Raw genomic sequence first — 64,077 nt, 5'->3', positions numbered from 1 at the left:
CGACTCCTCCGTTCGCATCTCCTGTGGGCGGGACTAAGTATCGAGGATAGGAGTCGAGGAGGGGAGTCGAGGAGGGGACATTTGAGTATTGAGAAACATCTAGAGTTCCAGCAAACATCCACTGATGAATTGCGATGTTAACAACCTCATGATAACCTAATTTGTTTTTAAAGTTTGGATCAAACCTGTGTTTAGTCTAGAAAAAGGTAACTGTGTGCATTTTATTATAAAGTTGTGTATATTTACAGACTGTTGCAAAAATTAAGAAGCTTATAAACATCAGGTTTAAAACTAAAAGAACAGAATTTAAGATGTTTGGAGTTGTATTTGTTCATTTAAACTTTTTGTCTAAGAGATGCTGATTTGAAACCGTTGTTACATACAGTTACGGCATTTCCTGTTTCTGCCGGAGAGAGGGAGGCCGTCCCAAAGCTTGCTGCTGTATTTACTCCCTCCATCTGACAGGAGGGAGCCTCGTTGAGCTGTGAGTGTCACTCCACGGAGTTCACTCTGTCACGGAGGGGGAGTCTGTAGGGGTAGGGTGTAGGGCGTGGTTTGGGATTGGGCCGACGTCTCCTTATCGAAAAACGCAGCGTTCTAGAAGTTCTCTGAGATAAGGCAATGAAAACTCCTGGTCAAGATTACTAAGATTCAAAAATGTCCCAACTTGGGATCATTAAAGTACTATCTTATCTAAATTAATGGGAAAACGCCAGGTTACGTATTGTAACCCTTGTAATATTAACACAGGCGGAGCCCTCTATTCACAACACACTCTCACTCCCTAAACGTCCATGAGCGACGCTTGGTCAGGGTCCCGTGGCGTGCAGTTGAGATGCGCCGAGGCTCCTTCAGCTTCATAAACGGCCACAAAGAGCTTTCAACTGATTGCAATGTATTCCCATCGGCGGCGGTATTTTACGCTCAGGGAAGCACCGCATCCATTTATGTCGGCAGCTCTTAAAGGCAATGTGAGCGTCCATTCCCATTGGATAACGGAGAATTGTACACCCGGAAGTAAGTATTCTCCTTACTGTCGATTGATTTGACAGTGATATCTCCACTACTCATCAACTCAAAAACACCAGATTATCCTTGTTAATTAAACGACATTGATGGGTTTAAATTGTGTGCAATGCTTTTGTGTTTTTCCCCTTCAATTCTGAGAAACAACTTGTTTTCACTGAAATGTGGAGCGCCAAAGAGACTACATACCCACAATCCCCAGCTATTGTTGTGATACTGATTTTTGAGTTGTTGAAATGGAAGGGTTTGGTCTCTATATATCCAACCCAGTCTCACGGCATTTCGTGTTCACCAACACGATTTTTTATCTATTGATTCGTGTTCGCCAACACGATTTGCCCCTTTTTTTCGTGTTGCACAGCACGAATTTAAAAGCAATGTATTTCAACTGCCTGCAGCACGTCTTTTGTGTGGTTCATAAAAACATGTTATTACTCAATATCAAGCCACAATTATTGCTTTTATCTTAAATCGTATAATTTCGGACTTTTGTTGCCGTCTGTGATGAAAAGAAATGGGGCTCAGAGCCTCAGGATACTGAAATCTGTATTTTTTAAATCTTTTTTTCCTTCTAATTTGTTATTCTTTTCAAAATAACACACAATTATCCTTGCTTTTATGTATTGGTTTAATTCCATAATCTCTGGCTTTTTTGGCGTCCGTCAGGGACTGAATTTCAAAATAAAATAACCGGAAACAGACGTAGGCCTATAAGCAGGGGCGGACTGGGACTACAAATCAGCCCGGGACTCTCGACCGGCCCACTTCGGTACCGCCGGCCCACAGCGGTACTGCCAGTAAATACCGCTAGTAAATACCGCTAGTAAATTGTCGACGGACGGACGGGTAGACAATTTACTAGCGGTAGACATTAAGGGTAAATAATGTATAACTGGCCCGGAGCATTCGTCCAAAAAAGAAATTTGACTAATAATGAAGAAAATTAACACATTTCTTGCAATAGTAATGTATGCACTAACTACATTACTACTTGTACTACAACATTTTAATCATCAGTTCTTCCTCATTTTCCTCAATTGTTCATATTTGGTTTATTAAAATAATGATATTGTGGTCATTGTTAAAAAATGTCTGCTATTATTATTATTATTATTTGTATTGTACGTTCTGCCTTCCTGTCATTAGGAGTTAGACATGTAATGGCTATGTAATAGATTTGATTAGAACCTTCATTATCCTAAACTGCTGGGACATTTCGCCAATACCTTTATATTGTCTACTCTTCACTTACTTGTCAGCATAGGTCGGCATTGATGTACAGAGCCGACAGAAGACCTTGTTTATATTGGCATCATATGGAGAGGTGCAGCCAGTGACGCGTCATAAAACCAGGAAGTAAGCTGCTGGTTCCCTCGACAAGGGTTTTGGATAGTGATGGCGAGATGAAGCCTTATGAAGCTTTGAAGCTTTCCAGCCAATTGGTTCGCAAAAGGGTTCATCTCATGAGGCTTCATCATGGGCTTCATTTGAACACAAACCCCCCTGTTGGTCAAAGTGTGTAAAACAGGCCGATTGGACTTCTCAACAGTGTGCTCTATCTCATACCGAGTTCCCATTGAGTAAAGCCTTAGAATAACTCTAAACAACGAACATAAAATCATATTTTCATGTTAACAATATTGTATTTATTCCAGTTTAATGATTGTGATTGAAAAGCCTAAGGAGGCTGGTAAACATTGCAAAGAGGGATTTGTATTCCTTAATAATATTCATAAACTTAACCATGTTGTAGCCGGAGAAAGGCTAAACCATATCAAAGAATACATTTATTAACTACATTGTCTCATTTAGCTGTAGCTTTTATAAACAACAAAAAAGACGTATTGTTCAGTCGTTGAACCAGGGACCCTGCGGTCATGAGTCAACTGCTTTCCAGCTGAGCCACAGGACACACACTAAAGCTCCCGGAAAAAACTGCAACATATGTATTCCTGTATTTATTGATGTTTTTATTCCTACATTTATTTATGCTTGTATCTATTTATTATGACATGTTCCGACCTCTATAAGTGAGGGTCTGAGCTCTCTTAATCCATCGTGTCCCCGGGCCCGCCGGGTACAGGAGGGGTATTATGGTTCTTGAATACATCAATGGGTAATATGAGCGTCGTGGTTCAACCATACTGTATGGGTTCAACGGTTCAACCGATCTGAATGGCTTCCTGAAGCAGTCACGTGGTATCGACAGGCAGCGAGGCTTCGTTTGTCATGGATGACGTCACTGGCCCAAAACGATACAAGCCTCGATACATGCTTCACAAAAAGCTTCGGGGATTACTCGACACACGCTCCGAAGCCTCGGCGCAATACGTAACATCACTCGTTTTGGAAAATAGCTGGAAATAAGGTCTGTGGAAAACAAACCATTTGATAAATGCACGTTTTGTTCAGCCGGATAATCTCCACATGTCTACCCTACTTTTATAATTTTCGAATCATAAATCTAATCGATAGATTATAAAAGGGTTTTAGGACGGTCACTGCAGCCAACTCCATCAAGCAGGCTGAAACTTTCTCTCCCTCTTCTTCTCATACTCCCTGTCACTCTCCTCTAACTCCTCCGGTGACTTTCTTTTATTTGAAGATTGTTTTTTGCACGGCGCTTGGCCGGTTACGGCTGGTATTAAAAACATTTGGCGAATGGTTAGGTGGCGCGATAGTCTGTAGTGAAGCAGCGCGCTCCCGCTCACGGGAGCCTGCTCCCGCTGCGCTCCGGAGCAAACAGCTGTTTGCTTTTCACCCAACAACAACGACAACCGACTCACGGAACGCTATGTTGTAGCGTTTATAAACGAAACAATTTAACTAAATTACTAGTCAAAATACCAATACCACAAGACAAATTTTTTTTTTAAAGCAATATTTTTAGTGGCCCGAGCGGGCAAGTGGAAAGTACGTTATGCTGGCCCGGGGTGTCTAAATAGAGCTTCCAGGCCAGCGGGCCATTTAATGTCGAGCCCTGCCGGTTACCGGCCGGCCCACATCGTCCGACCGGCCCACTTCAGTACCGGCCCATCGGGATTCGTCCCGAACGTCCCGATGGCCAGTCCGCCCCTGCCTATAAGGGACAGTTCGAGCATCATCGACTTTGCGCTGTCATCGAGGTGAGGATGGCCGAAGCCACTACACCACCCATAAATCCCCAGCTATCGTTTAGGACTACAGTCCACCTGATTAAACTTCAAATCGGGATTGGATGTTGGATTGGCAGTGCGTCAAGGTTACGGAATCGAAGCTGGATCGAACGCCCCCCCCCCAAAAAAATGATCTATGGGGCGTCTCGATTGGGAACGTTTTCGTTTTTCCAACAATTAGAAGTTGCCAGTATTAAACACCAATTATTAAACAATTGAAATGAACCGATTAAACATCTCTCTGACACAGTTTAAACGCATTTCAAGTGGAAGAGTTGTCCGTGTCTCCTCTTCGTAAAGCCGGAAGCCGGAAGCTGTATTATTTTCAAAAAATAAAAATAAAAACATATTTTTTTTAACCATAACGGGTACTTTACACAACATTGATTCAAATGTATCCTTGTTTTAATCCTTGTTTTATTTATGTTAAATTGTTGTTGTCGGTTAATTTTCCATTTTATTTATTTTGGTTTAAGATATCATTAGTCTTTTTTTATTATTATCATGCTAGATGTTTAAACTTTTCTGTATTTTATAAGGCAATATATACTTTTTTGTTTTTAGGCTACTTAGGTTATTAAAGAGTTATCGTGTCAAAATACAGAAAATGTATTAATATTTTTATTGTATCATCGGTACAGGAAATTACATAATTCAGATGACCACCTATTGGCCAAAGACCGCTGCCACCGGCATTGCAATCCATCCTCTGCCAAAGTAAGTTGTGTCACTAAAGTCTGATGCATGTTTTGCTTAGATTTAATAATTGTGGATTTTTTTAAGCCTTCACTCGCATGGTTCATCGTACATAATGAACTGTTCTAAGTCTGAGAAATGCCTTCGCCATAATCAGCAAAGCAACATTAATGTGAAATAATTCTTGCGGGCGGCTAGCTAGCTAGCTCACGTTCAACATAAGCTTAAACTAGTTTAGCTACATTTACATCAGCTCATAAGTGGTGTGTGAAAAATATTTGTCTTAATTACGGCTGAATACGTCGGTGTTAAAGTGTGAGTTATACGTTATCTCAATCGCTTTTGTTTTACACATGACAGTACTAACGCTGGTCGACATTTTAATATATGTTTGGGGGGAGGGGCATAGTCCATGTGCACGTCCATGTGCTTGTTACGCGTATGAAACAGGAAACACGTAAATGAACTCAGTCTGTCTAAAGTAGTTAAACCGTCACAATGTGCACTTAAAAAAAGCTAGTTTCACTACATAATTCACTGTTTCTGTTCTCTCCTGCAGCTCCTGTACCCACACCACAAACCCATACACTGATCTACACCATCATAAAACCAACGGCACTTTTAAGAGCCAAACTCAACCTATCTCTCTGTCTATCTCTCTAGCTTTCTTATAGTTATTGTCTCTATCTTTTTCTATCATTCATTATCTATTTCTTCATCTATCCATCTCAATCTTACAATCTGTCTCACTATCTCTGTCTGTCTCATACAGCAGCTGTTTGTTTGCATATCTGTTGTGGCTGTCTGTCTGTCTGTCTGTCTGGCTGGCTGTCTGTCTGTCTGTCTGGCTGGCTGTCTGTCTGTCTGTCTGTCTGTCTGGCTGGCTGGCTGTCTGTCTGGCTGTCTGGCTGTCTGGCTGGCTGGCTGGCTGGCTGTGTTGCAATGGCAACAAAACACAACCCAGACCCCAATAATCCCACATCCAAAGAAGGGAAACGCATGGCTCTTGAGCTGAAGCATGAACACATGCTAGCTGAAGCTAAGGTTGGTGTTTTAACCCATATGACCTCATTCATTTCCTACTTGAATGTGGCACTATCTGTTATCCAAACGATGCTGAACAGGCCAAGAGTAACTGGATGTTGGATCAACGTATAGGGCCTTTGCAAAACGGTTCATCATTACAACATGGGGGGCAGAGGCTTACTAAATAAAGCTTGTTCAACTTGTTTTACTTCATTAGTTGGATATGGTAGGAAAAACTTGAAGCAAACATTTTCTTCAAGAGAATGAATTTCCTTTTTATTTGTCCACTGTCATATGGTATCAGTTTATCAGCAACATCAACCTTACATGAGTTGTTACTTGGTCACAGAAAGCAGCGGAGGAGAGGAAACGGGCACGCTCTGTAGGAGACACTTTACAGTCCCCGAAAAGGGGCTGTGTAGAACGTGGCAAGCCGAGAGGGAGGCGTGGAGGGCGACACCAAGGCTCAGCTACAGGTTGAAATCCCAATTATTTTACATTTTTATGAATTTACTAAATAAATGGTTGGAGAATTGAATGAAAACAGTAATTTCTTGTTGAGGGTCTACAATAATTCAAATATATAAACGCATAGTGACACTGCAGTCGGAGACATTCCCACTGTGGTGTCATAAGAACTGCTTTATTTAATTTCACAAGCTTTTAAACAATAGGTAGATAATACAAATCATCAGTTATCTGCTGTTAACCCTCTGTGTGATGTTTTACAGTCACATCCCCCCCGACTGAGGGCTTCCAGTCTTCCCGTGTGGAGGTTCTGCAACTGAACCTTCAGCACAACACGAATTTGGTAAATCACAAAAATGGCTTTAAGTTTAAAACTAAAATAAATTGTGTTCGTGAGAGAAAATAACCTTATACACAACTGACAGTTCAGGACTCGAACGAGGAATGTAATTCAGTAAAGATATTGGCCAGCTCCATACTGAGCAAAGAAATGATCCTTGATTTTTAGTGTTCATCTTAAATATAGTCATGTACAGTTAAAGTTTCCCATTCTGTTCACAGAAAAGAATATGGAGAGACTCTGACATTCTTTCCTCATGTCCTCCGGAGCCTCAAAGAAGCTCATCCTGGCCTTTTCGGCAGCAGAAAGCCTCAGAGCGCCTTAAAGAAGCAAGACCACACCACCTACAATGCCTTCTAGAAAAAGAGGCTGTTGGTCATCCCCTGTGTGGCCTCTGCCACGAGCCGGCTGCTATTAGGTGAGATAACATTTACCTTTATTTAAATGACTTTACCTAATTGTAATTGTTCAGTATTAATGCTCAGTGCTATTTCAGCTAACATGCAGGACTTTTGGGATGTTAGAAAACTGGATACCGAGAGAAAACCCACCTGAAAATGAAAGTAATTCTAGGATATTAGAATCATTTTGTATTTCCTCCCAAGGTGTAGAGAGTGTCTCATGTTTGTATGAAAAAGGTATAACCATAGTAACCACATGTCTGTTCAGGAATGAAGGACTGTATTTTTCTAAACATTTAATATGTATTTATATCCGAGTACCTAAGGAAATACACATACCCAAGTATCCCATTTTCCTTTCATATTTATGAAGCTGTGGGTGAAATAGTTATTTAGATTAAGCTATTGTTGTTATTATTATTTACCTATTGGAACAATCATTATTCCCAAAAATGCAAGAAGTGCAATTAGGTGTTTTGAGATATTGTAGAAGCATGACTTGTCAAGAAGTTACCAACAATAACTTTTTAGGAAAACATCGGAAAACACTCTTGACTTTGATAAATGTAAAAGCTGCAAATCTCAGAGAACAAACGTCACTGTGTGAGCTCTGCATGTGTGACCATTAACGAGGGTTTCATCCCTTCGATCTATCCATTTCATTACCTGGCCCCTCCCCGTCTCACATCATCCCGCTGGGGCTGCTCCTCCTGCCCCACCTCTATGATGGTGCACTGCTTCACGGGAGGGTCTTCAGCACCTCCACCTGCACGGTGCTTGTCTCTGGCACCTGGCTCTCTGTGGTCCCTGCCTCCTGCCAGTTGTTTTCTGGTTCAGCGTGACTCTCTCTTCCTCAGGATTTCCCGCACCCCCCTGGCCCGTGGAGTCCTGTGTCCAACCTGTGCAAGTTAAACAAATGTTGGTCTTGACTTGCTTAAGACAAAGAGGTTAACTCATATATCTAGAAATAAGAAATACTGCGTGCTTAAGGTATGTTTCCAGACAGGATCAAACATACTGTCATGTCATAGGACTGCGTGCAGTCAAAGCTAATAGCAGAGTAATAGTGGTATTTATCCAGTCAACCATTTATGGTTTTGTTTTTGCGATGTTATTCTTCCGATTCGTGTCTACATTCCATGTCAATGTGTCGGTAGACAACATACAGACGTGTGCATGTATGTTCCCTTACATTATTTACATCCACACATTTTGTTCAGAATTTATGCGACTGATGCAAATGTGTTTTGCTCACAGTAAGTGCAATCAAATAAGTAGCAAGTCGTTTTGGATAAAAACATCTGCTACATGTAAGGGCCTCTGGATGCACTGGATAACTGCTTTTGTTTACAACCCGAGAAACACGACCTCAATACAGAACTGCCAAACTGAATATGTGGTCAACTGGGATCGTCTTCATGTATTGTGCTCTTACCATTAACCTCAACATAGTTCTCCCTTTTGGGCATTGATAAAGGAAACGGTTTAGGAACGGTTTGCTAAAAGGAAATTGCTTAACGGATGGCTCAAGCCTCAACATACATTTCAGTCATCAAACCTAACTACCTTGACACTAACAACTTTCAATTTGTATACAATGAATACGGAAGTGTTCAATACCCCAAAATGGTTTTTCAAATTCAAGTAAACTTGCCGACCGATTTCCTGATAAATAACAGTTACATGTCCACAAGTCCCCTCTGCAGTGAGCTATGTCTCATGAGGCTACATACTCAGTGTTTAAAAATGTATTTATTGTATGTAGTTTGCTAAAATAATAAACAGTCAAACGTTGTCCATATCCCTAAATATTTTGCAATTACTTTCAACTTGTGTAAAACTTTGCAGCTAAAAATAGTGACAGCTAACAGGTAGAAAGGATGTGTGTTAGTTGTCTCACAAAAATATAGTTTGCCAAACCCAAATAAATGGCTCGAATGACTGCTTTCTGGCTGAATCAAAGGATACATACTGGATCAAGTTGTTGTCCCCAAGATTTGGGTGGATTGAAAACAGTCGCTGTAAGTTGTTGTTAACTTAACTGACTTTATTAAATGAGTTGATCCAAACTCATTCCATATAACTGTGTTGGTTATAAGGAAATGTTAAGCTCTCCATTGATGTAAACATTTTGAGTACACAATACTGTGAACTGTGAAGATATAGTGCAAGCATCTCACCTTCACAAAGGTACTCATAAGAAGTGCCTATCTTGTCAAGGTAATCCTGGGCATAGGCGGTCAGTGTGCAGCGAGGGGTTAGGATTTCACATTTGACGTCCTTCTTCCTGGTCTCCTTGCCGAGAAGCAGCACCGGTTTAAAGCCAATGGCATGGAGTTTCTCAAGCTGTAATGACAACATAATATATTTACTGTTTAAAGAAATGGAAAGGAAACATCAACACCAACAACAACAACAACAACAACAACAACAACAACAATATAACTACAACTATAACATTACTGATGACAGCATCTAGTTGTATGCCATTCATAAACCTAGATGCTGAGTTAAGCTTTTGCAGAATCATGTATTTACCAGGAAGGGTTACACAGTAGAAGCAGAACATATTTTAGAGACAAACACGAAATACAAATAAATCAGTATCCTGAGTCCCAGTTCAAACCCTGATCATCTTAAAGTTAAAGTACAATAAGATACAAATGTGTGACCACTCAACAATTAACAGTTAACACTTACAATGAGTATTGCATAATTAAAAATGTAACACAATCCAAGCATAGCTTGACACTGTTGAAATTGAAATTGCGTGCTGCGATGTAAAACGTTCCCGTATGTTGTGGCTGCAGTCGTAAGAGTAATATAGAGTAGTAACATACAATGATGTTAAAGGTGGGGTAGGTAAGTTTGAGAAACCGGCTGGAGATACACTTTTTGTTATATTGCATGGAATGCTCTTAACATCCCGATAGCAATGAATATCTGAAGTGCTTTGACAATAAATCCATAAAGAAATGTAATCTCTGGAAGCCGTAGTGCTGTAAAAAGCACGACCAATCATCTGAGCCGGCCCGGCTAAAGTAACTGGATGGCCTACCTGCCTGTCAGCCTTCCATCGGGGCACAAACTGATCTCATGCCCTCATTGGTCATGTGCGCGTTCGTGTGTGTTGGAGGGGCTCTGTGAGGAAGGGGCAGATTTTCTCCGGTTGTGTATTTTCAAATTCTAGCGATCTCGAGCCGGTTTCTCCAAAATTACCTACCCCACCTTTTAAGGTCTAAAAGTGTGTACATAAGCAAGAATGGAACACAACATGGAAGTGAAGGAAGTGCTCTGTTTATTTAAATGTGAAAGTTAAATTAAAATAGTGTCCCTTGGCTGTGAAAGTTAAGATAAGAGTAGTTTTAAAATTGAAAGAAAAGAGAATATTAAATAATACCTTTGCAATAATATCTATATTTGAAGTTGATATCAAAGTGTATATTGGTTAATAAGATACAAACATCATTAAGAAATAAATGTATATAAAAAACATTCAACTTCATCCTGGCCCAATATATTGGCAAACTGTCAGTTCTTTGGTGTCAGCTTGGTGTGTCCGGGCCTTAACATACAGTACAAAGTGTACATACCAAGACAATGGCTTCATCCTCGATGGAAGTAATGTTGTGGTTCTTCTTCCGCCCTGACACCCAACCCCCTCGCTTCTCATCAAACCTCTTGAGCTTCTTCTCAAGGCGCAGCTTTTTTGGCTGCTCCTTAAGGCAATGTGTGCACAGATCTTCTGTGCACAAAATAAAATGTTCTGACAGAAGGGACATGTCTTTTTTGTAGACCCACCTGGCATGATTAACACGGGATTACAAACAGACAGACTGAGAAACACAGGAAAGTAGAGAAGTACACAGCATAGATGGAAGGGTGAATAAAGAAATGGATGATAGATATAAGAGAGCTAGATAGGGAGATAGTGAGATTTGAGTTTGGCTCTTAAAAGTGCCGTTGGTTTTATTATGGTGTAGAATAGATCAGTGTATGGGTTAGGGATGGGAACGATTAATCGAATATTCGAAATGATTCAGGTATTCGAATAATTATTCATGTCTTCGAATATGAGTTATGAATATATATATATTTTTTTGGGAGTGTAAGTTGATTATCAAATTGAATAATTCAATGTATACATATATTTATATATATACGACTGTGCCATAGCTAAATGTGTTAGGTGACGTCTAAAGGTGTGTGTTGCTCCGCTCACCGGCCCCTCACAGCGGGCAGAGCTGCAGGTGCTGATCTCTGTCTCTCGCGTCCGGTTATACTTCACTCGTGTTTATGTCCAAATCCATCAGATCTAGCTAGTTCTAGCCAATGATATGGCTGCTGCCCCTCCCTACACGCAGACCACGCAGACTCAAACCTCATCTTAGGCCCAAATGTGGCGCAAATGCGCTCTGCAGCCGCTGCAAGGTTCCGGCGTTAACAGTTCATGAGCGTGCTCCCCCACCCCCTGTCAACACTCGCGACACATGGGCTGCAGTCGAATAGTCCAAAGATCAGCACCTAAGTTCTAACCCTATCGTCTATTCCTTGACCTCTGAGTGAAACGTCACGGGGTTAAGGGATAGTGGACCGGAGAATTCAAAAGGACTTAGGAGAAGAGACTGCGGTACTTTTAGAGCAGTGTTTCTCAAACTTTTTCATACCAAGGACCACTTAACCAATAAAAAAACACTCACGGACCACCTAACTCCACACATATCCAAAAACACATCGTTTTTTACAAATCGCCTGAAAATGATACAAACAAGTGGCCAAAGGTGTGATGAGGGTGTTTATCTGGGCTATATCATGCAATCAAAAGTGAAACTTAAGCTCGCTCCATTGCGGAGATATTCCCGCGAGAGTGCGGAAAACTTAAATTGATTTATTTATTTAAAATGTGAAATTTTACCAATATACTCATGGACCCCTAGGGGGCGCTCACGGGCCACCAGTGGTCCGCGGACCACACTTTGAGAAGCACTGCTTTAGAGAATCCGAATGCACTTTCACTATCCGACGTGTTTATGATGCGCGAGCAGACGTCATGAATGTGCTTCTGCTGCTGTGGGGGAACTATGGAAACCACAGTTTTCTAAACAGCGGACTACAACATGGATGTTCAATAAGAACGAGGGACTACTGTGAACTCATCTAGAGACTCTGCTCCGTGCTCTGATGCTGCTGCTTTGCTTTATGAACGTGGACAACAGAGAAACATATTCTTCATGACCAAAGTTGGAATTGAAATAAAAAAGGAAAGTGAAACTTCTGCTCGTCACCCTCTCCCTCCGGTCCACATTAATACCAATGATCCCAATACGTATGATTGTATGAACTAAAGATCTTAAAATCAATACAGATGTATTTATTATAAACGTTAGTCCCTAACATCTATCACTGTGTATATCACCATTCAAACATCTTTTAAAAGTTGAACAAACCCCACACAGCTCAGTAAAGACTGAAATGTTGACTTTATTTGATAATCTCAGTGAAAACTAACGTTCATATTTCTCTTTTTGATTATAATACTGATGAACGTTCAAAACTAAGCACTTTGGCAACTTACCACCTATGTTTTAAAAAGCTTAATAAGCACCGTAACTTTCATGATATCATTTCTCGGTCATAATCGGTTGTTTCCGTGAACGGCCGACTGTTGAGTGACGGCAAATGCTGCGGCTGCAATGCATTGTGGGGCAGCATTTTCGCTTCTGTCGGTTAGGGAGGTCCAGTGGTTCCTAAGCTAAAGGAGGTTATAAAGGAAGTTTGAAACCTCCTTTCCTATCATTCTCATCATTCTAGAGAATTCGAACGGCACTTATCATGGCTGCCACTGAGGGACTTCCGGGTCATTTCACTCCTTTAGGAAGGTTCCTAAGCTAAATGGACTATTCGACTTCAGCCCTGGCCAGCCTAAACAACAATAAGCGCTGCTTGGCAACCGTGTGTGGTGGCAAAGTACATAGACATTTTGACTGGAGAGATTTAGTTTTGCCGGTATTCAACATATTTTACCGGTCATAGTCCGGTAATTATTTACACTCTAAGAAGAGATACATTTATATATACATGCTATACCTTGCTATACCCGCAACCTCCGTTCCAGCTGAGAGGGTCTTCTCTACAGCTGGGCTGATTGTGAATCACCTCCACACATGAAAGCTGTAGGCCTATAGCTGTCAAACTGTGATCACCAGTTCAATACATTTGACAAATTCAACTTGGTTTCTACACTTATTTGAACATGTATGTATTTCCAAAAATTCTTGAAAAAAAAGTTGTGTAAAAAAAAATTCAGAAAAAAACGTGTGACCAAAATTTGTAAAAAAAAAAGAAATTGCCCACATTTTTTTTTATAGGATATGTCCATTTCGCTTAACCGTTTTTCGGGGGGTCGAATATTCGAATATACATTTGCTTTCAAATTCCCATCCCTAGTATGGGTTTGTGGTGTGGGTACAGGAGCTGCAGGAGAGAACAGAAAAAGTGAATTATGTAGTGAAACTAGCTTTTTTTAAATGCACATTGTGACGGTTTAACTAGTTTAGAACATAGACTGTATATATAAGGTTTAGACAGACTGAGTTCATTTACGTGTTTCCTGTTTCATACGCGTAACAAGCACATGGACGTGCACATGGACTATGCCCCTCCCCCCAAACATATATTAAAATGTCGACCAGCGTTAGTACTGTCATGTGTAAAACAAAAGCGATTGAGATAACGTATAACTCACACTTTAACACCGACGTATTCAGCCGTAATTAAGACACATATTTTTCACACACCACTTATGAGCTGATGTAAATGTAGCTAAACTAGTTTAAGCTTATGTTGAACGTGAGCTAGCTAGCTAGCCGCCCGCAAGAATTATTTCACATTAATGTTGCTTTGCTGATTATGGCGAAGGCATTTCTCAGACTTAGAACAGTTCATTATGTACGATGAACCATGCGAGTGAAGGCTTAAAAAAATCCCCAATTATTAAATCTAAGCAAAACATGCATCAGACTTTAGTGACACAACTTACTTTGGCAGAGGATGGATTGCAATGCCGGTGGCAGCGGTCTTTGGCCAATAGGTGGTCATCTGAATTATGTAATTTCCTGTACCGATGATACAATAAAATATTAATACATTTTCTGTATTTTGACACGATAACTCTTTAATAACCTAAGTAGCCTAAAAACAAAAAAGTATATATTGCCTTATAAAATACAGAAAAGTTTAAACATCTAGCATGATAATAATAAAAAAGACTAATGATATCTTAAACCAAAATAAATAAAATGGAAAATTAACCGACAACAACAATTTAACATAAATAAAACAAGGATACATTTGAATCAATGTTGTGTAAAGTACCCGTTATGGTTAAAAAAAATATGTTTTTATTTTTATTTTTTGAAAATAATACAGCTTCCGGCTTCCCGGGACACGAAGAGGAGACACGAACAACTCTTCCACTTGAAATGCGTTTAAACTGTGTCAGAGAGATGTTTAATCGGTACATTTCAATTGTTTAATAATTGGTGTTTAATACTGGCAACTTCTAATTGTTGGAAAAACGAAAACGTTCCCAATCGAGACGCCCCATAGATCATTTTTTTGGGGGGGGGGCGTTCGATCCAGCTTCGATTCCATAACCTTGACGCACTGCCAATCCAACATCCAATCCCGACTTGAAGTTTAATCAGGTGGACTGTAGTCCTAAACGATAGCTGGGGATTATGGGTAGTGTAGTGTCTTCGGCCATCCTCACCTCGATGACAGCGCAAAGTCGATGATGCTCGGACTGTCCCTTATAGGCCTACGTCTGTTTCCGGTTCTTTTATTTTGAAATTCAGTCCCTGACGGACGCCAAAAAAGCCTGAGATTATGGAATTAAACCAATAAATAAAAGCAAGGATAATTGTGTGTTATTGGTGAGTAAATAACAGTGTGTTATTTTGAAAAGAATAACAAATTAGAAGGAAAAAAAGATTTAAAAAATACAGATTTCAGTATCCTGAGGCTCTGATCCCCATTTCTTTTCATCACAGACGGCAACAAAAGTCAGAAATTATACGATTTAAAATAAAAGCAATAATTGTGGCTTGATATTGAGTAAGGACATGTTTTTATGAACCACACAAAAGACGTGCTGCAGGCAGTTGAAATACATTGCTTTTAAAATCGTGCTGTGCAACATGAAAAAAAAGGGGCAAATCGTGATGGTGAACACGATTCAATAGATTAAAAATCGTGTTGGTGAACACGAAATGCCGTGAGACCGGGTTGATATATCGGTCCAATTGTAGTAATACCAGCCTTCTACCAGATATTATTACTTAAGGTGCCTCCTCCTGCAGAAAGACAGGGGTTACTCCAAATAGGGCACGATGGTAAAGAGAGCCCCTCTATGTTGAGTCTCCTGTGCAGTTGCTTTACAATCGAGCAGGAACTTTCATTTTCAAGGTTTCTGCTCTGCCCCATAGAAAGTGGTATGGCCATCCATCTGTTGATGTCCTCCTTAATGGACTGGAAAATAACAGGGCCGTTAAGGCTAAATATTTTAGAGATAGGAGAGACGATGTTAATTCCCAAATACCCCATTCCATTTGTTTTCCAAATAAAGGGGGTGTGCTTATATGTATATGAGTTAAGTGGGATTGCTTCACTCTTGTTCCAATGTATCTTATATCCAGAGAATCTGCCAAATAAATGTATCATATCAAGAACTGCGGGTATAGAGAGTGCTGGCTTGCTCAAAGTAAGAAGTATATCGTCAGCGTACATATTTAATTTGAAATCGTGTCCATGAATGTTCACACCATGTATGTCACCATTAGAGCGAATTGCACTAATGGTTCTAGAGCCATAATAAAAAGTAGGGCACTAACGGGACACCCTTGCCTCGCGCCACGGTGTAAGGGGAAAGGTTTTGAGATGAATCCATTAGTTCTAACAGAAGAGAAGGGAGCGCTATACAAAACCTTTACCCAGCTAATCAACTTGGGCCCAAAGCCACATTTTTGAGCGTGTAAAATAGATATGCCCATTCTATTTGGTCAAAAGCTTTCTCAGCATCTAGTGATGCTGCAATCATTGGCAAATTGCTGGAGCTTGCTTCTAGGATAATCTGAAAAACCCTCCTCATGTTATTTGAGGACTGGCGGCCTGGAATGAAACCTACTTGGTCCAGATGCACTATAGATGGAACCGCCATCTCCAAACGGAGTGCCAGTATCTTGGCTAGAATCTTGTAGTCACAGTTTAAAAGGCTTAAAGGACGGTGGTTACCCATCAAAGAGGGATCTTTGCCCGGTTTAGGCAACAATGAAATAATGGCCCTGCTCATGGAGGGAGGCATGGCTTCAGATTCTAACATTTCATTGAATAACAACAGTAAATATGGTGAAAGCTGTTCTTTAAAACATTTATAGAACTCTGTTCCAAAACCGTCATCCCCTGGAGTTTTTCCTGATGCCATCTTCATGATTGCGTTTTCTATTTCATTTTGGGAAACAGGTGCCTCCATAGCTCTGTCAGCCAAGCTGACGCTAGGGAGGTTAAAACCTCCGAAAAAGCTATCTAAGGCTTCTTCGTTTAAGTTATTTTTTGTGCTATATAATTTAGAATAATAATTGTTGAAAGATTCGTTGATTTTGGCTGCATCACACTGCAGCCTGTCATGCTCATCTCTGATCGCTGGAATAATCTGTCTGTTTTCTATTTGTTTCAATCTATGAGCTAACATTTTCCCTGCTTTGTCTCCGGATTCAAAGTATGTTCTTCGTAAACGAAAAAGAGCAAAAGCGGTCTCCTCATGTACAAGTGTCTGCAAATTAGTCCTAGCGGTGAGAAGTGAGTTCCTTAGATCTAAATTGGATGGGTCTAGCATATGCTGCTCTTCTAGAGTCTTGAGTTTAAAGTTTAATTGGGATTTCACCTCTCTGCGCTTTTTATTCTCTGCCGAGGAGAAACTAAATAACCAGCCCCTGCATGTTGCTTTGAAAGCCTCCCAGACAGTGGCAACGCTTGGTACAGAATTTAAAATGTGGTCTTTAATGAGCAGTGTGCCTTTTTCATTTTTGAGTAGAGAAAGAAAACAGCCTACATCAAAGCTCTCCATAGGGTTTCATTTATTTTGTTACAATAAGTGTTGGCATGCTCATTCTTTAAAACAGAAGCTTCAGATTGCTTATAATTAGAGGAAATATAAAGGGCATATTTCAAGGTTGTTATGTACATTAGATTTGTTAGAACATGTTTTCAACTTTAATTGACTGAATTTATTTGAAAATTGGGCTTATTTACACATGAATACTGTGTAATATATTTGAACATGTATATTCTGCCCCCGCTACCATAGCTGGGCAGACAGACAATAGGTTCCCAAGAAAACTCAGCTTCAGCAGTTCTGTTTTAAAGTTTTACTCAGAAAGCACTGTAAAACTGGACACACACAAGAACATGTATATTCATTTCAAGCATAGCAATCATTTAACATATCATACATTTCCCACGTGTGTTAACGCAATCCAATCTCACGGCATTTCGTGTTATAGTCAAGACATGTAATTGATTCGTGTTCACCATCACGATTTCCCCCTTTTTTTTGTGTCACACAGAACGTTTAAAATTGAAATGTCCCATATAGGCCTACGTCTGTTTCCGATTATTTTTATTTTGAAATTCAGTTCCTGACGGACGCCAAAAAAGCCCGAGTTTATGGAATTAAACAAATAAATAAAAACAAGGATAATTGTGTGTTATTGTTGAGTAAATAACAGTGTGTTATTTAGAAAATAATAACAAATTAGAAATAAATAAATACAGATTTCAGTATTTTGAGGCTCTGAGCCCCATTTATTTTCCTCACAGACGACAAAAAAAGTCCGACATTATACGATTTAAAATAAAAACCATAATCGTGGCTTGATATTGAGTAAGAAGATGTTTTTATGAAGCCCACAGCTTCCGGTCTTCCAAGACCTGACCGGACAAAAATACGTGTTGCAGGCACGAAACATACTACATTGCTTTTAAAATCATTCTGTGTGACACGAAAAAAAGGGGGAAATCGTGTTGGTGAACACGAATCAATAAATTAAATGTCGTGACTATAACACGAAATGCAGTGAGACTGGTTTGGTTAATGGTTGACAAATCCGCCAATAATTGGCGTTTCTAAGGCTACAGGGGAGTCTGTTCATTTGTCAGGCCTTTTGTTAATCATCTTTGATTGTCCAGTATTAAACCAAGTCCATGCAGGAGTTCCAGTTAGGGAAATCCATTAGGCGCTTTCACACCAGAGTACTTTTCCCCGTACTTTTCCCTTTTAGTTCCGTTAGTGCCTGGGATTTTGCGTTCCCACCAAAAAGAGAACTTAGTTCATGAGAACTTCTCCCCCCCTTTTTGGTGCCTGCTAGAGAGGTTGTAATTTCCTGGGGAGAAAAAAGTTCCAATTTCTGATTGGCTGGGCGAATTGCCAACCACGCCCCATAAAACTCTGAAAAGTTTTTGTGAAGCCGCCATTTTATTTCCTCCTGGAATGTAGAATACTTTGAAATGGAATGTAGAATACTTTGAAATGGAATGTAGAATACTTTGAAATGGAATGTAGAATACTTTGAAATGGAATGTAGAATGTGTCGGTAGACCAAAGCACATTCCGGAATGTTCAGCTCTGAAGTCATACTGAACCTGATTATGTCATATCACATTGTCTGCAAGAGAGCATTCTCTCTGGTTAAATAGCTACTCAACTTATTCACAGTTTGTGCAGGACGATAACAAGCCAGGTTTTATCCCAGCTACATCGAGTTCACATTATCAGTGAAAAGCAGCTATTTCTTCACGATGAATAAGATGGACAGAGAAAGATCAGTTTTCAACGTGACGTACAACAACTCTCCATGGCACCGAAAGAATTGTCCCTCTGAGGACAGTTCTGCTGAGGAGGAGATCGAGGAGGAAATCCCGCAGGAAACCATGGAGGAGGGGCAGGAGTTTGCAAACAAGATGGAGGAGGACGTTGAGGAGGTTCAAGAGTTTGTATACTCGGCGGATGAAGACTTCGAAGATTCATTGGACCTTCATGACGAGGAAGAGTCCAAAATTAAAGAAATGTCTGACCTAGATGAGACAGAGACAGAAAGCGAAGAGGTTCTTGAGTTTGCTGAGGAGGTGGAGGAAGATATTAAGGAGCAGACCTCCATCTCCAGCAACGGAGAAAACTACAGCGACACTTCCTTTGACGAGGTAATAATTCAATTCAGTGGCACACATGTCTACAAGTACACTCATGAAAACTGTAAAAAAGCTAATACCCCACTTTTGTTTTCTTAATAAAAAACACTGCACATAGACAACACAATAATACTTTTTTATGTTTCACAGACAGAGGACTCTGAAAGATCTGAGAGATCTGACGAATCATCTGGCCTTCAGGAAGCCGTGGGTGAGGAGAGCAAAGCCAAAGCTGCTCTTGAAGAGGCTTTGATGAAGGAGAAAACATCTACAGCTCAGCACAAAGCAGCCCTGAAGCATGAGCAAAAAGAAAACATCGCTCTTGCAAAGGCTCTGAAGTATGAGCACAATGAAAATAATTCCCTTCGTGATAGAATAAAGCTCATAAACGCTGCTCTGAAACAGTCACAAAAGGAGCCGCAGCGTGGTAAAACAAAGCTGAAAAACAGAATCACTATAATGACTTCTGAGCTTGAAGAGGACAAGAAGGTGATTGAGAAGCTCCAGATAGATCATCATGCATCCTCCAGCCAGCACCAAAGAGAAATCTCAGAGCTGATTCTGTTGAATACTGCCTCAGTTACAGCAATAAAGGACCGCCTCACTGAGTTGCAGGAAGAAAGTCTGAAAAAAGACAAAGACATTGAATCCCAGCACTCAAATGTCCTGAATCTCCAAAGCGACATTGTAGCCAAGGTCAGCATTGTTACCTCACTACAGGAGAGAGTGAATAAGTGTGCCTCAGACCTCAAAGAGGAGCAAACAAAAAGCAGCTCACTGCAGAGGGACTACGAGGCTGCTGTCTCTCAGCAGAAGAAGGAAGCAGAAGAACTGGCCCGTCTGACTCAGGGGAACCAACACCTCGCCTATGAGAACAAAAGACTGCAAAGTGAACTGGCTGCTCTCAATAAACAGCACATTGAAGAGAAGAAGCTTCAGGGCGACAGAGGAGCTTGCAGCAGACTGGAGGAGGCCCTTAAGAAGGAGGAGGCTCGTTTCTCCAGAGCCTCAAAGACGACCCAGAGCCAAGAGAAAGAGCTGTCTGATAAGACCCTGGCTTTGGAGGGACTGTGGAGGGACTACGAGGCTGCTGTCTCTCAGCGGAAGAAGGATGCAGAAGAACTCGCCCGTCTGACTCAGGAGAACCGACACCTCGCCTATCAGAACAAAAGACTGCAAAGTGAACTGGAGGCTGCTGTCAATAAACAGCACATTGAAGAGAAGAAGCTTCAGGGCGACAGAGGAGCTTGCAGCAGACTGGAGGAGGCCCTTAAGAAGGAGGAGGCTCGTTTCTCCAGAGCCTCAAAAAAGATCCAGAGCCAAGAGAAAGAGCTGTCTGATAAGACCCTGGCTTTGGAGGGACTGTGGAAGGACTCCAAGGCTGCTGTCTCTCAGCGGAAGAAGGAAGCAGAAGAACTGGCCCGTCTGACTGAGGGGAACCAACACCTCGCCTATGAGAACAAAAGACTGCAAAGTGAACAGGAGGCTGCTGTCAATAAACAGCACATTGAAGAGAAGAAGCTTCAGGGCGACAGAGGAGCTTGCAGCAGACTGGAGGAGGCCCTTAAGAAGGAGGAGGCTCGTTTCTCCAGAGCCTCAAAGAAGATCCAGAGCCAAGAGAAAGAGCTGTCTGATAAGACCCTGGCTTTGGAGGGACTGTGGAAGGACTCCAAGGCTGCTGTCTCTCAGCGGAAGAAGGAAGCAGAAGAACTGGCCCGTCTGACTGAGGGGAACCAACACCTCGCCTATGAGAACAAAATACTGCAAAGTGAACTGGAGGCTGCTGTCAATAAACAGCACATTGAAGAGAAACAGTCAGAAATCAACGAGATTGCGAACTTTGATGAGACAGAGTCAGAAATCGAAGAGATTCTTGAGTTTGTTGAGGAGGTGGAGGAAGAAATCAAAGAGGAGATTCAGGAGTTAGCTGAGGAGGTGGAGGAAGAAATCAAAGAGGAGATTCAGGAGTTAGCTGAGGAGGTGGAGGAAGATATTAAGGAGCAGACCTCCATCTCCAGCAACAGAGAAAACTACAGCGACACTTCCTTTGCTAATGTAAGAATTCAATTCAGTGGCACACATGTCTACACTTACACTCGGGAAAACTGTAAAAAGGCTAATACTCAACACTTTAGTTTCTTTACTAAAGTTTTTCCAAAAAAGAAATCAAAATAGTAAATCATCTTTAATGCATTTGATCACCGCATACTTTTTAACCCCCATTGATGCAGAGTTAACTCCACTTCTGTTTTCTTAATAAAAATCACTGCACATAGACAACACAATAATAATTGTTTTTTGTTTCACAGACAGACGACGACATTAAAAAATTGCCTGACCTAGACCAATACCAGACAGAGTCAGAAAAGGAAGAGATTTCGGATTTTGCATCAGAGAAAGAGTCTGAAAACGAAGAGATTTTGGACTTCAATGATGAGAAACAGTCGGAAGTTGAGGAGGATCAAAAGTTTGTGCACTCGGTGGATGAAGACTTCGAAGATTCATTGGACCTTCATGACGAGGAAGAGTCCGAAATTAAAGAAATGTCTGACCTAGATGAGACAGAGTCTGAAATGGAAGAGATTTCGGATTTTGCATCAGAGACAGAGTCTGAAAACAAAGACATGTTGGACTTGAATGATGAGAAAATTTCCGAAATCAACGAGATTGCGAACTTTGATGATGAGAACATTTCCGAAATCAACGAGATTGCTAACTTTGATGATGAGAAACTGTCCGAAATCAACGAGATTGCGAACTTTGATGATGAGAAAATGTCCGAAATCAACGAGATTGCAAACTTTGATGATGAGAAAATGTCGGAAGTTGAGGAGGATCAAGAGTTTGTGTACTCGGTGGTGGAAGATTCATGGGACCGTCATGACGAGGAAGAGTCCAAAATTAAAGAAATGTCTGACCTAGATGAGACAAAGTCAGAAATTGAAGAGATTTTGGATGTGGCATCAGAGACAGAGTCTGAAAACGAACACATGTTGGACTTGAATGATGAGAAAATGTCCGAAATCAACGAGATTGCGAACTTTGATGATGAGAAAATGTCCGAAATCAACGAGATTGCGAACTTTGATGATGAGAAACTGTCCGAAATCAACGAGATTGCGAACTTTGATGATGAGAAAATGTCCGAAATCAACGAGATTGCAAACTTTGATGATGAGAAAATGTCGGAAGTTAAGGAGGATCAAGAGTTTGTGTACTCGGTGGATGAAGACTTGGAAGATTCATGGGACCGTCATGACGAGGAAGAGTCCAAAATTAAAGAAATGTCTGACCTAGATGAGACAGAGTCAGAAATTGAAGAGATTTTGGATGTGGCATCAGAGACAGAGTCTGAAAACGAACACATGTTGGACTTGAATGATGAGAAAATATCCGAAATCAACGAGATTGCGAACTTTGATGATGAGAAAATGTCCGAAATCAACGAGATTGCGAACTTTGATGATGAGAAACTGTCCGAAATCAACGAGATTGCGAACTTTGATGATGAGAAACTGTCCGAAATCAACGAGATTGGGAACTTTGATGAGGCAGAGTCTGAAAACGAAGAGATTTTGGACTTCAATGATGAGAAACAGTCGGAAGTTGAGGAGGATCAAGAGTTTGTGTACTCGGTGGATGAAGACTTCGAAGATTCATTGGACCTTCATGACGAGGAAGAGTCCAAAATTAAAGAAATGTCTGACCTAGATGAGACAGAGTCAGAAATTGAAGAGATTTTGGATGTGGCATCAGAGACAGAGTCTGAAAACGAACACATGTTGGACTTGAATGATGAGAAACTGTCCGAAATCAACGAGATTGTGAACTTTGATGATGAGAAACTGTCCGAAATCAACGAGATTGGGAACTTTGATGAGGCAGAGTCTGAAAACGAAGAGATTTTGGACTTCAATGATGAGAAACAGTCGGAAGTTGAGGAGGATCAAGAGTTTGTGTACTCGGTGGATGAAGACTTCGAAGATTCATTGGACCTTCATGACGAGGAAGAGTCCAAAATTAAAGAAATGTCTGACCTAGATGAGACAGAGTCAGAAATTGAAGAGATTTCGGATTTTGCATCAGAGACAGAGTCTGAAAACGAAGACATGTTGGACTTGAATGATGAGAAAATGTCCGAAATCAACGAGATTGCGAACTTTGATGATGAGAAAATGTCCGAAATCAACGAGATTGCGAACTTTGATGATGAGAAACTGTCCGAAATCAACGAGATTGCGAACTTTGATGATGAGAAAATGTCCGAAATCAACGAGATTGCAAACTTTGATGATGAGAAAATGTCGGAAGTTGAGGAGGATCAAGAGTTTGTGTACTCGGTGGATGAAGACTTCGAAGATTCATTGGACCTTCATGACGAGGAAGAGTCCAAAATTAAAGAAATGTCTGACCTAGATGAGACAGAGTCAGAAATTGAAGAGATTTCGGATTTTGCATCAGAGACAGAGTCTGAAAACGAAGACATGTTGGACTTGAATGATGAGAAAATGTCCGAAATCAACGAGATTGCGAACTTTGATGATGAGAAACTGTCCGAAATCAACGAGATTGCGAACTTTGATGATGAGAAACTGTCCGAAATCAACGAGATTGGGAACTTTGATGAGGCAGAGTCTGAAAACGAAGAGATTTTGGACTTCAATGATGAGAAACAGTCGGAAGTTGAGGAGGATCAAGAGTTTGTGTACTCGGTGGATGAAGACTTCGAAGATTCATTGGACCTTCATGACGAGGAAGAGTCCAAAATTAAAGAAATGTCTGACCTAGATGAGACAGAGTCAGAAATTGAAGAGATTTTGGATGTGGCATCAGAGACAGAGTCTGAAAACGAACACATGTTGGACTTGAATGATGAGAAAATATCCGAAATCAACGAGATTGCGAACTTTGATGATGAGAAAATGTCCGAAATCAACGAGATTGCGAACTTTGATGATGAGAAACTGTCCGAAATCAACGAGATTGCGAACTTTGATGATGAGAAACTGTCCGAAATCAACGAGATTGGGAACTTTGATGAGGCAGAGTCTGAAAACGAAGAGATTTTGGACTTCAATGATGAGAAACAGTCGGAAGTTGAGGAGGATCAAGAGTTTGTGTACTCGGTGGATGAAGACTTCGAAGATTCATTGGACCTTCATGACGAGGAAGAGTCCAAAATTAAAGAAATGTCTGACCTAGATGAGACAGAGTCAGAAATTGAAGAGATTTCGGATTTTGCATCAGAGACAGAGTCTGAAAACGAAGACATGTTGGACTTGAATGATGAGAAAACGTCCGAAATCAACGAGATTGTGAACTTTGATGATGGGAACATTTCCGAAATCAACGAGATTGCAAACTTTGATGATGAGAACATTTCCGAAATCAACGAGATTGCTAACTTTGATGATGAGAAACTGTCCGAAATCAACGAGATTGCGAACTTTGATGATGAGAAACTGTCCGAAATCAACGAGATTGTGAACTTTGATGATGAGAAACTGTCCGAAATCAACGAGATTGCGAACTTTGATGATGAGAAAATGTCAGAAATCAACGGGATTGCAAACTTTGATGATGAGAAAATGTCGGAAGTTGGGGAGGATCAAGAGTTTGTGTACTCGGTGGATGAAGACTTCGAAGATTCATTGGACCTTCATGACGAGGAAGAGTCCAAAATTAAAGAAATGTCTGACCTAGATGAGACAGAGTCAGAAATTGAAGAGATTTTGGATGTGGCATCAGAGACAGAGTCTGAAAACGAACACATGTTGGACTTGAATGATGAGAAACTGTCCGAAATCAACGAGATTGTGAACTTTGATGATGAGAAACTGTCCGAAATCAACGAGATTGGGAACTTTGATGAGGCAGAGTCTGAAAACGAAGAGATTTTGGACTTCAATGATGAGAAACAGTCGGAAGCTGAGGAGGATCAAGAGTTTGTGTACTCGGTGGATGAAGACTTCGAAGATTCATTGGACCTTCATGACGAGGAAGAGTCCAAAATTAAAGAAATGTCTGACCTAGATGAGACAGAGTCTGAAATTGAAGAGATTTTGGATGTGGCATCAGAGACAGAGTCTGAAAACGAAGACATGTTGGACTTGAATGATGAGAAAATGTCCGAAATCAACGAGATTGCAAACTTTGATAAGACAGAGCCAGAAACCGAAGAGGTTCTTGAGTTTGCTGAGGAGGTGGAGGAAGATATTAAGGAGCAGACCTCCATCTCCAGCCACAGAGAAAACTACAGCGACCCTTCTTTTGCTGAGGTAAGAATTCAATTCAGTGGCACACATGTCTACAATTACACTCAGGAAAACTGTAAAAAAGCTAATACCCCACTTATGTTTTCTTAATAAAAAACACTGCACATAGACAACACAATAATACTTTTTTATGTTTCACAGACAGAGGACTCTGAAAGATCTGAGAGATCTGACGAATCATCTGGCCTTCAGGAAGCCGTGGCTGAGGAGAGCAAAGCCAAAGCTGCTCTTGAAGAGGCTTTGATGAAGGAGAACACATCTACAGCTCAGCACAAAGCAGCCCTGATGGACGAGCAGCTGAAAAGCAGCTCACTGCAGAGGGACTACGAGGCTGCTGTCTCTCAGCAGAAGAAGGAAGCAGAAGAACTGGCCCGTCTGACTCAGGGGAACCAACACCTCGCCTATGAGAACAAAAGACTGCAAAATGAACTGGAGAGTCAAGAGAAAGAGCTGACTGAGAAGACCCTGGCTTTGGAAAAGAGCCTGACACTTGAGAAACTCCAAAAGTCGTCTCTAAAAAGTGAGAATAAGCGATTTGAGACGATGGTTGGAAAGCAGGCGTCAGCTGGACCGATTTCAATCCTCACTCAACAACTGGGAGAAGCATCTGCGTACGACATGGAGACATTAAGGATGGAAAATGCTGACATCAGGGCTAAATTCCTTGTCCTGGAGAGAGAATACGACAGAGAAAGATTTGAACTCCGCTCTCTCTCTGCGGGCCATGTAGAGATGCTGTCAAGGAAAAATGATAGCATTTCTGACAATCAGTTTACCATCACTAATCTACAGCGCATTGTAAATGAGTTCAAAGCAAAGGAGTCAAAGACCAAGATGAAACAGGCCAATCTCGAAGAAGCCCTTAAACACGAAAAGACAAGAAACTCTGAGCTGCACCATACTGTTGATCAGATCTCCTCCAGTTTGGAAACAGAAAGGACCAGGTGTGAGAAGCACCGTGTCGAGCTTCAAGAAGCTTTGCAGAAGCAGATCACAACTCTGGAGGAAAACAACAAACTGACCTTGTCTCTGCAGAAGGCTCAGGAAACCTTCCCCAGGCTTCAGGAAATGCAACGTGCAGAGACAAACTACAACTTTGGAAGCATCAGTGACACCGAGTTCAGGCTCAGAGAGCAGAAATATTCCCTGGATGAGAGCAATAAGGCGCTTCACCACCTGCAGCATGAGTACACCGATCTGGGGAGGAGGCACTGCGACATCAACGCTGAGTATCGTGAGCTGCTCAAGATTCACACTGCCCTCCAAGTCAGATATGAGAGGCTCAGCAATGCTCAAGGAAACCCACGCCCAGACTTCAGTCCATATCTCTTCCAGTCAAATTGTACAGCACACTAGAAAATTATCCTCCAAGGAAAATGTGCGACTGGCACCGACGCAAATATGTTTTTTTGTTATAATGTACTTTTAAAAATGTTTATTATCTTTATTTATTTTCACACAACATCTGTTGCACGTCACGAGCACCAGGAGGTTGTGGGGCAGCAATGGGGCGGAGTAATCGATGTATGGTTGAAAACAGTTTTCTAGGTTGATATTGTTGGTCGTTGATTATGGTTGAATAGTATTGAGCTTTATGTTTATGTTTATGTATGTTATTTATTATATGTAATTTATTATTTGTAGTTGTGTCTTTTATCTATGTAATGTCTTTTCTTTAATCAATAAATTTAAATTTCAAGAATTTGTGATGGATGTTTTTCTGAAAGTGGCAACAACATTTGCTGCCCAGTGTTCAAATTAATATAATTGTGCACCAGACTAAGAAGAATCTCTACATCTACATTTCTGAGGAAAATATTTTACTTTTTACTCCACTACATTTACTTAAGCACTCACAGTTACTAGTTACTTTGCACATATAAAATACCTGATATGCTGATATGGTATATTGCAGTACTGCACCAGTAATACACAGTATTTGTAGTATCTACATTTGGTCCACGTTGTCAAACTACAATGCTTGAATGCTCTTACTGTACATTTCTAAAAACAGGATAACATAATTACCATAATATAATACTGTGAACCTATCCATTCTGCATAAAGACTACTTTTACTTTTAATACTTAGAGTACATTTAGCTACAAATTGTGCTATTTAGTACTTTTACAAGGGACTTTTAAGTCTTCTATTTTCTAACTAATCAAACCAAGGAGAAAATTATGGTAACACTTTATATTAAGGTACACACATTAATCAACTAGTTGTTAATTAACATGCATATTAGCAGTATATTGGCTCTTAGTCATTATAAAACACTTATTAATGCCTTATTCTACATTCTACAAGCAATAAGCCATTGGTTGAGTTTTTCCTCAATAACCCTCTAATTAGTGCTGATTTATTGCAAGTAAGGAAGTTGTTGTACATGAGTTTTGGTCTTAATATGCGCTGCAAAAATAGTAATTCTCCCATAATAACACTTAACAAATATGATCTATTCTTGTAACAATACATGAATAAGTGTTAATTGTGTCTGAATAACAAAACATTTGGTATTTCTATCTAAAAATATGTTTTGGGATATATTAATTACTCATTATTAACAGTTAATTAAAAACTGTATATAATTGCTATTTTGCACATCCCTTTCAAGATTTCAAGATTTTCTAAGGTGTATTGACATATCATATACACAACTACGGTGTAGTTATGCAATGAATGAAAAACTTGGGTCACAGCTATCTATATGGCGCTGGGTCACAGGTTCCTCAACAAGACATCTATCAATATGTGTGTATACCTCCACCATTAAACTGTCAAATTCTGCACATTTCTTATTCTATCTACATACATAAGAGTAAAATGTATCTGTATAATATCAGTTAAAATAAGTGCTTCAACATAGTTAACATTGCAGGAAAGCAATATATTAGACGTTAAGTACTTTGTCAGGCTTAATATGTATCTGTAGATAGATACCCCCAAAGCTTTTTTCTTATTTGAAAGAAGACCTCAATCAATCAATCAATCAATCAATCAATCAATCAATCAATCAATGTTTATTTATATAGCCCAATATCACAAATGTTACATTTGTCTCAGTGGACTTCACAGTGTGTACAGAATATCAGTATGACAATACGACACCCTCTGTCCTCAGACCCTCACATCGTACAAGGAAAAACTTCCGGAGAAAACCCACAGTTTAAAGGGAACATGGGAGAAACCTCAGGTACCTCATTCACACCAACGGTGTTTCAGGGTCGGTTCGGAGCTGGAGCTTGAAAAGCACCGGATTTTCCTGTTCACACTGCAGCGGAGCAGCCTCTTAGCTGCGGATTCCGGTTCGTTTCAAGCACCAACAAATTGTCCGGCCAGAGCAAAAACACCGCATACGTCACGCTTACGTCGAGGCGGGGGCAGGGGCAGATCAACTCCTGAACAACAACAAAAAGCCCGCATTTTATCCAGTTTGTACACAACGATGGAGAAACTTAACAAGCAGCAGTGGTCCACTGAAGAGACCAGCTACCTACTGGGAATCTGGTCTTACGAAGAGATACAGAGGAAGCTGGAGCACAATCGGCCATTGTTGTTGTTGTCGTCGTCGTCGTCGGTGTCAGCTGTGAGCAAGCCCCCAGGCAGTGCGCGGGAGTCTGATGAGAATATTCGTTGTGGCCAAACGGCGGTACTACACTTCATTTAGGTTGCTGGGCCCGGAAACACTTTTTCCCATTGATTTACATTTGGAAAGAGTGGTCTGTAACTCGTTGGATAATTTTTTTTAAACTAAATAAACTACCCAGTATGAATACTTGTATAGCCCTTATTAAAAACATTCGTTCCTCAAGTTGTAAAAATGTGCTAATAACGTTATTCTGAGAGTTATTTCGCTCTGCATTATGAACGCGTATCTAACCCACAGGACCGCGCCGCCCGGCACGTTCATGTTACGTGTTCAGCAATACATGCGTTTATCTTTACCCATTGTTGGAACTATATATCTCTTTATATTATTTAATAGTTTAACATTTATTTTCTTGCTGTTTATAGTGTTTATTATTATCATTTATTTATATGTATTCTTAGTTAGCGTCATAAGTTAAAGTAGTTTCTATGCTTTTATTTTGAAGGCATGTTTTGGCCACTGGGTGATTAGAGCACCTGGTGTAATTGTATATATTGGAGACAGGTGGAAGTGGGAGCCAGAGCACTAGTAGGAAAACGTTTTTTTTTACCAGGGTGTTTCAAGCTACACAAGGGAAAGGCTTAAGGAACGAGATATAGGAAACCTGTTCATTGTATTTTGTTATAGGAATAAAATGCACAACGGAGAATCTTGTCTGTAGTGATGGTGAGATGAAGCCTTATGAAGCTTTGAAGCTTTCCAGCCAATTGGTTCGCAAAAGGGTTCATCTCATGAGGCTTCATCATGGGCTTCATTTGAACACAAACCCCCCTGTTGGTCAAAGTGTGTAAAACAGGCAGATTGGACTTCTCAACAGTGTGCGCTATCTCATACCGAGTTCCCATTGAGTAAAGCCTTAGAATAACTCTAAACAACGAACATTAAATCATATTTTCATGTTAACAAATTTGTATTTATTCCAGTTTAATGATTGTGATTGGAAATCCTAAGGAGGCTGGTAAACATTGCAAAGAGGGATTTGTATTCCTTAATAATGTTCGGAAATGTAACCATGTTGTAGCCTGAGAAAGGCTAAACCATATCAAAGAATACATTACCTACATTATCTCATTTAGCTGTAGCTTTTATAAACAACAAAAAATACGTATTGTTCAGTCGTTGAACCAGGGACCCTGCGGTCGTGAGTCAACTGCTTTCCAGCTGAGCCACAGCTCACACGCTGAATCTCACTGAAAACACTGCAACATATTTATTCCTTTATTTATTTGTTCATGTTTTTATTCCTACATTTATTTATGCTTTTATTTATTTATACTTATGACATGTTCCGACCTCTATATAAGTGAGGGTCTGAGCTCTCTTGATTCCATCGTGTCACCGGGCCCGGGTACAGGAGGGGTAATATGGTTCTTAGTATACATCCATGGGTATTATGAGCGTTGTGGTTCAACGGTTCAACCGATCTGAAGCGCTTCCTGAAGCAGTCACGTGGTATCGACAGGCAGCGAGGCTTCGTTTGTCATCGATGACGTCACTGGCCCAAAACGATACAAGTCTCGATACATGCTTCACAAAAAGCTTCGGGGATTACTCGACACACGCTCCGAAGCCTCGGCGCAATACGTAACATCACTACTTGTCTGGACCTGGATCATTGCCCTGCGTAAGATCCGCTAACTAGTGCCTCAGCGGCTGTTAAGTTATCTGTTTTAGTTCTATATGATTTTGGCCTCTACACCCATGGATGCACAATAACAACGGACCCATATCGCCTTACTGCCAGCCATGGGCGTCGCCTAAAGCCCCGGATGTTTTTTCTTTAGCCCCGGACAAATTCTCCCTCAATAATATAATGCATTAACCTACTTTACCTATAGAGAGGCGAAGTCACGCCCATCTACTTCCGGCCCATGGGACCCCGGAAGCGAAAAATTAACATTGAATTCAATGGAGAGAGAAAACGTATCTTTTGATCCCGTTTGAATTGTGCCACGAACTACACATATGATGTTTGTCAATCTTAAACAATAAGTTCCATGTCAAAAAAGTCACATTTTGTCGTAAAACTGTTGAAATATAAGACTATGAAAAATACGCGACTACAAAGACTACAAATCCCAAATCCCATTCTGGCTCGCGTAAGTGATGTCACAGGCGATAATGCTCCAAGTGGTTGCGACTCGTAATTAAAGCGAAGAAGAAGATCTCATAACTGATGTATTCCCTCCAATAAATAAGAGATTGCTAAAAATAAATTCACTTTTACAAGATGCCTGTGTGCTTTGTACCAGGTTGTAATCACATAAGTGATCATACCTCGTTCTATCGCTTCCCGTCTGATGAAAGGACCAGGAGTCGTTGGACCAAACATATCAGGTAATATACATGTTGTGCATGGAACACAGTCAAGCTAGCTACATAGCTAGTAGCGCCTAGCGAGCACGTTAGTTAGCATCACATTACTTAGCCTTGTCATTTGTATTAGCCTTAACATGAAGTGAACCCAAATGTTAAACAGTAAGAGTAGTCATGATGGTAAGTATTTTGTGAAACATTTGAAGAGGAGCCTATCGCCCCCTCCACCAGGTGCTAAGGGGGCGGGAGGTAGGCTAACGGCAGATTAGCATCTGCGATCTTTTCTACTTAATGCTATCTGCTCAAATGGTTAACATTGAACATTAAAAGATCAGGCAGTTCAGGGAGTCGAAGGAAGGCAGGCAGGCAGCTTTGCATGACATTTATTTATTTATAGAAGGACCATGTATACAAAAACATTAATCTCAGCAAAGAGAAGAGATGCAATATGCCAGATTATAGCTAATAGCTAATTTCCATCTGTGGTCCATTCTTCTGGACGTGTTTCATTGTGATGATAGTGAGTCAATCTGTTTGTTGGAAAGACAGTAGTTGAGTGATTACTGAGAGAACATTATTAAAAGAGATAATTATTCAAAGTGTTGTTACTTTAAAGTGTTGCTACTGACCTTTTTCTCTTTTATTTCCTTTCCCTCACCTGTAACTGCTGAGACCCTGAGGAACATGCACACTGGACTGACCTGCTCTGGCAACCTGATTTCCACTGTACGTAATAGTATTTGGTTATGGTATATTATTTATATACATCAAAGGCACAATGCACCCCCAGAGACACACATGTATTGAGTGTGATATTGTGCATAGGTCAAGTGAAATCATCTTTACACACTAGAAAACTGTAGGAGCGGCAACTTGTTTTGAAATTGAATTTTTAATATCCGATAATGAAGTTGATCTGTTTTCTTGCATCCGCGAGAGGGCTTAGACTGACCTGAGACCAGCACACCCAAATACAACGGCTCTTTTAAGAGCCACCTACAGTTTCAAAGAGTTGCAATCCTACGTTATTATAATTATTAAACTGGTTCATGTATCACTTAGTTTACTGAACCGTGATGAATGAAAGAAATGAGTGAGGTAGTGGTTTAAAGAAGTTACAAAGACATTAATATATGAGTGACAGGTCAGTGTAAACACAAGCTTCTGTCAATTATGGATCACTCAAACTATTTATATAAAAATATGTAATAAAGTTCTAAAACAAGTATTAGGTATATTCCTTGATAGCTTTTGGAGAAGGTTGTTTATAAGTTTACTAAAATCTATCGTTTCAACTGTTTCACTTTATAAAAGGGAAGAGGTGAGTAGAGCATCATTGAGTTTCTTATTCTGTCAGTAAATTATCCAAATTAAATGTTTATCATTATTTTATTCAACCCTAAACAAATTGATTGTACCTTTTTAATAATGACCTTACATGGTTAAGTTAAATTAACTTCAGAAAATCAAATCTGTTCTGAGAAAAAACTAATAAATGTTTAAAGATAGGAACTTGCCATCCCACTGAAAAACAGTCCGTAGAGATTTAATGGCGTAGTTGTAGTTCAGTCCAACGTTTCATTTGGATTCATTTCTCCAACAGTCAACTATTTTCATAAAGAATATATATATTTTTCAAAGTCAACTTTATTGTCAATCTTACTCAGTTTGTGTTTATAGACAGAGATCAAAAATACTTTTAAATCAAATAAAATTATACAATTTACAGATATGTATACAAATATATATATATATATATATCCTATATAATGATGGTGGACACTTCACCTCCAGCAGGGCAGATGGCTGCACAAGTCCATCGGGGGATGCTCCCAAAACACCGACTCCGGCAAGACCACGCCACCAGACCAATCAGAGAGTTGCATGGAAATAAACGTGTTTTATTGGCTGACAGGTACGTACCTCTCCTCTGTGACAATGTTTAAACTTTAAACTGTCAGCCCCGGACGCGGAGATTCTGAAGATGGACATTAGAAATGTTTTTAATAAAAAAAGACGGCAATTCTCAAGTGGTGGCTCACACAACAACCCCAGAGCCACCACCGGAGCCAGGTGAACAAGCTATGTAAATGTCAGTAAACTTACAAGTTATGCGAACATGTAAGCAAAGCATAAATTACAGCTACGTTGACGTTACTTTGAATCGCGCGGGTAAGCTAAACCGTTAGCAAGTAGCTATAGCTAGCCAGATATATTAAATAAACACTTTGTCATACAATCTAAATGTTGTGTTTTTCAGCGTTACCTGGTGATTTAAAAGAAAGCTCTCTGGGAAATGTTGACTTACTGTCTGTGTTCGACATGAAGCTAGAAGCTACCTTACAGTAGTACACAATTGATCCTGATGCCTGAGTCCTGTCAGTTAAAGTGTTTCATAGTTAGCTTAGCTAAGCATCAACCTAGCACTGAAATATATGGATGTTATGTGACAGTATTTCTGAGAAAAAGTCAGCTGAAATTGTGGCATAGTTGCCACTGCTTTACGTGTCGACAGCATGTTTGAACGTATTTGCAGCAGTAAATGTGGCTGTATGGCCACTGACGTTGCCATAACAACACCTGAATTTAAATGTGCAACCTCTTTTTGTCACAGATTCTGCATCAAAATATAATTCTTCTGATTGATATTTCCTATTGACAGCTAGTTTCTATGTGAACATTATGAGATGGACAGACAGCTAACAAGCTTTTTATACAAATATTTCAGATCTCCAAGAGAAATTGATAAAAATAATCTAGAGTTTTGGTTCTTTTGTTTATTGTTTTCTGCATAGTATCTTGTCCACACTCCAGTCCAGTAGGTGGCGGTAATGCACCTACCAGTTGGTTTGCCAACCGCCAATAAACACTAAAGAAGAAGAAGAGTTAGAAGCATGTTCATTTTTGAGACACACTTCGAAGAGAACAGCTGATATACTTCTACTCTACAAAAATCAACAGTACTGGGATTTTTTGTCGCAGTTATGGTCAACGCATGCCCTATGTGTCTGAAGGAGTACACGTCTTTAAATCAACATTTATTAGTCACTCACAAAGTGTGGAATAAGGATGAAAGGGAACTTTTAGTTAAATTAGCTGGTGGCAAGATTGATGTGAGGTTACAGAAGTGCCCAGTCCCGTCATGTGTTAAGGGTAAATGTACCCGTCTCGACCGCCACATGAATACCCACAAAGAACTCTCTGCTGCATCGAAAGACAAGCTGCTGAAAGTTGTCAGGAAACGCCTAATGTTGGACACGTTGGCGGGGCTGAGGGCAACAAATCCGACGGTGCCAATGGTGTCCAGACTGGACCTGGATCAGGCAGAAGGTATTGTACTTATACTTTGTATGTATGCATTTGTTTGTTAATTCCGCGTGCTAAATCCTAGCAGGCTGCAGTACCTATGTAAACATGGCTATTGTGATGCTAGTAGCTACATTGATGCTAGCGTCTACACCATGGTCTACACTAGGGCTGTCCCGAATACCATTTTTCGGGCTCCGGATATTCGGTAGTAATCAGCAGCGAATATTCGAATATTCGGTGCGGAGAGATTTGTATTTTTTTTTTAATACATTTTTTTTTCACATTTTTTTTTTCCCCCCAAAAGGTTTCATAACACGCTCCGAATCCGAGACACCTGACAACACGCTGTTAAGCAGAAGCGCAGATAGAGCATACTATTACGATTTATATGTATTTATTGTATCAGTACTCGCAAACATTAAAACTAAATGTGTCCTCTGCATTTAACCCAGCGCAGCACCCGGGGACCAAATCTGGTTCCACATTCCGTCTATAACATTTTACAACCTGAACAGTCAAACAAAGATACAAAACACATATTTCAGCTGCCAGCTTCATGTTGCTGGCATTGTCGTGGACAACGGCTACTCGCTTATAATTCGGAATGGCAAAGGCGTCCGCCACTTCTCCAAGCTGTTCTGCAATATTACTCCCGTATGGTTTACTTCCATTACTTTGGTTTCCAAAACAAAGTTACAGAGTTTCCACTCGCGAGTTATGAAATGACAGGTGACAGCCATATACGCCTCCATACGCACCGAGGTGGTCCAAATGTCCGTTGTAAAACTTACGGCAGTTGAGTTTTCAATCTGAGTTACAATTTGGTCTCGGTGATCGCTGTACTTCAGAGACATGGCATCTAAAATACTGGAGCGTTTTGGGGACAGTTGTAGCCGGGCTCCATCTTCTTCATTAATTTTCTGAAGCCTTCGCCTTCGACTATGTAAATGGGTCTCATATCCATAGCGATGAAATGTACTATGGCATCTGTTATCTCTATCTTTCTTTTTCTCCGTTATCGTTTTTTTTTAACTGTAGGGTCTGCTGTATTGTTGAGGATGTTGATGGCTGGGATGCACCTATGGCCACAATGTATTATTAGGCTGAGCTACTCAACTTTATGCCAATAATTGCCTTAGCCCCAGATGTTCCCACATTACTCCTATTATTTTCACTATGCTGATAAAATAAAAAAAATAATTCGGTTGCTTGCTTGCAACTATTTTCCAAGCAAAGTAAGTGCACGTTTTTATCATGTTTAACGTTACTGTTTAAACGGCGGATAAAGCAGCTTCATCATGGCAACTTCACAACAGCTAAGCTAAGCTAGGTTACAGCATCCAGGTGACTTTTCAGAGTTGTTGTGCCACCGTGGTAGGCCAGTTTCTTATCACATATTTGGCACACTGCCTTCTTTTTACCGTCGTCCAATTTAAAATGGTCCCACACAGCTGAAGTCTTCGGCATTTTATGGGTGAAGCGAGGTGAAGCGTGCCATTTGCGTTCGTGACTGTGAACAGTGAACGCAATGTCAGGAGCACAGGCTGAGATTGTATATATTTCCGCATTTTAACAGTGCAATTCAAAAGTATAAATATAGTATAAGAATATGGCAATTCGCCTTTATTAATAGCATACATTTAGAAAAATATATTAATTTGTTTGAAAAATATTTTATTTTTAAAAATATTTTTTTGTTTGAAAAAAAAAAAAAAAACGAATATCCGAATAATGAAATTGAAACCCGAATAGTTGGCCAACGAACGAATATTCGAATAGTCGAATATTCGGGTACAGCCTACACACAGTGATTCCTCAACAATGCATGTGTTGTTAACAATTGCTGCAATCAGCGGTGAGTCTTGTGTTAGCAGAATGTATTTAAAATGTTTAGAATTATTGAAAAATGTCCTGAATGTGCCCGGCTAGTTTAGCGGGTAGCATGTGCACAGAAATATCGTATGCACACTCACAGTGAAGACTGGGGTTGCGTTCCGATAATCCAAAAATCAGCTCCTAAATTCTAACCCCATCTCCTATTCCTTGACCTCTGTGTTTATGATGCGTCAGCAGACGTCATGAATGTGCGTCTGCTGCTGTGGGGAAACTACCCAAGCCCCCAGGAAGTGCGCCGGAGTCTGATGAGAATATTCGTGCTGGTCAAACGGCGGTACTACACTTCCTTTACTGCTGGTCCCGGAAACACTTTTTCCCATTGACTTACATTGGGAAAGAGTGGTCTGTAACTTGTTGGATACTTTTTTTTAAACTAAATAAACTACCCAGTATGAACACTTGTATAACACTTGTATTAAAAACATTCGTTCCTCAAGTTGTAAAAATGTGCTAATAACGTTATTCTGAGAGTTATTTCCCTCGGCATTATGAACGCGCATCTAACCCACGGGACCGCGCCGCCCAGTGTTGTGTCACATTATGCCTTCCCGTCATGAAATGCCCCCCTTGTCACGGGAACGCGCATTTCTAAATGATACGTTTACGCTTCTAAATGACACCTTTACACCATAGGTTTACACCTTAAAAAGATGTTTAAAACGAAAAGTAAAGGTTCAGGGTTTTTATTAATGGTAATATTCAGACTGAGTTGTTTAGTGGTAGCTCATAGTCTGATTCTTATGGTTTAACTTTCGCTCCGTATTTGAGATGTCGAAATTCATTCGTCACTTCCTTTTCAGTTTTTTTTAAATCTTTTTTTTATCATTATTGTTACGTCCTGTCTGTATACACGTGCTTTAAAATGTATTGTTTAATTTTACATAGTTGTCATCTAATAATCAAAATATATGTTTACAAATGTTACATAGTCTTTGTCAGCATATTATTATATACGCTATGCGTACAAAATAAAAGTTTGACATTCATGAAACTTGCTCCATTTATTGGTACCAGTCCTAGAACCATACCCTGAAAAATGCTTGAGGGTGGGATTCATAGAAACCTCTTTTGGGGGGGGGGGGCATTTTATGACAGGCCAACAAAGAAAAGGTGGCAAGCTTGAGGCAAACTTCCTTGGCCCTTTCCAAATTACAGCACTAGAGGGGAAAAGTGCTGATCTGCTATCGGAGGATGGTAAAGTTTTAAAAAAAATCAATGTGGATCACTTGAAAATATGCAAAGCACAGCTGCCCCGAATCCCTCACCAAATTTAAAAAAAACAGCAACAACAGCAGCACCCTCCACATCACCAGCCTACATGGAAGCTCCATCAGCGCCAGCCTCACCTGCTGCTCCATCAGCCTCACCTGCTGCTCCATCAGCCTCACCTGCTGCTCCAATAAATACTGTCACTCTAACACATGTAGGTCTTTTGATATTGAGTGTTACATTTGAATAGTAATTATGTAAACATGAACTAATTCTTTAACTATATCATGGTTGGTGCATTAATGTATTTTTTCAGATGTGCAGGAGGCATGGGCTGGGAAGGATGTACACGTCCTGCTTTCAAAAATAGGGCCATACAAACTTTTTTTGGGACATCACAAACACTGGTCCAAACAAGCAGCTGGAGAGTGAGGTATTTCTTTGTCACATTATAATTTATATTTATATATTTTATATAATTCCGTTCCCTAATGGGCAATATTTGTTTCAATGAAAGTCACAAAACATTGCATTACAGTTTTATTGACTTAAATCATAAAAGGAAATTCAGTGACGTTACAACAATGTAGTTGATAGTATTACAGTAAACATGCCTCTTTAATACATTGTGATCATTTTTCTCAAAGGTGATCAATGCCTACCTTACTCTCATTGTAAGAACATTCAACCAGCGCAATGACGGTCCAGCAGCTGTTATTGACAGCTGCGCTATGACCGCCATCTGGAAACACACATTTGGAAGAATCCGGGTACGTACATGATTGGAATGACTTAGCATTTGTAAATGTTCATTTTTCAACAGGAATGTAATACTTTTGCAACTACTCTCAGGTTGATCCAATGGCACACAGTCATCGTGGGAATTGTGAACGAGAACCATCACTGGATGTTGGTGGTGAGAATAGGAGCATATTTTAAGCTCCAATCTGTATCTATAGTGCTGTATACACCATATATAATTAGTGATTTGCAAGATAACCGGGCCACACATACATGCTGTCACTTATTATTGATAACATCTAAACACTCCCCTACATCGTACCTTCCTAATGTATGGTTCCTGCCTAATGCATGTTGTGTTTCCATGTGAATAATAAAAGGTAATGTACCCCCATGAGAAGAAAACCCTCTTCTTGGATCCACTTGGAGAAGGGAAAGGCAACATGAGGGTGTGCCTACAGTCTACATGGTACATTTGATACAGTGTAGTTCCGGTGTTGTATGAGTTTTTTGACAATGATGTGCTGCATCTTGACACATGTACTATCTACATACCGTAGAGCCTTTATGAGGATGAAAGGCTGCAAGGTGTCAAGGTGGACATGCAGCACCCTCCCCCATAATCGCCAACAAGACGGCACATCCTGTGGTGTCCTGGCCTTAAAAGTGAGTGTGAAATGCATTTAGCCAAACATTACTCTCAAACTCAAATTCAGTAGCAATTAGACTGAATATCTTGACTTGCTTTTATACATCTTGATCAAAGATGTATTGAATTGTGTCAAACTACACATATACAACATGTCATTCTTTAAATCTGTTGGGTCATTTGTCTGTATTCCATTTGAGGGTGAAATCATAGACCGTGCCGTCCAGAGACTAATCAGAGTTCTCTTCAGTTTGCAGAGAAGATTTTACTGGGGGAGGCAATTGAGTTTGAAAGCTCCCAGAAGGCAGTGCACGAGCTGAGGCTGGACATTGCTACTTCTCTCCTCAGAGAATCTGGTTTGTTACCTTTTCTCAACATTGTCAATGACTTCATGTAGTTACTTGTATTAATTGTATCTCATAAGTATGCATCAATAACCTAGTATATTAATAATGTTCCATGCAAAGTGTTGTATTGTATCATTGCTTGGACCATTGGTACTGTTGGATTCATCTTCCTATTATACACACATGCATTTCCAAACATCTGGACTACCTATGTTGCAAATGTATTATCTTTTCAATTTACACACGGCATCTATTGCACGTCTGTCCGTCCTGGGAGAGGGATCCCTCCTCTGTTGCTCTCCCTGAGGTTTCTCCCATGTTCCCTTTAAACTGTGGGTTTTCTCTGGAAGTTTTTCCTTGTCCGATGTGAGGGTCTAAGGACAGAGGGTCTAAGGACAGAGGGTCTAAGGACAGAGGGTGTCGTATTGTCATACTGATATTCTGTACAAACTGTGAAGACCACTGAGACAAATGTAACATTTGTGATATTGGGCTATATAAATAAACATTGATTGATTAATTAATATTGACCAGGGACATTATCAGGGTTTTAAAAGCAACACAGTAGCTTAAGTATAGATTAGGGTAATAGTCACTACATACAGTATATTGTGTATCTCAACTCCAAACAGATAACATATGAAGCATCGCAGGCCGGCATCTTCAACTGCAATTTCATATAGGCTACACACGTCACACTCCAACACCCTTTCAATTCTGCGGTTTATTTAAGATGTGAGATTTCCCCATCTTCCTCCTTTCAATGTGCTCATTGGCGTGTATTACTTTGAACTGATACCCTCAGTTAATTTTTACCTTGAACTTATTATAATCAAAGCTGTAAAGCTAATGCATGTGATGAACAACAAAAGAACCATGAGAACCAAACTTAAATTGATGCGTACAATGCGAAAGAAGTTTTGGATGTTTTGTAATGACATTGTGCAGGTTCCCGTTCTACAGAGGGTAAGGAGAGTGAAAGAAGGAGCACATGGCTCCTCTGTGCTCAGATTTAATCATTTAGAACATCTACGAATGTAAAAAAAAAAAATGCAAAATAATAAAAGACTACAACAAATGTGTCCTTATATAATTGACCTTTTAGTCAAAAATTGGAATGGGTCCTGAAGATATTGATTACGTTTTGTCTCAACAGATGATCCTAGCAGGCTTTGCTGTTACTGCGGGATGGAGGAGCAGGATGAAGAACATTGGGTCATTTCCTATTGCACATTACAAATAAAGAAAATTAGCAGAAATATGTTTCCAGACTTTATCAACATATTATTTGCGTTGGTAATTGCTACTATATTTGGCATCTTCAGCATTAACTGATAAAGGATTCATGTTTTGCTTGTTTTTCCATACATTTTTGTTGAAAATGTATTTCTTTCTCATAACACAACATTTATGTTTTTGAAAGATTTCGATAATTGAAAGAATGGTTAGAATGTTAGTGGGAAATACATTAGAGATATTCTATTATAAAAAAAAAAACATAATGCATACCTTACATAACAAGTATTTATTGTTTTCTCAGATTTGCTGTGACATGTGTCAGCGGTGGTACCACCACCAATGTGTACAAAGGCCTCCAGTGGATCAACCGTACTTGTGCCCTGGATGCACATAATGCCCCGAAGGGACCATCGTTAACTGTCATTTCAACCAATACAACTATTGTTTGGCCTGTCATAAAATGCCAAGGGGCTGTCATAAGATAGCAAGGGGGGGCATATCGTGATGGCCAGGCCTGTCATAAAATGCCCCCCCCCCCCCCCAAAAAAAAGAGGTGTCTATGAATCCCACCCTCAAGCATTTTTCAGGGTATGGTTCTAGGACTGGTACCAATAAATGGAGCAAGTTTCATGAATGTCACACTTTTATTTTGTACGCATAGCGTATATAATAATATGCTGACAAAGACTATGTAACATTTGTAAACATATATTTTGATTATTAGATGACAACTATGTAAAATTAAACAATACATTTTAAAGCACGTTTATACAGACAGGACGTAACAATAATGATTAAAAAAAAAAAAAAAAACTGAAAAGGAAGTGACATGAATTTCGACATCTCAAATACGGAGCGAAAGTTAAACCATAAGAATCAGACTATGAGCTACCACTAAACAACTCACAGTCTGAATATTACCATTAATAAAAACCCTGACCGTTTACTTTTCGTTTTAAACATCTTTTTAAGGTGTAAACCTATGGTGTAAACGTATCATTTAGAAATACGCGTTCCCGTGACAAGGGGGGCATTTCATGACGGGGAGGCATAGGCCCATTCCCAAACCGCCCCCTACACCCTACCCCTCCGTTTGCGCGTTCACGCGGAGGCTCCGCCATATTGAGGGCTGTTCCAAAGCAACGAGTGTGGAGCGGTGTGGAGGGGGAGTGGGCTATCAATCCCTCAAACAGCGAGTCTGCAGCGGTGCTGACTTGAGACAGGTCTGACCTGACCTGACCGGAGTCACGCTGTGTGTGTCCGTCAGGAAACACGCTGTGTACAAGTAGTTCCAGCAAATATCCACTGATAAACTGCGATGTTAACAACCTCATGATGACCTCATATGTTTTTAACTTAGGATCAAACCTGTGTTTAGTCTAGAAAAAGGTAAATGTGTGCATTTTATTATAAAGTTGTGTATATTTACAGACCGTTGCAAAAACTAAGAAGCTTATAAACATCAGGTTTAAAACTAAAAGAGCTTTGAAACACAATGAAAGATGTTTGGAGTTTTATTTGAGTTATTCATTTAAACTTTTTGTCTAAGAGATGCTGATTTGAAACCGTTGTTAGATACAGTTTCGGCATTTCCTGTTTCTGCCGGAGAGAGGGGAGGCCGTCCCAAAGCTTGCTGCTGTATTTACTCCCTCCATCTGACAGGAGGGAGCCTCGTTGAGCTGCGAGTGTGGCTACAGACGGAGTTCACTCCATCACGGAGGGGTAGGGTCGAGGGAGTGGTTTGGGATTGGGCCATAATGTGACACAACACCGGCACGTTCACGTTACGTGTTCAGTACATGAGTTTCTCTTTTACCCATGGATGCACAATAATAACGGACCATATCGCTTTACTGCCAGCCCACGGAGCTGTAATAATAGATATATTGCACATGTTTGCTGTAATTCATCATTTGTAAAATATTATACTATATGGGCTGTATGATGTAAATCTTGTATTAAATACAGTTAATATTACCGACGTATATTAACGTTCCTGTGTAGCTTCTTATTGCACTTGCAATTGTTTTAGTTACTTGTGGGAATGGAAACTACAGTTTTCTATACAGCGGACTACAACATGGATGTTCAATAAGAACGAGGGACTACTGTAAACTCATCTAGAGACTCTGCACCGTGCTCTGATGCTGCTGCTTTGCTTTATGAACGTGGACAACAGAGAAACATATTCTTCATGACCAAAGTTGGAATTGAAATAAAAAAGGAAAGTGAAACTTATGCTCATCACCCTCTCCCTCCGGTCCACATTAATACCAATGATCCCTATACGTATGATTGTATGAAAATATCTTAAACTCAATACAGATGTATTTATTATAAACGTTAGTCCTTACCATCTATCACTGTGTATATCACCATTCAAACATCTTTTAAAAGTTGAACAAACTCCACACAGCTCAGTAAACACTGTGAAATGTTGACTTTATTTGATAATTTCAATGAAAACTAACGTTCATATTTCTCTTTTTGATTATAATACTGATGAACGTTCAAAACAAAGCACTTTGGCAACTTACCACCTATGTTTTAAAAAGCTTAATAAGCACCGTAACTTTCATGATCTAATTTCTCGGTCATAATCGGTTGTTTCCGTGAACGGCCGACTGTTGAGTGACGGCAAATGCTGCGGCTGCAAGGCATTGTGGGGCAGCATTTTCTCCTCTCCTCTCGGTTAGGGAGGTCCAGTGGTTCCTAAGCTAAAGGAGGTTATAAAGGAAGTTTGAAACCTCCTTTCCTGTCATTTGGAGAATTGGAACCATAGATATATATATATAAACACTAGATGGCTCACCCGCGCTGCTGGCCAATGGAGACCGACGTTGCCACTTGGCCGCCATCTTGCTACAGGGAGTTCTCTCATTCATAACATTATGGTTTACTATTTAAATAACCATAGCTTGCTCAATTTTCAACCGATTTTCAAACGGTTTGGTTTTTTATAAACATCAAAGATGTAGTTATGATACTGCATACTTATAATCATGTACTTTCATATGAAAATAACATTAATCAGATAAAGCAATAGCTATACACACACACAAGATATTTATATTAAATATTTGCCTGTGTATATATTTCCATTTATTTTATTATATTGTCAATATTTAAAATAAATTATAAAATTAAAATACATTTATATTTTATATATAAAAATCGGTCTCATGTTACCACTCTGTAAACCAAGAGTTGTTAATTGAGCAATGCCTTAGCTTGAAGAACAGGGACACAACTAATGACAATAGCATATGTTGGTATATTATTTAGATATTCACACCTTTATCAGAAGAACCAAACCAACATAAAATGTGCTCACAGACAGGCCAGTTCTGTCTAATTTATCACAATTATTTTTGACATGAGATCTTATCATCCTAGTTTTGTATTTAGTTTCTAGATTTGTAAACAAATCCAGAACCTTTGAAATATGTTATTGAAAAAAGACCAAGAATAATATAAACTGTACCATATGTCCTTCTGTAGTCCATTTGTGGTTTGTCTTGACTCACCCCGGCTGATATATCACAAAATCCACTGTTTAAATTGTTCCCTATATTGCCCCTATGCCCCTGTAAGGTGTCCTTGGGTGTTATGAAAGGCGGCCCCCCAACATAAATGTATTATTATTATTAAGAAGAACAACTTGGTGTGGTGTGGAGGGGATGTAGGAAGCAGGAGCAGGTGGGGAGAGATGGGGGTTCAAGGTTATTTGTTTTAAATGTGTCTTGTACACAATAAAATAAAATACAGTATAACACAAAACCAATAAGACACACAGTGACACATGGCACACTAACAATCAATCATCGTCCAGCCTCAGCTTTGGTATTCTTTCACAACCATGTTATGGGTTTATTAGACTGAGCAAACATAAACATATGTGGTGATCCCACGGGTTCTTGTTTGCAGACAGCGGCGATTGGAGCATCCGTAGGCTGCACAAAAGTCCGGCATATTCAGGTACTTCTGTAAACACAAAGCCAGCAAATTCCTGTATCATAATGCAAGATGTTTTTAACAAGCCAAACCACTTGGAAGAAATCATGTGTAACTTAAGTTATGTTGAAAAGAAAGAGCAGTTCTGCCTCTCCCACTGGTGTAAAGTTGCTGGGTCAACTTTGTAATACTAGGTCTCACTGACAGCCTCTTGTTATTAGCCAGCTAATAAATACAACCACATACACAAAGAAAAGCTGCAATTTCAACATGTCCAAGCATCCTGTATCATAGCCATGCTAATAATGTTTATAATAAACCAAACCGTTTGTAAATCAGTCAAGATTTCAGCGAGTTAAGAGTATTTTTGTGCAGATCACTCACCTTACAACAGCTACCATAACGCGAATCAGAGTAACTGTTGACTGTAGCAAGATGGCGGCCGGTCAGCTACGCTGGAAAATCTCCCATGAGCCATCTAGTGTTTATATATATATCTATGATTGGAACGGCACTTATCATGGCTGCCTGCCACTGAGGGACTTCCGGGTCATTTCACTTGGTTAGGAAGGTTCCTAAGCTAAATGGACTATTGGAACGCAACCTATGTCCTTCCGTGTAACCTTGTGGGCTTTTGGCCCTGAAATATTGTTTAGCTGTTTACTGGCTGAATTTAAACAGATTAATGTTTTGTATGGAAATGGTATTGTCCTCTGTAGTGAACAGTATGATATAATTGTAGTTATTAATGTATACTATTATTGGATTCATCCATTTAATTATTGAAAGTTTTATTTTGGATTATATTTATTTTACTTATGCATTTATTTATTGATAATTGAGTCATATTTCGTATTCCAGATGCATGAGTTATACAATATTAAGTAATAACAAAATTATCTTCCATCACTTTTCAGGCCTGGAATGGGACGAGGAGCAGCAGGAGGAGGAGGAGGAGGAGGAGGAGGAGGAGGAGGAGGAGGGGGAGGAGGAGGGAGAAGGCCTGGTGTCCAAGTTAAAGAGGACAATTGTTTCTATGAATGATGCACTCCAAGTAGCCCATGGCTATAACAGAACATTGAAAAGGTCCTATGTAGCGCTGCAGCGCAAAAATGTGAAGTTACAGAAAAAAATGCAGAGATTTGGACCCGCAGAGCCGCTTGCCCCGTCGGCCCTCCAGACATCGGAAGCGGGCCCCTTCTATTCGTGCCAGTCGACGGAATTCCCGGACCTCAGTGGGTGCTTGTAGAATAAATGCCATGATCCTTATAGAGATACATTTTTTTGTTAGTCGTCTAGTAACAGATTGTTTCCCCATCTTTTTTTCAGACCTCTTATTGGAATGCTTTAAAAAGACGCAAGAGGGACATGATCCTTCCCCCAAGCTCCGGAATAATGTGCAGTCAAAGCTGAACAGGATCAGGACATTCGTAGGATGGATGATCCGGGACAAGACACAGCTGGGAAGACTGCAATGCCTGTGCGATGTGGACCGTCTTCGGGGGTAAGTGACTCTTATTTTTAGCTCAAGTGTTGTCCCATATGTCACACACACACACACACACACACACACACACACACACACACACACACACACACACACACACACACACACACACACACACACACACACACACACACACACAGGTCAATATCACAATTGCGCTAAATATTGATTGAATTGATGGTAATAAAAAGGTAAAAACGACACGGAACAATATTATTGCTGTTGCATAAAAAAAGAATAAAACTTGAGGGTTAATGATTATCTTTGTGCTTATGTCTTTGTATTGTAGATGGGTGAAGTCTCTGAGGGGATGTAAGTTGGCGCTCACAACGACCCTGCAATATTTAAAAAATGCGCGACAGTTTCTCCGCTTTATCCAAGAGATGCCACCTCCTTCCTCGAGCATCAACAAGAATGATCTGAAGAGGGTCATCAAGGAGTTGACGGCCTCAATAAAGTCCTGGAACCGCCCTGTGGTCCTTCACCAGTTGAGGGTCAGAGAAAACAAGGATGCCGCACTGCACTCCATCAAGGACCTTCAGGAGTGCCGCAGATTGGCGCTGGTGGCCATCCCCAAAGTCATCTGTACGTTACAATACATTTGTTATAATTAATGTCATTGATGTAGCCATTCAAATACACGGATGAAATAATACATATTGTATTTCTCTTGTTGCAGCTAAACTGAAAAAGCACCACACCACAACGGACCGTAATAAACTGTTTGGTTTAGTCCTCGCTTACTTGGCTTCTCTCTACGGTCACCAAGCCGGAGTGTTTCTTAACTTGACCGACGAGCAGGTCAGCAAGGCAGTGTACGGACCGAAGGGGAATGACTACCTCATCAAAGTAAACGCTTGATTTCTACTCATTTTTCAAAGTATATTCAAGGCACATTCCTTGTATAAACTTAATTGTGATTATGATTCGAAATAGGTGGAGGAGCACAAGACGGAGGAGAGTTTTGGGACAGCCAAGATGCTGCTCACGGACCAAGAGTACGGCTGGCTCTCATTCATCATCAGTCTGAAAAAAAAGTGGGCCAAAGGAGGAGAAGTGTCGAAATTCTTGTTTTTTAACACCACCTTCAGCCAGGACATGAACCTGACCAAGTACCTCAAGAGCGCCTGGTCAAACATGCAGCTGGGCGGGGAAGCTACCTTCGCCAGTTTGAGGAGCGCCGTGGAAACCTTTGTAAGTGAAATTACACGAATGTAATACTGTAACTGATCTACGGCGCTCACTTTTCCCTCACCTAAACTTTGCACTCTGCGCTTTTGTCTGTTGTTTCTTTGTCTGCCTCAGGCCAGGGACAGACATGGGGAACACTCCCAGAAATGGAAAAAAATGGCACGTCTCATGTGCCACGACACAAAGACGTCGGACAAATGCTATGCAATGGACGTGACAATGGAGCAGGCACGGAAAGGTCGTCAGCTATTTGAAGAGGCACAGGAGGAGGAGGAGGAGGAGGAGGAGGAGGAGGGAGCGGTGAGTACGAAGAAGCAAGAGAGCACCCCACCTCAGTCTGACGTGATTAAAAGACAAGAGTCTAGTTACTAATTTGTAGTTCAGTGTATAGATAGATAACTGTTTTGTCTTATTATCCAACAGGAGGGAGAGGAGGACAAAGACGAGGAGGGAGGAGAGGAGGACAAAGACGAGGGGGAGGAGAGGAGGACAAGTAGCAGGAGGAGGGAGCGGAAATTGCAATCCAACGGTTACAAGGAGCCGGGTTAGTAGTCAAAATCTCACAATTAAAAAAAATATAGCATTAAAGATTTAGATTTTCTTTGAGATGAAAAACTGTTGAAATAGCACAATATGACAATGAATGAATCCCAACGTGACAAGTTCATTAAAAATTGCTTTTCTTTTTTTGTGCCAACAGAGAAAGTGCAGAGTCCTGTTGTCCCCCACTTAAGAAGAGCCCCCACAAAGTGTCCCATCGCATCAGAAGGCGTGTAGCGAAGAGAACTCGCAAAGATGTGTATCCTACTGTTTTTCTAAATGCACAAAGTTTCAATGTGCGGTGTATTTTACTGTTTTAAATGTTGCATCATTTTTGTAAAATAAAGGTTTTAAATGATTCAAAGTATTTTTTGGTCATTTCTTTAGAGTTCTGCTAAGTCCTGGAGACTTCATTTACACACTCCTACAAAGCTGCTTAATAATAATACATTTTAATTATATAGCACTTTTCACCACTCAAAGACGCTTAGACTGAGACCGCGCATGTTAAGGTCAGACCATGCATTTCTCTAATAAATATTGGTTAAACATATTAAATTAGTTCCATTCTCCTCTTCCATTCAAAAAAATGCATTCACACAAAAATAAATATTGACCGTCCGACGCTAGATTCGAACCAGTGACCTCCTGCACTACGGGGCGATCGGATCATTACTAGAGCCAACAGGAAGTGGTTTGGAGCAGCTGGACGCGTCTCATGGACTTTGATTCCACATGTGTCTCTGTATGAAAGGAGACATAAAGACTTGTTGGACAGTGGCTTGTAGAAAGGTTTTGATCTCATAATTGATCCTATCTTTTTTCTCCGTAGCTAAACGCGCACCTTGCAGCTCAAACATTTGAGGAGATGAAACGATGCTGTTTCGGACTGAAAGCCTTCATAGTGTAGTTCCTTTTTTTTTTTTTGCCGGTGAAGATGGGCAATAAGGTTGAAGTTTGTTTCAAAAAGGACGCATCTGAGGACGACATTGACTGTATGGTGACCAGCGACGGGGTGTCTTCAAACAAACTGAACTACTATATACACAAGAGATCATTTACCCCTAACCCTTCTCTTGTTAACATCAAAACCCTATATGCTGTAAATGTATTATCTCTTCGATTTACACACGGCAGCTATTGCTCGTCTGTCCGTCCTGGGAGAGGGATCCCTCCTCTGCTGCTCTCCCTGAGGTTTCTCCCATGTCCCCTTTAAACTGGGTTTTCTCTGGAAGTGTTTCCTTGTACGATGTGAGGGTCTGAGGACAGAGGGACTAAGGACAGAGGGTCTGAGGACAGAGGGACTAAGGACAGAGGGTCTGAGGACAGAGGGTCTGAGGACAGAGGGTGTCGTTTTTCTCATACTGATATTCTGAACAATCTGTGTTGTTGTATTTGCTGAAAAGTGTCTCTACTGTAGGCTATTTTTAATATATGTCCAGCACTTTGGCTCCACCAAAAATCGTTTATAAAAGTGCTATATAAATAAAACTTGATTTGATTTGAAAACCCAGGGACAGGGTTTAATTTATTTACATTTCCGTAGTGATGCTACACATGTGAGTCCTGATCCGATCCCTGTTACACACTGACTGACTGTCCAGCTGTTTGTACAAAATGGACATTTCAAAGACATTGTGTGGCAAAGACAACTTTAAATCAAAGTGTATTTGTAAAATGTTGGAAGCATTTCCTACTATGTCTCTCTCTGTTCCTGCTTTCAGCTGCAATGGGGATTCTACAATTATGGTTTACAAGCTGCTTGCCATACAACTCATGCTGCTGGCCGTCCGTTTTCTGCTAGTTTAGTGAGTATGACATGAGGCTGTTAACCCTTCAGCCTCACCGATGTTTAGAGTTGCACTTTGTCAGGTCCCGATACCAATGCAATGTGTTCCTGTTTGTTTCTGTGTGCCAGGGAAACTCATATCCTAAATCATTTATGTTAGAAAGCTGCTGTCTTCCAGCCTTCCTTACACTCACTCTGAATGAGAACTGATCCCTGAGAAGACTTCTGTGCCCTAACCACCCTGAGAGATGAGAACTGAGGCTGTGTTTGATCCATTATTACTTTGTATCACTATCAGACATAATTCATATGAATACAGAACAAGCTTTTAGTTCAGCATGGATAGGTGAATGGAGAAGATAAAGTGCAGTCTGTTTGCTCCTCTAAGCCTCTCGTTTTAAAACTGTCTTCTTATTTGCACTTCTAAACAGAGATAGGTGTCAGACATAATGTCATACACAGCCTTAGAGTTTCAGGAAGCAGAAGTCAGTCAGCGTCATGTGTTAGCATTTAGCTGCTAGCATGCAGAGCTAACGGGGCAGGCTGGACTCACAGCACAGGGCTGGTGTTTCTGCTCCTTCCTGCCCTCAAGTGGACAAAGGAGTTCATTAGAAATATGAATCAGGAATAATGAAGGAGCTCACCACTGCTCTCACTGTTAATTCATGTCAGGGGCGGACTGGGGGGAAAAAGTGGCCCGGGAATTAATTGACAGACAGGCCCACTTAATGCGCGGCATGTATCGGCCGGTGTTATGCCGTCGGTTGAAGCATAGACATATAAAGAGTAGACGCCGCATCGACCGCTGCTGCCTATTGGCGCTGACGAGCCGTGGGGCCGCCATCTTGGACCGGTCACCCGCTCCACTCAGTGTAATCTGTCTGGCAGGCGCAATGAAGTGTCAGCGCATTTTATCAATCATAACTCGCTGAATACAAAACTGATTTTCACGGGGGGGGGGGTTTCTGCAAACGTCATATATGTAGGCATGATACCGGACACATGATTCGGCGTATTTTAATATGCATAGTAGGCTTAACAGCAATAGAATATTCTGGTATTTGATAGCCTATGTTATGTATGATAGGTATTTTGCAAAAGACACACGATATATAATATATACACACACACACACATAAAAAAACCACTAATGGTCTATATATGATAGAGAAGCAGATTGTGTAGGCCTATAGCCTACTCAGCTATTTTAATAAGTTGAAAAATGAAGAAACAATAATACATTATACATAGACAGAAGTTATATATCAGTAAAAATGAATATCTATGTCATAAAAAATGAAAATGTACTTCTACATCTATATAAAAAATGTAAATGTTCAAATTAAACACAAGAACATGACACCACCCCGCCCAAACCATATTTACACAAAGTTGCTCATGACACCCGAATGCCCCGTGCATGCGGCTCCTCCAAAGCATGACTGAGAACCTCTTTCTCATATCTTTGTCTTTGGGAAACCATCAAAATAAAAACGGGAGATTTGAGAGTCAACACAAAAACATTTTAAGAAGGAGGTCAAGCTTATTTTCTTCCTTCTTCTTCCTAGATAGATTAGATTTTAGATTTAGATTAGGACCCTTTGTGTTTCAGGTGACAAAGACTTCGTCAGGTAATATGCAATGGGAGCCTTCCAATGTCCGTGTAGGCCAACCACCATGAACACAAGAGCCTCAGTAGCAGCATCGGTCTCATTGTTTCCATCACCCATGTCTACAAAAGCAGACATTGACTGGTTATGTGGATTATATTGCACATGTTTTCTGATGGCCATGTCATCCAACATGAGTGAAACACATCCATATTTAGCCTGGTCGTCCTGGCATCTTCTCTCCAGCATATCCAGCATCATCTTGTTCAGGCCAGGCTTGCCATCCACCGAACACAGCCACCTGTAAAAAAATTGAGAAGTAGCTATTTAACGTACTTGCAACCGTAATTTCCAAAAATGAAATTGAACAACATTAAGACTACCTTTTTGTTGTAGTCTCTCTGAGGTATTTGTATGCCTTTGGACCATGTAGATGGAGTGTGAGGGCAAGCTCTGTGGTCCTTGGAGTACTCATGGCCCTGCTTTGCCTTCAAGTCTATTTGAAGATCTGAAATTGTATGAGAAAAAATTAATAAGTCCCCTTCATATAATAACAAAGGAGTTTAATAAAGAGTGTAAGAGTAAGATGTACATGCATTTCAAAGTGCTAATTTCATCTTACCTGAGTAGAAATTAAGCCTCTTTGAGTTCTTCATTAATGAGGTTCTTTTCCCTCAAATCCCCCAAAAGAGTCCTCACTGTGGTCTCTGCCCTCTTTTCTCTAGCCATGGCATTCTTCCTCTCTCGCTCGAGACTCTCCACTCTTGCTAAAGCTTCATTGAGTCTGGCCTTAAGAGCAGTAGGAGAAGCAGGCGAGACATAGCTATGATCCTAGAAAGAGGGATGAACATGGTTTGAGTGATGTTTCACTTCACACACATCACTTTGACACAACTAGAGTATGGCCCACATTCTTTCTTATAGTCATCACCTGTCAAAGCCACTGCCAGCATCATGCGTGTGTGTGTGTGTGTGTGTGTGTGTGTGTGTGTGTGTGTGTGTGTGTGTGTGTGTGTGTGTGTGTGTGTGTGTGTGTGTGTGTGTGTGTGTGTGTGTGTGCGCGCGTGTGTGAGTGTGCCAGGAATGCATGTTCAACATGTCTTCAATTGTGTGTGTATGTGTTTATTTGTGAGTGTGTTTAATATGAGTGGCAGCAAACAAGAGAGATTTTACTTTGTCTAGGACCATTATGAATGATGTTGAAAATAGAAATACTCACATCGTTAGGCTGAGGTTGTGAGTGTGAGGTTGAAGCTTCTGGGTCGTCCTGAGGGGCCACAGACAGGCTCTCTTCAGCTTTTCTGGAAGGAGACGTAGTCCTGCCCTTTTATGGCTAAAATGAAAAAGCAGAATACTTGAAACACACACACACACACACACACACACACACACACACACACACACACACACACACACACACACACACACACACACACACACACACACACACACACACACACACACACACACACACACACACACAGGTATGTCACCCTGCCCTGTTATTGATAATAGAATATTTACATTTATGAATGCTAATAACCGTATGATGATACACCTCCTCTTTGGAGGTGAACCGGGAAGCTGGAGATGGAGGGAATAACACCATCTCTGAGTCGGACAATCTGTCCTGTCCTGTCAAACTCGTCCTGCTTAAAATGCTCACTGCAAATCACGGATGACTCGCTTGCAGTGAACCCTTCCCTCCTCAAAGCAACTTCCCACTTCTTCCTCATATCTTTGTCTTTGGGAAACCTTCAAAATAAAAACGGGAGATTTGAGAGTCAACACAAAAACATTTTAAGAAGGAGGTCAAGCTTATTTTCTTCCTTCTTCTTCCTAGATAGATTAGATTAGATTTTACTGTATTCATCCCACAACGGGGACATTCACTTGTTACAGCAGCGATTTATAAAGTCTCAGTTGGCCATGAACATAATGTTTGCTGGCTACGATTTCGCTGGCAGACATCGATACAGTACAATAATATTATATTTACAAAATACAACCAATTATAATGTTGAATCTTACTTGTGAAAAGTAATCCCCCGACCCCTGTTCGCAATCGTCCACCGATTTGCACAGCAATATGCTGCACAGTGCTCTGGCATCTTGAAACCTCTGCTGTCTCTGGGTAGAATGTCTGTACAATATGGGTAGGATGACCGGTCCAAGATGGCGGCCGTATTTCTTGCGCCCCAGCAGCCAATGCGGCGTTTACTCTTTATATGTCTATGGGTTGAAGCCTTGCCGTGGATTGAAGCCCTGTTCGCGGGGACGCGCAGAGGTGACGTAATCGCCTGTGTTGAGCGTTCGCCTTATTTTCACCCTTTTCAAAGCTTTTTTCTCTCTTTTGAGTGATATATCAGATTAAACAGCAAACGGCTGAATACATAATGTGCATACAATTGCGAGGAGGCTCGTTTTAAGGACACGTTTTTCAGATCTGTCACAATCTTCGTATTGGAATAAACTTACGTTTTTGAGTGTATAGTCCCACTCTGTTATATTCCTCCTTCCTGCAGAACAGACAATGACAGGATAATATGTGATTTGTCAATAGTCCTATTTCTTAAAACCTTCTCTGTTGTTTAAGTGTCTGATAACCACGAATAGTAAGCAATGATATAACAGTAATGATATCAGACACTGTGTTATTTTCAATCAAGCCTAAAAAATAATGTGTTCAAACTGGCTTCACTCACTTGAATTGCTCCTTTGAATATAATTTTTATATATCCCTACTCAACACATGTTTGTATTGGAATGCCACTCCTATTTTTTTTCAATTGTATTTTAAGGTGACATTGAATGCTTTGAAAGGTGCCCTAAAATAAAGTGTATTATTGATCTTGTATCTGTGCCTCTATTACATTACATTTAATTTTCTATCACACTATTAATGTTCCTTATTTTAGACTAGGTTAATCCTGGTGTCAATAGGGAAGATATGCACTGTTCTCTACATAACATGTTCAGAGCAGGTATTTCTCCTGCCGGATTTGGAACCCCCCCTATATCTTTCTCCAGGATAGTCACAGACTCACCAAAATCACACTTGTGCTTGCTGTTCCCCTCTAGTTTGTGCTCACAAAAGCATTTCACTCTGGGCTCAGCAGGTACAAAAATAAAGAGGGGCTTCAAAATCCGGCAGTGCAGTTGTTAGAGCTGCCAGATTTGGAACCCCCCCTATATCTTTCTCCAGGATAGTCACATTGTCACCAAAATCACACTGGTGCTGGCTGTTCCCCTCTAGTTTGTGCTCACCAAAGCATTTCACTCTGGGCCCTGCAGGTCAAAAACTAAAAAGGGGCTTCAAAATCCGGCAGATCGGGTGTTGGTGCTGCCAGATTTGGAACCCCCCCCTATATCTTTCTCCAAGATAGTCACAGACTCACCAAAATCACACTGGTGCTTTCTGTTCCCCTCTAGTTTGTGCTCACAAAAGCATTTCACTCTGGGCCCTGCAGGTCAAAAACTAAAGAGGGGCTTCAAAATCCGGCAGTGCAGTTGCTAGAGCTGCCGGATTTTGAAGCCCCTCTTTATTTTTGTACCTGCTGGGCCCAGAGTGAAATGCTTTTGTGAGCACAAACTAGAGGGGAACAGCCAGCACCAGTGTGATTTTGGTGACATTGTGACTATCCTGGCCAAAATGACAGGGGGCGCTTCAAAATCCGGCAGCTCTAGCAACTGCACTGCCGGATTTTGAAGCCCCTATTTATTTTTGTACCTGCTGGGCCCAGTGTGAAATGCTTTTGTGAGCACAAACTAGAGGGGAACAGCCAGCACCAGTGTAATTTTGGTGAGTCTGTGACTATCCTGGAGAAAGATATAGGGGGGGTTCCAAATCCGGCAGCACCAACACCTGATCTGCCGGATTTTGAAGCCCCTCTATATTTTTGTACCTGCTGGGCCCAGAGTGAAATGCTTTTGTGAGCACAAACTAGAGGGGAACAGCCAGCACCAGTGTGATTTTGGTGAGTCTGTGACTATCCTGGAGAAAGATATAGGGGGGGTTCCAAATCTGGCAGCTCTAACAACTGCACTGCCGGATTTTGAAGCCCCTCTTTATTTTTGTGTCTAAAATAAGGAACATTAATAGTGTGATAGAAAATGAAATGTAATGTAATAGAGGCACAGATACAAGATCAATAATACACTTTATTTTAGGGCACCTTTCAAAGCATTCAATGTCACCTTAAAATACAATTGAAAAAAAATAGGAGTGGCATTCCAATACAAACATGTGTTGAGTAGGGATATATAAAAAGGATATTCAAAGGAGCAATTCAAGTGAGTGAAGCCAGTTTGAACACATTATTTTTTAGGCTTGATTGAAAATAACACAGTGTCTGACATGATCATATGATATCATTACTGTTATATCATTGCTTACTATTCGTGGTTATCAGACACTTATACAACAGAGAAGGTTTTAAGAAATAGGACTATTGACAAATCACATATTATCCTGTCATTGTCTGTTCTGCAGGAAGGAGGAATATAACAGAGTGGTACTATACACTCAAAAACGTAAGTTTATTCCAATACGAAGATTGTGACAGATCTGAAAAACCTGTCCTTAAAACGAGCCTCCTCGCAATTGTATGCACATTATGTATTCAGCCGTTTGCTGTTTAATCTGATATATCACTCAAAAGAGAGAAAAAAGCTTTGATAAGGGTGAAAATACGGCGAACACTCAACACAGGCGATTACGTCACCTTTGCGCGTCCCCGCGAACAGGGCTTCAATCCACGGCAAGGCTTCAACCTACGGCATAACACCGGCCGGCGACGAAAGTATGTTACTTAACAAAAAACCCTATGCCTTTAATGTTATTTTGGACAATTATTCATATAGTAATCACATTACCTGAGCCCTTGAGTTGCCTAGAGCAAAAATAGTTACGGCATATATTTAGTTATTTTAATGTTAACAGATCATTGATGCAATAACATTTTGACCCAATTTGCCTGACTTGACACATGGAATAAAACATGGGCGACGTACGAAGCATCCTCAATGTGGGTGAGACAATTTAACAGGGGGTGTGGGCAGGTGATGGACCTCACCTCCTCTAGGGGGGTCCGGGGGCAAGCTCCCCCGGGAAGATTTGTTTTTAAATGTCGAAGTTAAATGCATCATTAGGGACTAAATCTATGGCAGTCAGTAGGGGCTTGGACTGTGAGCCATAGGGTCGCCGGTTCAAGTCCCCGACCAGACCTATTTGGAGTGTGGACTTCTACTTGGAGAGGTCCCAGTTCACCTCCTGCCCTGCCGTGGTGCTCTTGAGCAAGAAACCAGACAAGGCTGTACCTTTAGTAATGAATATTACATGTTGTGAGGAAATCTTTCCACCAATAATTCCAATAAGTAATCCAAAATGTATTCACTTCAGGTTTACGAAAGTAACTGTAATCAGATTACTCGTTTTTCAAATGTAACACGAGCTGAATACAGTTACTTGATTTTTGTATTCTGATTACGTAACGCTGTTACATGTATTCCGTTACAACCCAACCCTGGCCACACCCCACTGGGCTGGGCCGGAACACTTACAAATGTGGGCTGGTAGGATTTAGGCAAAAAAAAAAGAATTTTTTTTTAGAAACTTTTTTTTTTTTGTTGCCCCTCCGGCCCACACACAGCACCGGCCCACCGGGGAAACTCCCGGTATTCCCGATGGCCAGTCCGCCCCTGCTTCATGTCCTAACATCGGAGGAAATATATCAAAAGTGGCATCTATAGAACACTTTCATTCCTTGTTACAGTATTGAGGTTACCTTTGTTTTTACTGATTGTATTTACTTGTTATTTTAAATGTGTTTTTAAGGTTAAAACATCTGTCCAGGGACTACAGCTGTAAAAGAGCCTCTTGGCTAACTCTGGCACATTTACAGAAATGGTTCTTAGTGTGCAATGTCCCTAAATAAATAATATACATACAAATATATTCTGTTTAATCCTTTACTAGGAAATGTCTACAAAAGTCTGTGGCACAGTGATGGATACCTGGAAGGATCCTGCATGCAACTACTTTTCGAGACCTGAGTGGATGCAGAGTCTCAGGTAAGCTGGTCTGGGGGTTCCCAAAGAAAGGGATCCTCTAAGTTAAATGTGATATTAAAACATGTCTGTTGTTGCCCTATCTTAAATTCTGCCTGTAGTTACTCAAGTGTAATATCATTACCTCCATTCTCCTCCAAGGTGGCGCTGTAATGCCGGGTTCAGAGATGCCCAACTTAGGGCCCAGCGCAGAGCCCTGCTCTGTTGAACTCTGTTCTCTGTCTGCAGTCCTCTCTAATGTCACATGTGGGCCCGAGGAGGTTTGCCAAGCGGACAACACGTAAATATGTGCTCTTTATATCAGGAATAAAGGTCTGACTGATTTGAATAAAGTGTCCCATGTGATTGAACCCTCCATGAGAGAGTGAGGATATTATCCACCTGAGGATTATTGCAGTTATTGGTGAATCTGTTCCTATTTATAGTACCCTTTTCCACCAAAGCAGTTCCAGGGTCAGTTCAGAGCCAGTGCCCGATAGCTCTCCAGTCCTTTCATTGTTTCCATGAGCAACACTGGTTCGTATTAGGAACCAGAGCACTGCTGAACTGGAACCAAGAACCAGATCTATGTGGAGGCTGGGTCAGATTTAAAGAAATACATATGGGCCGTTTCTCAATCGCGAGGATTTTGGCTTTCAAGCCAATATTTCAAGGATGCTACGTCATCGAGTGCCACCGAAGGACTGTTCCAATCTCCAGCATACATGGAATTCCACCGAGGCCCCTTGGTTTGGGGGAAATTTCGAGGTTGCACATGGGTAGACTTCGTGTCCTTAAAATCCCCACAATGCTTTGCGCACAGACCAATTTCAAAAACCCTTGCGGAGAATGGCTGAACCGACGCAGCACACATTTAAATGTAAGTATGTAGTAGCGTAGAACATGTGTTGGTAAATATTTTACATTTGTTTGTTATCACGAAAAATGTGTTCCGTGAAAGTAAAGCAAGTTCATAATGAGATAGACATCATGAGGTATTTATCTTTGGTACAGTTTATGTTGAAACCGTTAGAGAGAGTGGCACACTTGTTAGCCTGTTCCATTCTTCTTCGTTTTCCGTAGCCGTGGCTTGGAAGTATACTTGCTTCGTTTCTGAAGGAAGTGACTTGGAAGTACGCGACTACCAAGCCAGCATCCTCGCGATTGAGAAACGGCCATGGTACCTAGAGCGGCGCGTGAGGCTCAGGTTTGGGAAGGCTAAATAACTTTTTTTTACCTGACGCTGCCCGTGTATACAAAAGAGATCAACTCCGTGAAAGCACCGCCTGCTGACCAATCAGAGCTCAGTGTGCGGAGTTTAAATCTATAAAGTCATATTACAGGATAAAGGAAATACAGTTTAAATTGCCGTAGCCTATGCAGAGAAGACGCCGACGTGTCGCACTTATCATTCATATCAGACTGATATCACATCATCCATCAGATCATCGATTATATAATATTACAATATTTCCTTATCTGAGTCAGCTTCTCGAGCCGTATCTGGCCGTGCAACACTCACAGTGTCACATAGGCCTACTGTATGCAGACGTATTATTTTAAGCAACACATTAGGTTGACGAAACACTCAACTCAAATGTAATTAAAGTCAGATCCACTCGTGTCTTAGATGGGGCAGTGATATCATAAAACTGTTGTACGCTTTCAAACACTCTGTAGTTTATTCATTTTTTAACTAGTTGTTATGTATTCACCTTGCAGGTGCAACCATGTGGCTTGTATCCTGGATTATATGTTTAAGTCATGGATGTTTGAAGTTAATATTTGTCTAATATTAGTTTACTTTTCATTAATGAAGTATGACGCTGTACACTTGCCCCTGTTTGTGATTGGTCAAATGTAGCTAACCCCGCCCCTTTCACGTGAATGCGCTCTCAGCTGGAGAGAGAAACCCTGGCTTGATTTACCGAGTTGATAACCAGCGTCGTTTAATTTAAATCGTTTGTTAGGGTTAGTTAAGATAACTCAAATATATCCAGGGTCTGTTTAACTGGCTTCGTAGTGCACAGGGCACAGGTGATGTGACACACCCTCCTCACACACTCCACCCTCACAGCGCTTATGTCAAAGATAAACATTATACATTATATTTTTATTTTACTAGGATGCAGTGACACACATATTTGGGAAGGCTTAGCCTTCCCTAGCCTACAGTACCCGCCGCCCCTGGTTAGAAGTCATTATGGAACATGTTGTGCATCGGCAGCATAAATACATCCAACAACAGCGGATGAGGCTAAATAACCTTACAGACTTTTTTTAATTAAAATATAGTTACTTTTCTTCTATAACTAGAAGTGCATCAATGGTATTTTTGTGTTTTGCTTTTTTAACAGTGCTTTCTTGGACGGCCATCGGACGTGCTTCAACAAACAGGCTCTAAGGTATTTGTTATGATAGTCCACATCAAGCTCCATCCTCTACAGCAGGGGTCTTCAACTAAAATTCAACGAGGTCCAGTTAGAGAAAATCTCCCCTTGCAAAGGTCCGGAACATCAAAATGTCTAACTTGCTTCATGAATTAGTGTGATATATATTGAAGTGACCTGTAGTTTTATCAACGTCTGCATGTAATCAACAACTGACTGCCAATCAAATAAAGAAAGTACAATTAAAAAAACAACAATATTTATTGTCAATTAACATTGAATTATACAGATATACAGTAAATACTGTGGATATGTGTAATGTTCCTCTCGGGCTGCATTTACAAATAAAATAGAGAAAATAAATAAAATAGCTTTTGAAAATATGTGCATCTTAAAAGTGCTTAATTTTAGATAAATAAAATAAAGTGTAGCAGCAGCTTGAGAGTCCCTTTTTCTTTGTTAACCGTTTCACATCATGACTTAACAGTTTCAGCCGATTATAGAACAATATCAGTCTTTACACATCATAACAATTGAACAGTTTAAAAGTCTCTCTTTCTTTCCCTCTTATATTGCAGTCCCGCACTCACTTTGTTTAAATTCAGTGCGAGAATTGAGCTCGAGCTTGTCCTGCCAGGAGTTTGTAAATCTGGGCTGAAATGGTGTCAGGGCCATTCTCACACACATGCAGGTGCTCATTGGTTACAGTGATGCAAACACAGGTATGGTGAAAAAAGAGAGATCTTTTCGAAGCAGAAAAAAACCAGCGTAATATACCATCTGACAAAGGCCTGTGCTATAATGCTTCAATTAACTGGTTATTCTTTATAATATACTCAGATCAATAGGAGACAGAGATGTTAAGTTATAAATAAAGGGATTTTATTATTATTTACAGCAGGGGAGGGGAACCTTTTTCCTTTCAATTTTTATAACATCCTCCGAGGGTCGTACACATTATTGAACTCAACCTCTGCTTAAAAAAACTAAAATCACAGCCCATTCATTTGGCCTTTCTTTCATGCTGTGCAAAGAAAAAGCAACCTCTGAATCCAGATATCTCACCATGACTCGTGCATGCATGTGCACGGTGTGGCATGACCACCAAAACAGAAAGATATGGACACAAGATGTGTGTACATGTATTTAGTTTCCTATCCATGTGAACATGATTTAAGTGGGGGGGGGGACATAACCTCCTTTAGGGGGGTCCGGGGGCAAGCTCCCCCGGGAAGATTTTGTTTTAAATATTGAAGTTAAAAGCATCAATCTGGTGCACTTTGAGAGCAACATTAGGAGATCTATGGATACATCTCTCAACACCCATATGAAACAGAACTGTAAGCATATTTTCCTTTTTGGATATTTTACAAATCACTCCCATTTTAAACTCTATTCTTGTTATTTTTAACAATTTTGTTGTTGCTGTCATATAGTATGTTATACCTGTTTTTCATTTAGTCTCATTAATAACTATATTGATCATATCAAGGTGTGCCTTAACCTCACTGAGCTGAGGTTATTTGAGGCTCTCAGGAGAGAGCTCTCTTCCACCTGGTTGTAGAAAAGCTATTTAAATTCGTTAGCATAGCTAGCTAACCAGATGCTAATAACAACAGATCGCCACTGTGCTTACAACTAAAAGACACAGCCACGCAAACACTGCGGCATGTGTACGGATCCTTATGGGAGCTCTGCTTATGGGTATTGCAATATTTTAAGGGCTGGAGCGGCGTTCCGGTGCTCTCTGTCAGCACTCCTTTCAGACGAGACATATACCACGTGAAGACACGTTACGCTCGTGTTGTGTTCAAGGAACCTGTCCTTGGCCAGGAAAAACAGGTACTCGCTTGTTTAATTATTTTTGCGGTCTAGATTTCTTCTTCTTTTTTGAAGTGAGAAGTTGTCGTCAGTCAGACTGACGGACGGACGGACTCCCCCCCCCCCCCCCCACCCCCAAAACGAAAACTCTTCGGTTCTCCACGAATTACACAAGTCACCCAAATCAGCATTAAAAAAGCGGGAGGCGCCGAAAAATCCCCTATTAATGTATTGATTATAGCTCCGGGTCCGTATAGGTCGGCGTCTGGGTCCGGATCCGGACCGCGGTCCGCCTGTTGCCGACCCTTGCTCGACAGTGACACAAGTGCTTTTCTGAAAGAAATGTGAAGGGTTTAGCGCTCAGAAAAAAATATGAGTTTTTTAAGGCATCCTCGTGCCACGGAGGACCAACCCAGGAAGACCAACCCACTTTAAAAAACATCTGTCTAAAAACTAAAAACTATTCAGAGTTTTAAAACCTGAAGAGTTCAACATTTAGCCCCCTTGCTCCTCTCCCAGTAACTGGTCATCTGTGGGATGCTGGTGGTGGACGCAGCGATCACTCTGGAGAGGCTGCAGTCGCTCAGAGGATGCCTGGGGTCCACCATGAACATGGTGTTTTCAGGAGCGTTGGTGGGAGAAAGGCCATGGTGTTTCAGGCACATACCCAGGTAGGCGTCCTCGATGAAGATGGGTTTAATGTGAGGGGTGGCAGCCAGGATCTTGGCAGGCAGGTCCAGGGACATGACGTAGGCCATGCCCAGAGGATACGGCGGGTACTCCAGCTCAGCAATCACATATCTCGGCATGTAGAACTTGTTGAACGGATTTCTCAAGACCGGGCTGTGCCACCACACCAAACCTGTCATGTAGTTCTGTTTGGCCGTGCTGGGATCCAGTAACAGTTTAACCAAATTCTGGACGTGCAGCAACATATCGGCGTCAATCTTCATGACGTAGGACAGCTTGTCGCAGCGCGCAACCAACCACTCCAGTGTCATTATCGTCTTGATGGTCAGATTGTGGTAGCTGTCCTTGAAGTTACTCTGGATCAGGTCCTGGTGCTGCAGGTTTTCCTGTTGGAGCTTCTCCTGCTGCTGCTTGGCATCAGCTCCTGAAGGTAGGCCCAGTATGAAGAGAGTCTCGACCCGCTGACCCAGAACCAGTTTCTCACTTCCCCACGTCCTCCGGATGGTGTCACGAGTTGCCACGCCCCCGGGGGCCACCGGGACCACCAGGAGCAGGAAAGGAGTCCTAGTTTTACACGTCGGGGTGTCGTCCATGATGAATTTGTAGTTTCCTGGGTAGGCCACGTAATACGGCCCGGGATCCTTCCATGCTGGTGCTGCCGGTGATGCTGGTGCTGGTGCTGGTGCTGGTGCTGGTATGTCTCTGCTCTCAAAGCCCCAGTCTGGGTCCAGATAGACGAAGAGTATTGTCACTGCTCCCATCATGCAGATGAAGATGTATACAAAGTGTCTGCTGCTGCTCTCCATTAAAACTACAAAGAGAAGAGACTCACATTATGACAGATAGCAGCACGTTCCTCTGTTCAGACAGCCACACAAAACACATCATGCTTTGACTCATTTTAGTTCAATATATATATATGTATGGGAGGCGTGTGGCGCAGTGGATAGAGCGTTGGTGTTCGGATCAAGGGAGCACAAGTTGAAACCCCACTGCAGTCAGCATGTCGTTGTGTCCCTGAGACACTTCACCCCAAATGGCTCCTGTGGGGATTGCCCACAGTATTGAGTATGTTAGTCGCTTTGGATAAAAGCGTCTAACATGTAACATGTAATGTAATATTATGAAGTCAGAATTTAAACGGCACTTCCAAATCCTATTTAGCGCATCAAAAGATAACCCTTTAACTCAGAGTAAAAACCTTTTCGTACAGTGAAGTTTAATCGAAGTTTGCTCTTTCCATACAGCTATCAATAATGCAAAGCTTCAAGAGTAAACTTGTAATATAAAGCATGATTGTGTTAATAGGGAGATCTGTTGGAACAGTTCTACCCTGGTCACCTGCAGGGTCTCTGGCCGTGATATGGAATATAATCCCTCCCAAAAAATAGTCAGCGTGACGGCTCCATGACTGGATTCATTGAGAGAAACGGCTCTGTCTCTTTCTTTGATTAGGGAGGACACTGCTATAAGTTCAATACCAGAGGTGTAAAGGAACTAAGTACATGTACTGAAGTACTGAACTTAAGTACACTTAGAGGTACTTGAC

At 40.8% G+C, this 64,077-nt stretch overlaps 3 protein-coding genes and 3 long non-coding RNA genes across 7 annotated transcripts; 4 read left to right on the top strand and 2 right to left on the bottom strand.

Moving 5' to 3' along the window:
• Window positions 1-18,823: 18,823 nt before the first annotated feature.
• LOC117461740 (uncharacterized) lies at window positions 18,824-27,234 on the top strand. The gene is made up of 4 exons (XM_071206405.1): window positions 18,824-19,367; window positions 19,506-21,410; window positions 21,665-25,633; window positions 25,772-27,234. Exons 1-4 carry the CDS (start codon window positions 18,966-18,968, stop codon window positions 26,984-26,986), a joined length of 7,491 nt encoding a protein of 2,496 aa, XP_071062506.1. The 5' UTR covers window positions 18,824-18,965; the 3' UTR covers window positions 26,987-27,234.
• Window positions 27,235-34,380: 7,146 nt separating this feature from the next.
• Window positions 34,381-41,002, top strand: LOC117462492 (uncharacterized). Of its 2 annotated transcripts, none has more exons than XR_011644850.1 (8): window positions 34,381-34,928; window positions 38,329-38,445; window positions 38,660-38,782; window positions 38,865-38,928; window positions 39,134-39,222; window positions 39,314-39,419; window positions 39,653-39,758; window positions 40,906-41,002. It is a non-coding gene; the product is annotated as an uncharacterized lncRNA (long non-coding RNA). The 2 variants fall into 2 exon arrangements; XR_004553830.1 differs by lacking the exon at window positions 34,381-34,928 and adding an exon at window positions 37,893-38,226.
• A 188-nt stretch (window positions 41,003-41,190) lies between these two features.
• LOC117462635 (uncharacterized) lies at window positions 41,191-48,012 on the top strand. The gene is made up of 8 exons (XM_034104901.2): window positions 41,191-41,201; window positions 41,290-41,357; window positions 45,860-46,177; window positions 46,272-46,446; window positions 46,739-47,034; window positions 47,129-47,298; window positions 47,386-47,643; window positions 47,755-48,012. Exons 1-8 carry the CDS (start codon window positions 41,191-41,193, stop codon window positions 48,010-48,012), a joined length of 1,554 nt encoding a protein of 517 aa, XP_033960792.2.
• Window positions 48,013-48,056: 44 nt separating this feature from the next.
• On the top strand, window positions 48,057-48,544 carry LOC117461727 (uncharacterized). The gene is made up of 2 exons (XR_004553744.2): window positions 48,057-48,184; window positions 48,341-48,544. It is a non-coding gene; the product is annotated as an uncharacterized lncRNA (long non-coding RNA).
• Window positions 48,545-51,047: 2,503 nt separating this feature from the next.
• Window positions 51,048-52,497, bottom strand: LOC139435594 (uncharacterized). Its single transcript, XR_011644821.1, has 3 exons — window positions 52,202-52,497; window positions 51,963-52,087; window positions 51,048-51,880 (listed from the first exon to the last, which is right to left on the bottom strand). It is a non-coding gene; the product is annotated as an uncharacterized lncRNA (long non-coding RNA).
• A 9,481-nt stretch (window positions 52,498-61,978) lies between these two features.
• On the bottom strand, window positions 61,979-63,335 carry LOC117462745 (beta-1,3-galactosyltransferase 5-like). Its single transcript, XM_034105047.2, has one exon. It carries the CDS (start codon window positions 63,332-63,334, stop codon window positions 62,327-62,329), a length of 1,008 nt encoding a protein of 335 aa, XP_033960938.1. The 5' UTR covers window position 63,335; the 3' UTR covers window positions 61,979-62,326.
• Window positions 63,336-64,077: the final 742 nt, after the last annotated feature.

The sequence above is a fragment of the Pseudochaenichthys georgianus genome, chromosome 17 (genome assembly GCF_902827115.2).
Source record: "Pseudochaenichthys georgianus chromosome 17, fPseGeo1.2, whole genome shotgun sequence".
Taxonomy (NCBI): Eukaryota; Metazoa; Chordata; class Actinopteri; order Perciformes; family Channichthyidae; genus Pseudochaenichthys; species Pseudochaenichthys georgianus.
The sequence above is the reverse complement of the archived record's forward strand: the minus strand, read 5'-3'. Positions and strand labels throughout refer to the sequence as shown.

Coding starts and splice junctions, on each gene's coding strand:
- LOC117462635 (XM_034104901.2), top strand. Junction 46,178..46,271: donor GACGGAATTCCCGGACCTCA/GTGGGTGCTTGT, acceptor TCTTTTTTTCAG/ACCTCTTATTGGAATGCTTT. Junction 47,035..47,128: donor GGCCATCCCCAAAGTCATCT/GTACGTTACAAT, acceptor CTCTTGTTGCAG/CTAAACTGAAAAAGCACCAC.
- LOC117461740 (XM_071206405.1), top strand. CDS start 18,966: ATGAATAAGATGGACAGAGAAAGATCAGTTTTCAACGTGACGTACAAC. Junction 19,368..19,505: donor GCGACACTTCCTTTGACGAG/GTAATAATTCAA, acceptor TATGTTTCACAG/ACAGAGGACTCTGAAAGATC. Junction 25,634..25,771: donor GCGACCCTTCTTTTGCTGAG/GTAAGAATTCAA, acceptor TATGTTTCACAG/ACAGAGGACTCTGAAAGATC.
- LOC117462745 (XM_034105047.2), bottom strand. CDS start 63,334: ATGGAGAGCAGCAGCAGACACTTTGTATACATCTTCATCTGCATGATG.